At 34.5% G+C, this 72,089-nt stretch overlaps 1 protein-coding gene across 1 annotated transcript; it reads right to left on the bottom strand.

Annotated features, from left to right (window-relative positions):
* Positions 1-34,300: 34,300 nt before the first annotated feature.
* Positions 34,301-37,921, bottom strand: LOC144452394 (neuromedin-K receptor-like). The gene is made up of 5 exons (XM_078143484.1): positions 37,181-37,921; positions 36,373-36,473; positions 35,466-35,556; positions 34,683-34,796; positions 34,301-34,387 (listed from the first exon to the last, which is right to left on the bottom strand). The coding sequence occupies exons 1-5, from the start codon at positions 37,919-37,921 to the stop codon at positions 34,301-34,303; spliced, it is 1,134 nt and encodes a 377-aa protein (XP_077999610.1).
* Between the last annotated feature and the right edge of the window lie 34,168 nt (positions 37,922-72,089).

Here is a 72,089-nt window from a genome sequence, read left to right as displayed (position 1 = left end):
ACGATAGTTGACATTGGTAATGGAGAATATGAACGTTTGTGAAAATTGAGATTATACTATCTGGCATTTGAAGATTGGTCATCAAGTATGTGTAAGGATAATATACAATTATGCCATAGGCATGACAGTCTGTCCGTGTGTCTGTCTGTCTGCCTGTATATATGTCTGTCAGTCAGTCAGTCAGTGTGTGTGTGTGTGTGTGTGTGTGTGTGTGTGTGTGTGTGTGTGAGTGTGTAAATCTCAAAACCGACTTGGTGAATGAGGCTGATATTAGATGAGGATGCTTCTCGAAGTGTTATTCTGTAGATGCTGTAGAAAACAACTGGCTATAGCAACCATTACAACGCACTTGGCAACAATAACAACAGTCAAATGATGGTACATATGGCAAAGATGGAAAAAGATTCTACAACATAGAAAAACGTGCTCCTTTCGCTATGTTTTTACTATTATGACATGCCCACTTCCTCGATATTTCCCTAATTGACTCACGTCTGAACATGGGTCGTTTCCTGCCCAACTCCTGTCTCCATACTTAAAGAATTTATATTATAAATACAATTAGTGCAAACTTACTACATAATTATAGTACTTTTGCTTTCCTTTCTGATTTTGAAAACCTAATTGCGATTTGCTTAAAGCAATTAACTTCAGGCAAAATTACTCTTATGTGAGCATTTTTGTATTCTGGATACAAAGTAAACATAACGCATGGCATATACAGAAACTGAATGTGGTTGAAAAACGACGAAGCATAAATATGAAAGATTTATATCCACTCAAAAAGAAGACCCTCATTGCCCTCTACACGACCAAATCTCAAGTTTTTATGTAGTGTGTACTTTCTACATGGTTGAATTCTTAGTGCTGATTGTACAGATATACTGCTGAAGTCAATGCCTCTTTAATAAGTACGTGGAACAGCAAAAATCCGCGAGGTATAACAGAAATTTTCATAACACAACACATTTCATCCACAAAAACATGTAAATGGTAATATGATATTGCTGGATATTAACTTAATGGATCTGTAGCTGTAACTATCTAATACAATACGAATTGTAGCATCTGTTGTCAAATTCCAAACGACAGCAGTGTATTATAGAGTAACATAGACCTGAGGATGGATGAAATAAGACTGTATAATATTATCATTATATGGAATGTGTGAATATGGAGATTGCATAACAGCCATATCTTGAATAAGGAATAATTTAATCAATCAAGTATACCATGGATCATTTGTTATAAACAATCTAATATTTCACATAGTCTGTATACATATTTAAGTGATTCAGTCAATTTTTCACATCATCCCAGATTACTTATTACTGTACATTGTACTATACCAGAGTGTGTTCAGTTTGGATTGGAAACTGACCCTCGATACTGAAGTTATAGCTATTTGTCTAATTTCATCATCATGAATAGGGTACTGTCACATTTCTTAGTATACACAGTTGTTGTATAAAATGTTAAAGGAAAGATACACAATTTACTCAAAGAGTCAAAACTGTTCAACATTTTAGTGAAATTTATGTCATTTAAAATGTTTAATACGCCCAATGCACTCATTGAGAATTTTATAAAAAGAATTCGCCAATATGTTGTAAATTCTTAACTGTTATTCTCAATTGAATATTGGTAATATTTGAAACCATGAACAATGACAGTTACATTTGTATTTTTTAAGAATGATATTTAAAATGGCTATTCTTGATAGTATCACCGTTAACAATCACAGTGTCTGTACATGTACGATTGCTTCTCTCAACCTTAATTGGATTCGTCAGATGTGGTTGCCTCGACTAGACTGCGGCGACCCAATGGCAAAATTCAAGTCACGATCTTTGTGAGCTGGTAAGTCTGTTGTTGGCTGGCTGACACGAAGTATAGTACTTCACATCTTTAGAGCTCTACTGTCAGTAGATTTCGAATCAGAACGTCGACAAGAGCTTATTATCTTCTGGATGCAAGTGTCAGTACCCGTCGTCATTACAAAAAATAGCAAAACGTAACAACATGAGATAATAATAGACTATATGGATCACAGGACTAACGCCTGATATCCTTCGCCAAAATAGAAATTCCCATGACGTATCGAAATGTGCGATATATTGAGAAGGGGTGACAATACGTCAGGCTAAAAATAAACTCCTAAATTAAATGAACACTGAACACTAGAGTTAACTCATTTATGTGATTACACTTTCGGCAATGACTGGTTATGGTCACAGGTTTCTGTTATGTGTTGCGACAATACAACAAAGCAACGTACATTTCTCCTCACTATCATTACACGATATGCAAATCTTTCTATATCCAATTATTACGGCTTTCCATACCTTCCCTTGGGCTATTCCGTGAAATACTCCTTTCGACGAATTTACTCTTTCAATATTTATGTTCGTCAGTTTAAACTTCGACAATTAGTTGTTATTTTACAAGTGTTTGTGACAAATGCAGTGTCTTAATACAATATGCAAATGAAGTAGCTCAGGACAGGACACAAGGCTGCCCTTTCCTCGTTATGTCATGATTTCATGTCTGATAAATAATGGTCGCTTTCCTATACTATAGTTTGATTACGATCAATGGCGTTTTCATATATTATCGCCATTTTCTAAAGGATATACTTTTTGACATGTAATACAAGTGATAAGAAAGCACGTGGCTTTCTATATCATCTTGACCATTTCAGTACCGATGTGTACATGCAAACCTTACTCTAGATAGTACCAGAACAAGTCGACGGACAGGTACATATTTTGTCTTGAAACAAACAAACAAACAAACAAACCTTAATTTATTTAAATTACTAGATTTGCATTCATCCTTGCCAGGTGCTGTGTTTTCATATAAACAATGGATGTTATAACTCTTACATTGTCATTAAACGATATATCCTGTATAGTATAGCATAAGCACGTGTCGGTTGTCTACAGAATTGAATTTTATTATCATATTAATCTTGATTTACCTTTCAACATCTCAGCTGATTTGAATTTCACAGGATATATGAATAATTGTATGGTTGGCTTATTATTTGACCTTTTTAACAATCTACAATATTTCCTCGGATTACCGATAATTACACGAGTTGACTTTCTTTCCTGAATTTACCTGGCTGAGTAATTTTTGACTATTCACAGGCTGATCTGTTATGATTATTATTTAGGTCAGAAGCCTTGATACGTACCCAGTCAAAGTCTGTATATAAAGAAGCTATCATGTACATCTGTGATTATTATACCCCTTTTAGTAATATAATACATAGGGAGGCTTTTATAAACTAAATTTAGACAAGAAATGGTTTTTTAATGTATACAATTACAAACTAGGGTAGCGTCAATGCTTGTGATCCATAAAACACTTCACGCCTTTAGACATACACGAGACATTATTATACATACATGGCAAAACTTACTTTTAATAGGTTATAAATTTAACCAAGTGTAACACACTACCTCTGAACATTTCTATTTTAGAGTTTTGTTTGATAACATGATATCTTTGAGGGTTATTTTTATTTTCTTTGAACGTCCCGAAAAGGCGTCATCGATCTCCATTTTGCACATGCCTATGCACACATTTCAGTCGGAACGTGTACACTATGTAAATTCGTGACAGTCAAAGGTAAGAGATACCTATTTGAAAGATGTCATTGACTGCGATAGCACACCAAATCTGCTTGACATTCTAGTTAATCTCTCTCCGAGTATAAACTTTAATTTGACAAACTGCAGACTATTTCTTCATTTTCTACCTTCGCGTCAACCGTATTAGATTGGTGCATGTTACTTCAATACTGTAAAATTGCGCACGCAGCTAGCATCACCAGTTTTGACGACATTCGAAATTGAATAATGGATCATTCGATTCACTAAGCAAGTATCCTCTGAACCGTTGGCTGTGACTGCTAATCTCCACATTTGACAAGGATGGCAACGACAAAATATAGTTTGAGTAAATCTCTGATTCTTAATTATCTGATGTATTGAGAAATCAGTAAGTCTACATGTTGATGTATAGACTTTGACTAAAAATCACCATAATAGCTGTTAAACACCAATATATAGGCACTACACACAGGATTGCCATAAAAACCGGAATAAAAAAGAAGACTTTTCTAGCCCAATCGATTTTTTTCTGAGTTTGGACACAACTATCCCTGATTAATGATTATAGGTAAATGTTAAGACGGAACATTTTAGCACTATTACGCACAAGGCATAGATTTCACATTTTACGTACTGTTAAGCTTCCTCTTCAAAAATATAAATGACAGCCTGTGGATGTGTATACACTACTCGGTTTATGTTTTCAAGTCTCTGTGTGATCTGAATATTAAAAAGAGTCAGTTTCTGTTCAGGAAAGTAGTTTTACTTGATTGTAATACGACGACTCGTTGTTTAGATCAACAGGGGAACCAAAAATTCGAAATTTTACACCTCCATATTTTCTGAATACGATATTGGATAAAAGAGAGAGGAGACCATTATTGCTGTTACAGGAGAAGCCGGGAGAGACGTTGTCTGATTGGTCACTGCTTAGCAGTTACTGTTTATATTAAGCGAGGAATTTGTTGGGTTATAAATAAAGTCTGACAAATGGTACGAAACATGAATATCGTTCAGCGGAACTAATCACAGCCATAATATAGACGTCATATCAAATTACTACATGATCAGACAACAAAAAACCATATTGTACAATTATAAATTAACAATTAAAATAAAACCACCAGAAGCAAAATAGGAATCTAGAACTGATTTTCATTTCATATAATTATTTTTTTATAATTAAGGGGTACACCATGTATGATAGCAGTAGCTCTGAATTTTCCAACAATGTGTGTGAACAAAAAATAACTAGGTTTGCCCTTACAGGAGACATTCAGTTTCCACTTTCGAAGCTCTTGTTCTATGAGCCTTCCATTCCGAGACGACAACGAGCATATTATACTCAAACCAGAAGTAGAGCAGTTTATAATCAGCAGATAAATAGGACGACATTTCTTGACTTTGTCTTTCAAGTTTTATCTTAAGATGTTATTAACAAAGACTTAAAACGAACCAATGTAGTTTGCAATCCCCTGCTTGTAGCAAACACTTTGATGTCAGTTTTCAAATGTTCATATACTAACAGGCTCCTGCAGAAATGACATTTTCTTAAGAAAGAAAAACGTCCAATAAAAGACCATAATCTCTTCATCGACAAACAGAAATGATGGAATATTTTCCACGCATGTCTGCGTGGGTACAAAATATTAAAAACATAAGATGGTATCAATAAGTTCACTCTGAACGCAAGGGATACTCTTGACATTTATGATTAAACTAGAAATTGGTCATACTAAAGGTATAGCAGTAATTGATTAAGCTGTTAGATAATTCTCTGCCAATATGTTCAAATAAATTGGAAAATGGAATGATGGCGTTGGAGTCACTGAACTATTACCATTTATTCCCAAGATTACATGCAATATATTCATCTTTAGTAATGTTCATTAAACTATTTCTTCTTTTTTTATTCAACTTAAAACTTTTAACTTTCTTTTGGATAGTCTAATCCTATATCATAACGTTGACATCACTATTCATTGAATTGTTGGTGTGACATCATTAAAATAGCAGAACGTGTTCTACTTATTGTCAAACGATAGGCGTTTACTGTAATTTAGACTATAAAATTGCAATAAATCTGACGAATGTGTCGAGTGTGATGACGCACACTAAGTAAAAAACCCATTTACGTGGACCAAATTTTCGCTACATGCAGTATGCCCTAAAACTTGAATACTGTTTAGTCACATTACATTCTCCATTTGACTTATTTCTTCTGCAAACACTCCATCGTTCCGCTTTTTTTCTTTTCGTTCACAGCACTATGAGTAAATATTTGATTGTGTAATGCACATTGCTGTTCAAAGATCTAACTGAATTTCAATTAGTGTCAAGATGCCACAGTAGTATATAACTATGAATTAAAACTCCATATCAACCACAAATGTATGATTTTCATCTACAACAACCGTAGGGAATGGGTAGAGCAGAGTATACTTAGATCTAGTTTTACAATGCCTATCAAAACAGCTGCATACGGTACATATTTTTGTATTGTATTTTAATGTGTTATAATTTTAACTCTGACAAAACCTGATGCCAATCTGTTATCAATGACTTTATTTGTTTTAACTATATATCAGCTACTATGGTCTTGTAACCATAACAAATTATATTACAGAATGTGATTGTATTCTTGACTGTATCCTTTATTGATAACGTTATTTTTGGAAAAGGGTTAACTGAACGAAATTGCAATGGAGTTTCACCCTTCGAGCTTATATATATATATATATATATATATATATATATATATATATATATATATATATATATATATATATATATATATCTTTGTCCTAGATGTAGTCGGCTAGACTATCACATTGTTTGGACAAGTCGAAGTCAACTAGACGCCGTCATAATCCGTCATCCGTGGTCATTACAGATTTAAACCTCTTACTGTCCGCAATAGGACATTGCATTAAGAACATATAATTGCTGATTTCTTCAAAGCGCTGCTCTCATTTTGCATTACAGACAATCTTTGTCCCATTGTTCAATACGATAGGGTTTATCCCAGGCCCAACTTCAAACAAGGAATATATATATATATATCAAATAACTGTTAATACATGATGACATGTCTGTGTCGTTACAGCATCTTTTCTATGGATAGTGACTTGCACAAAAAACAACAACATGCTAATGATATTTAATTTGACAGAGGATGTCTAAGCGTAAACAAAAATGGCATCGCCAAATTAATAATTGAATTGCAGTGGTAGAGATATTTATCTGTGGCAAGTAATGACCTATGCTATGTAAAATCTGAAGTGAACATAGTGCCATCACAAATGCAATTTATTTATGCAACTGCGAGACATTTCAACAACTATTTGGACGGAACTCAGGAAGCCTAAGCATCTCTCTACAATAATTCTACATTGATTGGTCGATTCGATTGAATAAAGTGTCGTAACAAATATAATACGACTGATGTATGTAGTGATAAGCAATTATTTACGACGGAAATGTACAATAACGTCAAAATATAAGTGAAATCAGACGTCAATCAGTATTGTAGATTTCACACGTTCGAAATAGATAACACGTAATTGTGGTTGTCGAGTTACGACAAGAGATGAAGATATATGCACTAAGTTAAGGCAGAATACGGGGCCACGAGCAGATTGAATTCAATGAATACATCTCTTTTACCCGAGAAAAGAAAAAACTACAAAGTGTTAGAGCGGAAATTTGCAAACCTCTAATGTGACTATTATGTTTCAATATATGCTCATCTATTCAGAATGGATGACCCATTTATTTATTTATGTATCTTTTCTTTTCTCCCATATCTGTATTCCTACATTCTGATATGTCAGCCCTATAATTTATTCAACTACATAAAGCTAATGGAGTGGCAAATACCGCAATCCTAAACAGCAGATTAAGTCTATTAATTTTTACGTGTTAATAGTTTGATTTAATACAGACTTGTGTTACTAGTTAGATAGTTTGAAGTCGTTCTATAATAGGATTATAATAACTTACACTTGCTGACTTAAAACTCACACAACACAACACAACACAACACAACACAACACAACACAACACAACACAACACAACACAACACAACAAAATGCAATACAAGACATGACAAGACAAGACAACACAACACAACAAAATACAAGACAAGACAAGACAAGAGATCTTTATTATCCCAACATGGATAATTCTTTGTGTGACAGTAGAGAATAAAACCATATATGAAAAAAATATATTTAGAACAAAGTCACAATATACATTCACTTTTATACAAGGAATACAGTTCATAACATACTTTAATGACTATGTTATTAATTACCTCCTGTACTAGCAATGTAGATAGTTTATATATCTAAGGTTATAAACACAATATTATACAATGCTGACATTTGTATATCTTAAAATATATCATCCTGCATGTTGCCGACATATTCAGAAGCGGTGATTCAACTCAAATTTTAGTTTTTTACTATCTACAGTATTACCAATCAAATGAAAAGACGCATGGTAATATTAACTGACGTTTTCATAATCTGTGTATCACAGTTCTGAGGTCATTAGGCTATTGTATTGATAATGGGAAATTTCCATTTAGACATTTCGCAAATGACGTAAAAGGGCCACTGGAAATATCACCAAACAGACTAATCTTAATAATAATGATGAATATTATTTTTAGTTGAAATAACTCACGAGGCTCAGTGTGGAATGTTTAAGATGAGAATGATATAGATTGGAGAGGTTTCAGTGTAATTGGATGTACCTCAGAGTATATGACTGTATCGATAAATACATTTGTGGGGTTGCTTCCCTTCCACGCATCCACAGCTTTGTAATTTTCCAGTCTGTTGTGTCAAAACCTTGTATAACAATGGATTAGCATATGAAACATAAGGAACAATGTTTTGGGACACGACACATTCTATAAAATAGAGGTGTAGTTGGTTTTATGTCGTAACCTGTATAAGGGTAAACAAATGTATAGTACTAAATATCATTTGATATGTTCAGTTTGCTGTATATCAGTATCTCACCAACAGACACACACTTTGAGTGAATTAATACGATGAAATGTATTACAGAATACTCAAGTTGTTTTTGGTATACAATGCCAGGTAGGATCTCAAGAGGCAACCGATTATTTACCAATTAATATACACCAGATGAACATGAAGTGACACTTTTTTTAAACATATTGCCTGCATTGTATTCTATATAACTGACCCCGATTATGACTTTGACTTAGAATGTGCAATAAACATGCCATATGCGGATACAATAAATGCTTAACATAGAATGTCAATATGGTATAATGTTCTGACTTGTCAGGTTACAATGTATGGATACGTTATGTGTATCTATGACCTTTTTAAAATAGATTATATATCATGTATTAATACAGTTAGTATTAATGGATTCGACAATACAGCAATATCTTTGTAATTCAGAAAAAGTCAGAATATCATACAGAATTATTTAATGTTAATACTAGAGCCATAGTTTTAATCAACAAAACTGGTCACGATCGTCGTGTCGTCTTTCAGATGATTCTGATTCATCTTCTAGTAATAGGTAGTGTGGTAATTAACATAAATGTACTGCGTTGTCACAGTCATGACTAAATTCTGACTTGTCTTTCCCACATAGCTCGTCTCTATTCCTTTAAAAAGGGAAATTATCTCGAGATCTTTACAGATAATGATAAAGATAAATCGCTTTATATCGCCACGACATGTAACCTGACAGAAAATATTGATGGTGGTAATTTATACCCCCAGCTCTCGTTCTAATTTCACCCAATCATCATTTCATTTTTAATAGGTTATGACACGGTTGTCAACGTATAAGCAGAGCGTGCACCATTCTAACAATATTTTTGTCTTTAATTCATTGTATAAACTAAAATAAAATTCACACTAATCACCAAAATGATACCAAATTCTGAGATTGCTAGCTGTTTGCGTCATACTAAAATGGTATACACAGTACACTGTGTCTTTTAGTATCCATTCAGAAATTCAGCCAAATAACTGTACATTTTATGTGTCGAATTGATTTATTTTACGAGTCTCAATTGGAAAATCCACTTATTTTCATTTGTAGCTATGTTACTATCATCTACACATGTACAAATCTATTAAGTGATACACAATTTTATTTCATGGTTTTACGGCCAATTTTTGGATGTTTATTCTTTCAACCCTTTAGTCCGCTGTCATTAATTTGGCAATTCAAGATTAGCTGACCTTGGTTGACACATGCTGTGTACACATTGTATAACGGTCGTAACTTTGCATGCGTAGTACATTATGGAAATGTCGCAACATATCTGTGGACCAGGCGATAAACTGTGTCTGAGTCAGTTGATATAGGCCTGGCTTGCTAGGAATGAGGTCATTAAATGCAACAAAGACAGAAATACTTTTCAGAGATTATAGAGGCACTTTCACTTCGGCATGTATACTTTAATACTCATGTTGATAATGTATCAAGCTCAAGATAATTACTCGGTGTAAGAGTATGGAAACTGATCATGAGATTCGACATGCTAGAGATGTTAGAACTCTGCCGACGTAAAACTGTCGTGTGTGTCTTGATAACTCTTTTCTTTGCAGTGAATTGAAACCTTGTGTCTTGGCTATTATTCCTTACTTTGTGATTAATTTACAAAATGCGAGGACAGCTAAAGCACACAAGCCGCTCAATGTGTTGCCTGTACATAAGTGTTATTCGCAGCAACATTTGTACTGAAAAAAGTAGTAAAAATAGCAACCTTGACAGAAGTGTTAATATTTTCTTAGAAGGTGCATCGACAACATAGATACAAAGTAATTAGAAGTAGCTTGGATACTTCGATGTACATGCATGAAGCAAATATATTCTGTATTACGGAGATAACAAAACTTGATATAGTTTGCATCATGTAAGACCAAACAATCACATTTCGTTTAAGCATGTGTCTAGAAGTTCATAGTGATTTAATATCTTTCGGTATTAATTTCGTGGTGTTCATTTTATAGAATATCATTTGAAGTTTTGAATACTTAGAAGACTAGTGTGTATTATAATAACTTTTGAGTTTATATTGCCGTCATTTCAAACCGTAAACACTTTTATCAGTTTCACATAACTTATTCCGTCATCCAAGATTTCAATGTAAAATGCTGACATTGTTCAACACATGCAATCAAAGCAAAACAATATAGTTGAGAGGGTTTTTTTTGTAAATCGCGGTAGATAAAGGAATGCTATCAGTAGATAGTTCACTGGGTTCTCATATTTCGTTCAAATGTAAGAATGCTTGAACTAGATGATACCAATAACACTGTGATGACGCAATCGAGCGTACGACACTACTCGTATCCAATCCACACGTACGTAAAAACGTGAATTTGTTATAATTTCCCTCATTTCTCTTGAAGTGTACCGCTGCTATCTTAATGCATACAATACGTACGTCACGGCTGTGAATGGAACTATTCTTAGTTTCTAGTATATCTCTACGTAAAGCATTCAACTTATAAATGATGTACCGGACTCCTATCCCATCTTCTGTTTTTTATGAATATCTATTTAAGTGTCAACACATTCTGATTTACTTTATATTGTATTTGATCACAAATAATATCAATCCATTTTAAGCAGAGTAATTAACATGCTTTGTATTCATATATTATGTTTAACAAGAAGATAAAAAATAACGAGCGTGTATTTTACTGTACAGCATTAAAACGGTATGGAGCAGTCTAGTATTTTGAAACGAATACACCTATTGATACAAGTCATTTGGGTATTGAATATGAAGGCCATACGAAAGGTTATTACAAAGAGCTAGACTCAGAACATGGCATATGCTTTAAAAACGTATGTCGATTAGTCTCACTGTTTATATAGCCAGCCGTTGTATTTTGTCTATACTGCCTTAGGAATTGTTAATGTGGTCTTTGCTTTCTAACTCAATTTAGCTTTCCACGAACTGCTTGTTCTTCTCCTAGAAGGCTTGTCTGTGCTGGACTAAATGTTTCCACATGATTTTCCAACATGTTATCATTATTAAAACATGAACGTCTGTCTACCACTTCGTGATCAGCTTATTATCTTATCGTGTGTTTGCAGACTATATCCTGTTTAATGGCGTGTAATGTAGCCCTGTAGACTATCTAAGAAAGGCATCTGTAAGAAAACTAGTCTAAATGGCGACTTGTATTGTTGCTTAGTTGTCTACATACTGCAGGGTAACAATTCATCACACCCAACAATTACATAATTTGTTATATTAGTAGTCGTAGATATCCAAATTTAGTAAATTAAATAATCTGCAAATGTCACTTTGAATTGGCCAAAAAGTCATAATAACATTCACATAATACGTATCTCTCACATCCTCAAACCACGCTGCAAATGTAATTTTATAAATTATTACTGTAACAAGAGATTGTCTTGAACTACTTTGCTGCCGTTGGCGTATTTTGTTGAAAAACTCAATTTTTCCCATTTGAAATACAATTGCAGGACACGACTGAATCTGGTGTACTAATTAAATCGTATATTTAAGCGTTTCCCTCAAAGAGTGATGTATTAAATGTCTTTAAGGATTTGACTTAATTACGCCCATATACAAAGACTTACACGATAAAAATCGCTTCCTTTACATAATTGTTAGCCACTCCTCTGCGTGTTTCATCTTCAAGGTACAACGTATTTATCGGTAGTGTTCGTCGTACTTCCATTTACATTAAATCACTGCAATTCTGAACCAAACCTTCTTACATCTACAGGTAATTGTTGCCTTTAAACATTTACAATTGAAATGTCAAATGAGTGACATTACAAAGCGTTTGTCACCACTGATACACAAAACTACCTTATACACTTTTCTCTTTACAATGGTGGTGATGCACAGAATACAGAGCGCCTGAACGTATTCTATTTTAGGCGATTTTTATCTTAAGTCAGAAAAGAAACTTATTTGTTCGCTCTTCAAAAAGAGTGATGTTTTCCATCCGTCTTTCTTGATCATATGGAATGATTGAAGGGATGCATTAGATAAAACTGTTTTGTTGGTAAGTGTACTTTGTCATATCGAGCGGCATTTTTGATCATTGAACGATCGCTCGTTCACATCAGATTGAATGAATAAATGAATGGATGTGATATGATGGTCAGGGTAAAACAATATCAATATGCTTTAAGACTACGACAATGTTTAAGACTTAACGCCAAAAAAACAAGAAAAGATTAGTTTTTGACAGAATATTTATGAGTCTGAACAATTGAGTAATATTTTGTAGTGTATGTAACTGAAGATGAGTAACTGCGTACTTGTATTAATTGTAAATCTGGTATTCATCTTACATCTTTAACATTAAAATTGTCTCTGCGGAGAAATTTCAAAGTGCAATAAGTTGAAAGTTACAGTAAGAACATACCACACATTTCCAGAGATTTAATGAATGTGTAAGGCATAAGACACGTAATAGTACGACCTTTATGAAGGGTATATATGGTGTAGCAACATATTGTTGTCAAAGCTATTCACTGAACTCTGTTTTAGAGCAAAGCAAATGGAGTTATTATTCTCGAAAGCTATTCGTGAAAACTATTTTGCAGTAAAGAAAATGAGTTGTATAGGAATCGTCTCACATTGAGAATTAGTGTGTTAATACGAGCCACGACATGAATGAAATGCTCACAGAAAAGTCATTGGGATCAATACTGTAGTGTCGCCTTCCCTAACGTATTTAAAATGTCATGCTTACACTTAGATGTAACATGATGAAAAAGGACACTTACCTTTCAAGTTAAAACATAATTGAAGGACTACTGGAGAATGGCAACGCCACAGACTGATGTCTGAGAGGATTGACTTGATACCCAGACTTGTGCAGAGATATAGCTAGAATCCAACTGAACATTGCAAAGGCATATTTCTTTAATATCCCACTATATTCCCAAGAAACCCTGCTTCCAGCTAATTAACGGGATGTCATCGTCTCGCTCTTTCTGATATTTGTCGCAAGTGCTCTGGAATATTCTTGATTAATTAGTGGTTATGCAAATTATAATTAGAGAAAATTAGCTTTGGTATTTTAAACTAAATTCAATTACTCATTTTTTTTCATTCGCAATGAAAATGTTGTTCTTAAGTAATACACTTATATATAAATTTCAAAAACAATTGCTAATTTCAGTAATAACGTGACGTTTTCCTTTGAAACAGTATTTCAACAACAGCTGATTTTTAGTGACCTTTGCTTGTGTTCAGTGAAAGCTGCTATCGTAAGAAAAATGTTTAGAACTTCAAATTCCATAACCTGTGATTGAAAAGCGAGATTAATATGTTTCCAACAAAGACCGTCTTAATGTTAAATACCTTGTTAACGACATATTAATTTACACTATTCCAGGATGAGGCTACATCACTAAACTCAAAGACATGATTCTTGGCATCGTCAACCTTGTGACTTTTGTGACAAAATGGGTGAATTTGACAGTTTTTATTTGTATAGGTTCTATTCATGTGGCTGTTTGTCATACAACAGCAAAGAGTCAAAATGAACCAAACATATACCTATATATTTGAAGAGGAAACGTTAGGTGTGTAGATGCAAGTACATGCAATATGTTTACATACATACATACATACATACATACATACATACATACATACATACAAGTTTCAGTGTTATTATGCTGCTGCCTATATGAAGAATTTTACGTGTATATATAGGAGAGTCATAGCGCCATCCAATCTATTTTCTATCATCCCAAATGAGTTGATGCCGCCATCCAATCTACATTATATCGGGTCAGACAAATATTCTCATGTGACCAGAGAAATCCGCAATCGTTTAAAAAGCGCTAAAATGTTAAGAAAAAAACTTAGCTTCAAGTCATACAATAATGTCACATGTTAGTGCGTACCTTATTATACGATCAATACATATCATAACTTTAATCAAGTTAGATGTGATCTGTTTACTTAATTTGAAAAATGAAACCCAATACACTGTCCTATAATTAAGTTACAATAACTGACCATGAAGCAATTCTAAATTGATTGAATAATATGTAATCATTTGTAAGATAAATTTACCGATATGAAATTACTTCATATATTAATAAGTCTTCCTTAATTAAAAAGGTTTATTAAATAAGTCCATAGTATCATGCATAGCATTGATAGCAGCATAGCATTTGTTCAATCTGCAAGACAATAATGCACCTTAGATGTGAATTGATATTTCAAAGCAAACTCTTAAAAATTTAAGTATACCTTTATGCATAGCATTCACAGTATTGTGTGCGTGACAGCATTGTTATTCAATATGCTTAGCAGGTCTATAGTTCGTACCTGAGCACGCCATGTGTTGTAGTTATAGGAAAGTAATATACATTTCAGTGCCTTAAGACTTACCAACTAATTCCTTTTATGATGTTGTTATTTACTAGTGGTATAGGATGTAGTTGACAAATTGAACTTTAAGTGCAAGTGATGCATATGATATATTTGAAAGGTGAACAAGCTCAACTCGTAACAGTAATACATTACCTGTGGGTAAATATATTTCTGTTGTTGTACACATAGCATGCTACAGTAAATAAATTAATTGATATTTAGGTCCGTACCTAAAAATCAGAGCCCGAAAGTGATAACGATTTCAAACGTTGCTGTACTTCTTCTGGATGCATAAATGACATACGCTCAGACCGTATAATCAAGACGACATGGGTTCCTTCGCGATGGAAACTTTCAATGGAACAAAGTTAATCAGATCAATCTGGTTATTGATTTTAAATTCAATATCCATATTTGTAGACAATCAGTTTCATCATGAAATTTTGCTACATCCGGTAAACCATGTCACTGTATAACCCTGATTAATTTTAATTAACAGACTTAATAAACCATAAATAATTAGATACTACTCTAATTTCTAAATCCAATCTGTTAATACAAATATTGCACATAAGGTTTTGTCTTGATATAATGCATCTCGCAAGTATATTTTTTACCTGTCGTTAGAACACATCGTTTTCGTATAACCTTCAGTGATTTGACTAGATCGTATCACATGGAATGGTCGATTGACCCATAGTAACCACAATTTGTACAGGGGCACGAGTCGCGTTCTTTTTTCCCTAGGGCATTTTTGACATAGTACGGAAGTCCTATCGGTGATTGCTTTGACAATGGAACGATCAAGAATACTATTACCAATTTCTCTTCTGTCAGCCTTCGGGGTCTACCAGTACCCTGGGGTCATAGTCAGGCATACAACAGCCAAGTGTATAATATTCCTGTAAAAGTGAACACTTCTATTGGGATATACTTTTTTTGTGGTACTTTCAAATACATTCTGTAAAATGCAAGTCTCACCATTTATTAGATAAGACATGCATGCCATGATAGCATCAATATATCCAGAATGTCAGATGAAATGAGTTGCCATCGATGAGGTATATCTCCTTATTGAAAAATGTTAATAATTAGCTAGTACTGTTACAACAATTTTATATATCTCACAATCACTAAGTGTATTCAGTTGTCAATGGTGACATGTATCACCATCCGTGAATAATAATTAGTTATGCATATAAGTCATATAGTATGCAAGCCACACAGCCATATCCATCTTCATAATATTGATATATGCATAAGGCTTTGATGAAATTCAGGACAGAAATTATGCTATTCGGTAATATGCAGGTTATGGCATCATATTTATACGATGTGTCATGATAATGTTACTATATCTGCAGATGAAAATCTGATGATAAATGAAGAAAATGAAGGAGGAAAGGCAGACAGACAGACAGACAGACAGACAGACAGACAGACAGACAGACAGACAGACAGACAGACAGACAGAACAATGACACGACGTCCCCTTACAGGAGGTAAAATGAATACATTAAATGAGAATGAATCGATTATGTCAACTCTTTTCAAGGTAATCTTAGAAAACTCCAATTTGTGTTCAACCGCATCCATAAGGCAACATCCGAGTTATTTGTATCGCAGTTTCTTACCTATAATACGATACGGCAGAGTCTCTGTCGAGGGAGTAGACACTTACCAGCCCTGGGCTATGTGATATCGATTTGTAATCAACGAATCAGCACGTTAGTGTTGAAGTACACCAGAAGACATGGTGTTAGTTACTTTCAAGGAGATGTACTCCAGTGGCAAATAAAAAAACTAACTGAATGTGGGCTTCGATAACCTACCGTGATGTTTTTTTAATCGCGAAAACATACATTCAACAATGTACAGTCTACATTTTGATTTGCATGCGTAGGACTCACCGAGTATATATATATATATATATATATATATATATATATATATATATATATATATATATATATATATATATATATATATATATATATATATATATATATGTATATATATATGTATATATATATGTATATATATATATATATATATATATATATATATATATATATATATATATATATATATATATATATATAATATTTGACATCCAAACTCAGTGCTACAGGCATTTAGCCATTCCACCGTGCAGTCAATAATTATAACCGAAGAAAAAGCGACTATAGTATATACACCTTAATATCCTTGTAGATTGTCATGACTTATCAATAACCAGGGTGTAATTTATTATCTTACTCCTTCTAATTGTATGATATGTGATAATTAACGATGTGAACTAGGATGGGGAGGAGGAGGAGGAGGCGGAGGAGGAGAAGGAGAGAGAGATGAGGAGGAGGGAGAGATAGCTATAGAGGGGGTGGGAAGGGAGTGGAGAGAGAGAGAGAGAGAGAGAGAGAGAGAGAGAGAGAGAGAGAGAGAGAGAGAGAGAGAGAGAGACAAAGGCAGAGAGAGCGGGGTGGAGAGAGGGGGGAGAGACAGATAGACAGAGACAGAGTATATGTAATTCCCTACCATACTGTAAATATAGTAATTTGAACTAATTCATTTATGCCATTTGATTACACAACCTAATATCATATAGAGTTCTAGCAGTTTATTGTCTTATCATTTTTACTAAATACGTCACAATCAAATTGAGATTCTACGAAATCGATTCGTTCAGTTTCAGTTATGCGGAAAACTATTCATTTTGTTGTTGACTGACCGTTAGCATTTTATATATTGTAACTTCTGCTGAATGCTAATAATAGTTTATGGGCGGAGCTTATGCAAATCTATAGACTTTTGTTATTTGTTCAATTGTAATTTATGGTGACTATAATTAATTGCAGTCAACAGAATGATAGATAGCAAATCAATGTTGCAGTTCTGAATTTAGAACACACTTTTACAAATCATGACGCTGTTAGCCATGCAAATTACAATTATCATCAACTGGTTGAAGTCGATGGGTACTATTCTACCCTTAGTATTGTAGTACTTAAGTCAGTGATTTATAGTGACCTAATAATGTTCCCCAACAGCTTCTGCCAGATCCAACAACAAACGGCTCATTAGTTCAAATTCCCTTTATTGATGCTGTATCATTTTTGTTTCAATCAGACAACCAAAAATGTATTCATTGAAAATTGTTATCGTACCAATAACTAGACATTGTACATTGTTCATTAGCGTCGATTGTCAATAAGTGGTTAACATTTGCCACCAGCTATTGACTGGTAGGCACTAAGCGGTTAACATTTGCCTCCAGCTATTGACTGGCAGGCACTAAGTGGTTAACATTTGCCACCAGCTATTGACTGACAGGCACTAAGCGGTTAACATTTGCCACCAGCTATTGACTGGCAGGCACTAAGCGGTTAACATTTGCCACCAGCTATTGACTGCCAGGCACTTAGCGGTTAACATTTGCCACCAGCTATTGACTGACAGGCACTAAACGGTTAACATTTGCCTCCAGCTATTGACTGGCAGGCACGAAGCAGTTAACATTTGCCTACAGCTATTGACTGGCAGGCACTAAGCGGTTAACATTTGCCACCAGCTATTGACTGGCAGGCACTAAGCGGTTAACATTTATCACCAGCTATTGACTGGCAGGCACTAAGCGGTTAACATTTGCCACCAACTATTGACTGGCAGGCACTAAGCGGTTAACATTTGCCACCAGCTATTGACTGGCAGGCACTAAGTGGTTAACATTTGCCACCAGCTATTGACTGGCAGGCACTAAGCGGTTAACATTTGCCTCCAGCTATTGACTGGCAGGCACTTACCGGTTAACATTTGCCACCAGCTATTGACTGGAAGTGATACTGAACGTACGGCTAACAATAATCCTCAATAATGGTGTAACCATTAAATTAAACAATATTACCAATCATAACAAGAACTGTATTTATTATATTTACATGTAGATGTTTTTTTTCTATAATAGTGCCTAAGCACTATGATGTCAAATATAAAATGATATTAACCGTCCAAGTTCTCAGATGTCATATCAAGATCTATTGTCCATACCATGCCAGTATTAACAATATATGTAGACTATTTTATATCTCAGTGCTTCTAGTATTCAACATAATGCAGTTTTCCTATTTTGAAGTGATCGTGTTCACTACATTTTACCAGAATTTGATATTTGAGTACCTACAAAATAGCCAAGCAGACGGAAATTTTTCGCCTTGAACATTTCACCTTTGATAATTGAGTTATTTGATTAAATCTAAATCTGGTTGCAAGCAAGTGGGATTGTATATTTTAGTTCAATTTAAAAGAATGTGTATTAACCAGAAATTAAAATTGTGAGGATTGTAGCACGTCTGCGCGTTAGACCGTTTGACCTTCCTAACGTTTCAAATCTTATTTTGAATAATAATCACCCTTTTGCCTTGAACACTGACACTGAAAGACATAAAAGAGATACTCAGAAAAGACATAAACGTTACCGACTAAACGACCAACTGACAGAGCACCTACGGGTAGATCGAGAAAAGATACAGAAAATACGTGAAATGGGACGGTCGGACAGACAGACAGACAGACAGACAGACAGACAGACATACAGACAGACGAACAGACAGGGGAAATGCAAACATATATTACGTTATCAAAACAATAATCAATACTTTGTTATTCGTTGTGTTAGAATGGTGCTTTTTATGTTTTCTCTCAGATTGACTATTGAAAAGAAGATGTTGCCATTAAATGTATGTACTTCAGAATATAAGAAATGAACACTTCGATGACGTCATTTTAAGTGTAATGAAAACATCGTGTTGACATAAGGATCACCTTGAAACTGTGTATTCACATACCTTTCAATACTCTATTACACTCACTTTAATGTGGAAATCGACTTAAAAGGCATGATACAAACTGAATCTTACCTAACTATTTCAAGTTTCAAGTTGACCATGAAACTTTTATAAATGTAGAGAAAGATGGCTGTAAACTCTCTGTAGAATATATATAAAGGTAAATAGTAGTTTATAGTGTGTGATGTGAAACACGTATGCTGACTTAAATACCCCGTGACGGGTCAAACCAAGCTGTTTCTGAGCGGTTGCCAGCACATTTCATTACTGTACTCATAAAAATTAACAAAGATTTCAGTTTTACTACTAAGGCAATATAACCTAATCCGTGCAATATGGCCCGCTGTACCTTTCCCAAACGAGCCTAAGGGGATGACGGATAATAAATCTCCTGTAACTCGGTATGAATGTGTCGAGACAACGACGTCAATGCAAGCGATTTCTGCAAATCTCCTGGGCGTAAGGCCAACAAATAGAAACACTCAAGATATAAGGAACTTGCTTCTGTGATTTACTAGATACCTTTGGTAAAATCATATTGTAAAATCCCCAACAACAAAAACAAAGAATGTCTTGCTGTGCGTGAACTGGTGTAGAATAGTCTTTTATTATGGTCTGATGATCACAGGATGGTAACAACTTCTTGATACATGGATTCCGTGGGGATTTTAGTACAGCTAATGTAACTTATGCCAAGGTTGTGAAATGACACTGCATATAAAATATATTGCTACGGTCTTAAGGCTAGCTCTCTTTGTAAGTTGCAGTATACCTTGACACATTATGGTGATGTATTTAGTAATTGACAGAGTACATTTCTGTTAGGTACAATAAGTAACTAATAGTTATGTTAATATGTATATCCCAAATAATTATATTCAAAATGGGAAACACAAGCTGACCAGAAGTAAATAAATCGAATGTTTTATTGACGTAAAATGATTAATAGCCGTCGATTCTTTCTGACAAGTTGCAATTAATTAAAACCTAAATTACAACTTTCATGATTTGAATACCCTATGACTGTATGCTTTTCTATGGCTTATTAAAAGTAGTACAGAAATAGACATTGACAGCATTGAATTTGATATTTACGGCAGTATTAATTTTGACGGTTTCTATGCCATGGTAGATATGAAGGCTATACTTAGTGGATTAATGTATAGTAAGTGAACCAAAAGACTACAGAATTTCACTTGAGCTGCACGGTGTTGTTTAAATCTCCCACAGCGTTCTTTTCGTTACGAATTGCACAGAATGTAGGTACTGCGCATGCACATGAAATGTAATCATACTGCGCATGCACATGAAATGTAACAGTAACATTGTACCTTACCGTGAATATAAATAAACAGTTTTGTGTTTGAATCTTCCTTGTTTCATCTGGCAGTAATGTTGAGTTGTGTTCAGTGTGAGATAAAATGTATCACTTTATATGCGGGTGCGCTATCATCATCTGTATTTTGTTTTATGTTATTTGTAACTGAACACCTAGTGTGAGATATAAAAACACCATGCTGTCTAATTGAAACTCTATAGTCACTCTGGTTTGGTAGTAACATCATGCTGTCTAATTGAAAGTCTATAGTCACTCTGGTTTGGTAGTAACATCATGCTGTCAAATTGAAAGTCTATAGTCACTCTGATTTGGTAGTAACATCATGCTGGAAAACCGAAACTCTATAGCCACTCTGGTTTGGTAGTAACATCATGCTGCCATATTGAAAGTCTATGGCCACTCTGGTTTGGTAGTAACATCACGCTGTCAAATCGAAACTCTGTAGCCACTCTGATTTGGTAGTAACATCATGCTCTCAAATTGGAAGTCTATAGCCACTCTGGTTTGGTAGTAACATAATGCTGTAAAACCTAAACTCTATAGCCTCTCTGGTTTGGTAGTAACTTCATGCTGTCAAATTGAAAGTCTATAGCCACTCTGGTTTGGTAGTAACATCATGCTGTCAAATCGAAACTATATAGCCGCTATGGTTTGGTAGTACCAATAGTTTACTAAAATTTCAATTAATTCTTATGGCCAGTTATGTATTAGTGAAATTGGATGATGTTCAAAAAAAGCAACTCAAATACAGCGGCGAAACCAAGTCGACCAATTTCCTTTCACCATTCTTTGTATAAGAAGGAACTAATCGTTATTCAGTATGGTACAATGACTTAAAGGAGAGCGCCACTCTAGGAAATAGGTATATTTACATAAACATTGGATTGTGGAGAGTCATTTCATGATTTCACATCACATATATATATTGCACGATCACCAAGGAATACCAATAGAAACTCTTTCACCTTTATTGTTCTTACACTGGCCCAGCATTGCCTCATGGGACTTTAATAACAGACATACATATTTATTAGATGCACACTAAATATTCGTGACTTTTAAGTGCTTATTACATTTAGACTACTAGTCATGAATATTCAGTGTGCATCTAATAAATATGTATGTTTGCTATGTCCTTTAAGGCAACTCTTTTGAAATAGAGATTCAATTTGGTGTGTTTTGGTGATCGCGAAATTATTCATTAGATGTGATTTGAATCCATAAATGACTCTTAAGAACCCAAAGTTTATGAAAATTCCTTGGAATGTCATTTCCCTTGAATACACATTTTGCTAATAAAGCAGTATTAATTGAATCTTTGTACCATGTTTTTGGACAATCATGAACAGTACATTTTATTTCAATAATTAGCTGATGTGACATGTAACGACGTTCTTGAAAGTTTGAATATGTATTATTGTAATGTAACGACTCGTACTTGAACGTCCAAAGTAGATATGGATTGCTTCAAAATTATCAAAACGCTCTGAAAAGTAGTGTCACTATTAGATTACGTCACGTATTATACCCCGGCTTTCTAATCTGTACAGTATTCTTGACCATCTTTCGATTACTTACTTGCCTGCTTATAAACAAATTTAAATCAAATCTATGACAGTTTCCGCCTTTGAAGATTTAAAGTAGAGATTTTCATATACTGTCAAAAAGTATTGTATTCCCAATCTTCGCACTGATAACATGGAAACATGTCAATCGAAAATAAGGAAATCCATTCTGGGTATTAAAGAATATACTGTTTGTCTGGCTTATAAGGTCATCGTGTTCTTTACAAATAGGAGATGCAGTCATGGAATACGTTATTACTCGGAAAGCACTTGATCTGTCACAGCTGGGAATGATGTTGGAATAAATTGTCCAGCCATTTGGTTCCAGATGACTTCTTTTATTGAGTTGTAAATTACAAGATATTTACACGGCAATTTCTCAAATGGTGACACGAGTCATGTTTAGCAGGACTTCTGTCCACCACCGTGACAGTGGATTAGACCCAAGTAGTACTGAGGGAGTGTTCAACCTCTTTAGATAGTTTTTGTTTCATCTAAGTAGATTTCTTCAATGTGACTAGTCAGACATTTCCAATTATCCAAATGATAATGTTTAATATCCGTTCTTATAAACTTTACGCTGCATACCCAAATGAGTTCTGACATTGCGACATTAACATGATTGGGAAGTGGAAGAGAAGAAAATTACACTCGCCATTTATTGACAACGCTAACTTAACTTAGTGTACTCGTATGAGTTGATCTCATTTCGTACAAACAAGTCTAAAATAGGGACCATTTGAAACTTAAAGACATATTGTAGCTGTGATTTTCCTCAAATGAGGATATTGAACTTTGCGTTTAAGACCTGACAGTAACGTCGACTTTCCACATCGATTTAGGTGATCGATTGTCCAAACTGTTTGTACAGCAGCCTTAATTCGACGCCTCCTTATTAGTTCTCATAATCAAGTCATTACAAAACATCTATCAATCAATACGTACATCATGAAACTCTCACCTACACTCACGATTACATAAAAACACATATACGTACGTATGTACGTACACACATCCATCCACCCATCCCTACCTACCTACCTACCTACTTACCTACACACCTGCATGCATGGATACATACATACATACATACATACATACATACATACATACATACATACATACATACATACATACATACATACACACACACACACACCTACCTACCTACCTACCTACCTACCTACCTACCTACCTACATACATGCATGCATGCATGCATGCATGCATGCATGCATGCATGCATACATACATACATACATACATACATACATACATACATACATACATACATACATACATACATACATACACACACACACACACACACACACCTACCTACCTACCTACGTACCTACCCACCCACCCACCCACCCACATACATACATACATACATACATACATACATACATACATACATACATATATACATACATACATACACACACACACACACACACACATACATACATACATACATACATACATACATACATACATACATACATACATACATACATACATACATACATACATACATACACACACATACATACATATTTGCCACTTCAAACATTGTTTACTTAATAAGGTGTGGAGCAAGATAAAATAAAGGAGAATTGGTTACTAGAATATGTCTGGGAGATTTTAACTGTTGTCTATGGAGTGTGGGTTTATATTCAGTTGCAAGAAAGGTTTTAAGGTAGATGCACTAGTGCAAAGAGATTATAGGTTTGCTTGTAGTTGGCAGACAGACTGACTCCATGGTTATGGCTACACACTGAGCTATCAAATTGTGAGGGAGTTTTGATTTCGTGGCTTTCCAAGATGCACCTGACATAATAAACATGCGTGAACGCCGTAAGACTTATTCGTCTCGACAAGTATACTTTTAGATTTCTTGTTTGATAAGATCACGACGAATAAAAATATAATGACCTAACTAATTAGAACAACTGTGTGCTGATAATTCCTACGATGTCACGTTCTCTAATATTAGAATCCTCTTCGTATCACCTTCCGTCGACAAGTGTTACGTTTCCTTCGTCTGGCATTACTCATCTTTTAAAAAACGGCATTGTCATGGACAATACAAACTATAGCCTAGAGTATCGAGAATACAAAACTTTATTTATGTGAATAGTAACCATTTCTCCTTCCACGAATCCTTCAACGAACAGACAAAATAACCATCGTATTTGTCTTTGGCAAATTAAAGTGCCTCGTATACTTCAAATTCAAATGTAGCCCCACATGTACGAGCCATTAACTTTGTTTTCTTAAAAATCGCCAGTGATTATGTTTATATAATTATTGAAGGTATATAATACAAATTAGTGTCATAAAGGCCGTGTCTAACTTTATATACAGCGCCCTCAACGCCACGTCACGTTTTTCTGGTAAATCAGCATTCCTTATATACTTGCATTTATTTATGTTATAAATTTACGTATTTATTTATTTGTATTTATTTATTTATTTATTTATTTATTTATTTATTTATTTATTTATTTATATGTGGCAATTGCGATAAACATGCAATGCATTAATTACATATACACGAACAAGATATAATCTAAATTGAAAATAAAAGTACATTAAATCAAAAATCAGAACATACGAAACAAGAGTGAGAGATTCCCTGTATCTGAAAGATCGGGAGTGGATTGTGGTGTAGGGCATTAGAGTGATGGACTATTTGCAACTTCGGATGCCCTGTATCTGAAAGATCGGGAGTGGATTTTCTGAATGTGGAATTTGGTCCATGTGTTGGTTGTTGAAAACTTAACCTCCTACTGTATACATCGTCTACTACTATCACCAGAATTACTAGTACTACTAATTAGGCAACATTGATATACATAAAGTATGATATGACATTTTGAAGATAATATTACAGCGTATCATTGCCATTAGGTAATCAATTCTTGTCAATCGATGCGACCAGTGTGCATGCACCACACTGGTAACACTCGTAATTTTATATATGATATCAGTCTATATCTATGGTATCGTAAGTATCGTCATAGAATACAATATATCCTATATATGATACTCAATAATATGATATTTTAACACGTAGGAGAACAGCTTAATGTCAAGGCTTACCCCCCCCCCCCAATAAAATTTTTTTTTAAATATATATATATATATATATATATATATATATATATATATATATATATATATATATATATATATATATATATATATATATATTTATATATATATATTTATATTTGATGACACACTTTATGAATAATCCCATAAAGTTGAGCAAGTCTATCAGTGCTTCAAATATATCATGATATGACATCTTCATAAACGCTTTCCCTCATGCTATGCTGGAGAGGATAGTAATATTTCCATATGCAACCGTGACGCTGACCAAACATCTCGCGTCATTCTAAGAATTGCCGACCTCGCATCCCGCACAAATTCCATGATAATTTTTAAGTTCGGAGAGTTGACACTTGAGTTGTCAATACAAATTAGGAATTGGAACTATGATTTTACAACAACTAGTCACAGCGCCCTCACTGTCAGCATGATAAGTTATAAATTAAAAGTCCATACGAATTTATAACCTGGTAAATATGTCTATACATTTTAACTCAAAAGAAATATTTGGGTTTAGGGGTAGAAAACAGATTCCAAAAAAAGGTAACATCATTTTTGTAGGATAGTTCAATCCCCCAACCCCCAAACTAACAGAATTTTGTTTTTAGACTTTTTGTCTCGGCTTTACCTTAATCTATGTTGATTATATTCCTTAGACATATAACGTCGATTACAATTCAAATCAATAGTAACTCCCTTTGACTAGAAATCAGAACTAGAATGATAATACAATTCTTTTCACTCTCCCAATGTTTCATTTTTAATTCATATACATTCTCCAGGTTTATCATATTAACACAGGAAAAAGGACAAATTATCAATTTTGTTCTCGCGATTTTCCGGATTTCTAATATTATTTTTTGTATATTTCAAATACAGTTTTAAATACTGTTTCCTCTCACTGATTTTTCTTTCTATTTCCTATCTGATATCACTGTCTTATCTGAGTTTATCAGCTTTGCATTAATTAGTAGCTTGCTAGAACAAACTCAATATTTGCCCAAATTAACGCATTACACCGCGAGTGTAAACATCCACTGATCCGACTAATGGAGGTAACAATTAATACCTTTTAGGACAGTGTAGACATTAAGAACAAGATACAGGGTGATCGCGATGGACTGGATGCAGGACGCCCTCAACGTATGCAAGTATGGTTGATTTTTTTATATGCTATGGGCTGTTTCATGATCAATGCTTCATAGTATGACCACGTAAAGTTCTTTAAATTATCAATGACTTACTATTTTACTCAGATACCTAAAATGTAGTCGAACCTTGTGGCGGGGCGCCCTCACTCATCGGCCAACTGGGAGCAGGCCAGGAAATTTAGGTTTATGTTTTTATCAATTGTCGAGATCTCGCTTTGATTTCCCTTCTTAAGGACGAGTGTGTAACACTATGAAATATAAAATCAATTTTTAACATCCAACAAATGGAAACAAACTGTCAAGAATTATTGGAAATGGAGGATAGTCTAAATTTACTTTGTTACATCGTTAGCGTATACATGGATTTGTCAGTTGAAATATGCTGGCAAGTCTGAGTGTACTTGTTGGGCAAAGGATAGCCATGTACCTACAACTACTTATACACCGTTGGACTTTAAACATGCAACTGGAACATTGTTTTCATCCAATAACCAAAGATATATTCAGTAAAACTTGGTCATTCATTTATGGTAAGACATTGTACATGTTAATTAATGGTGATTATTATCTGTAGGTAGTGTAGTGGCAAGTTTGAATGTTGAGTGAAGGCTTGGTTTTTTATTAGTAGAGTAGTTTTGATAGCTTTTCAGAAAGGTCAAACATTTTGTACACACTTTCAAAATTGTCTTTTTAATCACGTCACATTTATAAAAGATTCAGAACAAAATGTAGTCGAATATGTCGCCGATAAAGGGCACATTATTAGTAGACGAACATTGTAATATAAAACACGTATGAAATGTTAGAACTCTATAAGAGTTTTCAAAGGTCAATGTGAATAAATCGCAATGAATTCAAGATGATAATTGGTATCTCCTTATAAAATACTTAAAATTAAACGATGACGACTTTAATAGCTTTGTTATCTTATATTTTGACAATTTCTCTCTCTTTCACTCTCCCTCTCTGTCTGTCTGTCTGTCTGTCTGTCTGTCTGTCTGTCTCTCTATCTCTCTCTCTCTGTTTCTGTCTGTCTGTCTCTCTCTGTCTCTCTGTCTCTTAATATGTATCTGTCTCTGTCGCTCGACCAATATCAAAGAATAGTAAATACACCAATAGTTATATCTCACAACACATTATGTTACCATGGTGATATACAGTCGACTTAAAATAATCAGAAGCTATTTTCGTGTTTGTAAGCAGGGGATATACATGAAGTATGTATCGCCCTATTTTTAAAATGTGAAAAAACCGTAATTGTATGATTAAATGGACTAAGTTTTTTAACGTTAGCAAATAGATAGTGAATAGTAAGAATCTGGTACATTTGTTTTAATTAAGATATGTCATTCTTGTTTCCATGTTCTCTTATCGTTGATGATATCAATTTCATCTTGCTGAAGCTGTCAACGGTGTTGGTCTTCGACATACATTGTAGACTCCGAACTCATTCAGTTTTATACGTCATATGTGAAAAGCGGTTCCCTCTACTTTTCACGACTAACAAGAGCACAATTAAGGCGACTTTGCCAGTCGGAGCGCAGGTGGAACATTAGCCAAGCAATGTTTTATCGTAGGTCTAAATGAGAATGAGCCTATACCAGTAGATGTACGTTACTGCTCGATGAATTACGGTTACTATTTACTCTTAACGACTAACCAAATGCCTTAATGGCTATGCACACAATTTACCAATCAATCAATCAATCAATCAATCAATCAATCAATCAATCAATCAATCAATCAATCAATCAATCAATCAATCAACCAACCAGTCAATCAATCCATAAGACAATCAATAAAACAACTTCGAAATGAATAACTCCTGAAACTGACTAATACTGATACTGTGTCCCAGTGTGTGTGTGTGTGTGTGTGTGTGTGTGTGTGTGTGTGTGTGTGTGTGTGTGTGTGTGTGTGTGTGTGTAATCGTGTCCCAGGATTAATTAAGGCTTACATATTGCAATTTATCGTCATCTAGCGGCAGAGTCGTTTGCACAATTACCGCTTAATTTACCGACAGTCAGAGGCCAAAGTTGGAAAACTGAGAAATGACAAATAAGTTATACAGATTTCATTTGGGTCGTGAGATTGTTTGTTTTAGTCAAATCGATGTAAAACTAGGTAATTTGGTGAATTATAAGCCATGTTTTTATCAATAGTAATATCTGCAATTATCACTATCTTGTCTCCACAATAAAGTAAAGATCTTTATTTCTCTTGTCAATTACAAGATGTAATCAGTCGTGCACTGTGTAGTATGCTGTCTTTGTCAACATAGTTTTCTGCTCCTACCAATATCGATCGTCATATGCATTAAGACGCTGTTAAATCGATTTATTTAGAAGTTGATTAAAACCTTAGTTCAGATTAGTTCTAATAAAAGCTAGCAATTTGTGCACAACTGTGTTGCTGTAAACGTTCCAGCAATTACAATTACCAATTGGAATCTATCAACATCTTGAAAGACGATACCATTAGGTGCATCACACTGGTCCACACAAATGCACCGTTTTGTTTAATGTCGATTTGACAGAAGAGTCTTGCTTCATTTACCTCATCATAACATCTCGTCGGTTTATATATCGTAGTTGTTCCGGCGAAATCGTAACCTGGTCCATAGCATTTTAGTCATATGGATGAGAAATGATTTATCTTGGATTTGAATTCATTTTAATCAAGTTTATCAGATTGTACTACTTGAATGAATAATGTGGAACAACATTAACTAACGTCCGTCTTTTCATCATTTAAATGCGAAAAGAACTAAACCAAATTATGTATTTTGTACGTACAGAAAGTGATTTCTAAACAAACTGTTGTAGAAAAACATGACAAAGTTGTTATCTAATTACCCATTTCTCATCCAAATGATCACTTATATACTACAAGTTGGATTTGTCAGAATCCATATTACTTCATGCACACATTATTTCGAGATACGTTGCAATTTCATAGAATTAACTCCTAGAATTGTTAACTTGGCTGAGAATAATGAAAGAGTAAATGTCTAATTACGTTATTAACAGTGTGTGATTCGTAAAACTGTCTAATGTTACGTTATTAACAGTGTGTGATTCGTAAAGCCTTATTTTGTGACGAAAATGGAACGACAGCTAGTTAATGTTCGTGGTTTCCTATAAAATACTTTGGGACGATTAATCACTACTTTGCCTTCAATTTCTTTATTGTATACGACGGATTGATTAATTGTATTAATATAATGAGGTTAAAGGTCGTATGCATAGGAATGATACTTTTGACCTACCCTAACCATGATAAATTATACAAAGACTCAGAGGTTCACTTTACATCATATCAGAAAATTGAAACGTCAGTTCTAATATTACCATTTTGATGTTATACTATGTTTGTCAGATTTGCTTTCAAATATCAAGCTGTGTTATAGCGCAACAAGCAAATAAGACGTTTTACCCTCGTGAATGCAATCCTCAACCTAGTAAAAAAAAATGTGATTTTGGTATCAATTTGAACTTGGAGGATTCTATCCTCAGGTTGATGATCAAGCAATTTATGATTTTTGTTACAGTAGACTTCAAAATACCGTTCAGCTTCTCTGTTTGATACAGCAATGCAGAAATCAATCAGAAACAGCACATGCTACACTTTAATAACAAGTTTGCAATTTATTGCTACATTTTGTCTAAGTGAAATGAAACATTTAAACCAATGTATTGCAACAAGACGCAGACGCCAATGATTGGCTGTCTGCATTTGATATATGTACATTTTGTATGGTGGCACGTCAGTGCAACAAAATGTTGCAAGAAACTGTATTCGTTCAATTTTGCTATCTTAAAATGTAGCATTGTAATTTCTTTAGTTTCTACATTATTGTATCAAACAGCCACTGAACGGTAATGTGAAATCCGTCGTATCACCATGTGTGGTCATGTGTGATTTTTCAAAACAGTGTAAAGCAAATTATGTATGATAGCAGTAACTGTGGACAAGTTATATGAATAATGTCATGAATTATAATTAGATCAGTTATGTACTATCACCTATTCTCATCTAAAGTTGTTTGATGTGTCCCATATTGACAAGATTCAATTCTTGTCAACTTTGGACAATTTCTGCACGTCAGTTCAATACGAAAAAGGAAAAGTATACACCATAAAGTAAAATAGTGGTAGATGAAAAATGCAATGTAGTTGCGAATGACCTGCTAAATGTTATATGTTATGTATGGGCAGAACGTAAAACACTACCTGTTACAAAGTTGCTTAACGGTTTTCGTAAGTTAGACAGATTGTTTTTTCCAACAGCATGGCTTAAATCAATCAGGCATGTAATTCTGTCACACTTGAGTATCAGTAAAACTCGTCCTCAACATCATTATCACAATATGTACAGTTCTTCACATGTCTAACTGTTTCCAAGATATAATAACGATTTACTGTCAGAATGTGTTGTATTTCATTCTTATCACATACTGCCTGTTGTAGGATTAATCCCACTAAAACTTACACTTAATCAAATTCTAGTCTTTGCTGCCACTCTATATTGAACTGTACGTGTAAACGTCTGTAATCACCATGTGCACACGGAATAACCTTTTTTTCTCATGATAAGGGCTTGTTTACTCTCAGTTGTAGTGACGAAACTTTAGGAATCGTCTTAAATATGAGACATTGGCTTGATTTATAAAAAATAAAAATTCCATTAATTTTCTGGTGTCCCGTGACCTCTAACCAAACCTCAACATTTCATTATCGTTAACTCAATATCATTGTTCGTGAACATTCATTCTCGCAACACACAAACTAAGTATAATTGAGAAAATAAAACTTATCTGACTTCCAAAAATTGATAAGCCGACAGACAGCATGTATTGTGAACATCAACCCCTTTATTTGAAATCAACTACATTGAAATGGGGAATACAACAGTTATAATACATACAAATATATATGATAGGTTATTGGAAACTCTATCTTGTCATCTACTATGTAGACTTGGATTTCTATGGGGTATTTTAGGATATATTTTATTTCGAACCAAACTGTTTCACCAGATAGAAAATTTATATAAAGCATATTTCAACATTTGAAACCATCAAACAGAAGTCCATTCCTGAAAGCAGTAAATAAATCAATTGGTTTCCGTCATGGTTTGTGAACTGATTTAAGCTGCCAACAATCTCCCTAGCTTTTGCAATAACTTGTTTTAACAATAAGCTCCACAATTTTCCATAAATTCAAGGACTTTAACGGTGAATAAAATCCATTAAATATACATATAACCATCTGACATTCATCAAATACTGCTTAACATTAAAAAACATACATGTATTATAATTAACTTAATAAGCCCTTTTTGTGTTTATTGTGTAATGTCCCATGAGTGAAACACCAAGCCTACATCATTTTAGCTATATTTGTGTAGTGACTCGTTGTTTTCATTCAATGTGTTAAACCGTATATCATATCAGTATAAAGGCAACCTTAATGTGTTATTCTGATTGGACGAGAGCTATGAAAAAATATCGATGTAAGCTTCAACTTACTAGTGGTAAAATGTCGTAAAACGGTCGAGAAAGAGCATGAATATGATGTATGAAAATTCCTCTATACACAACCTATCTATCGCCGCCATACACAGTGTCTAAAATAGCACAGAAATTGTATCACAATGTATCCTTCAAACCGTGAAAAGTGTTACAATAGTATACTACATTTCTGTCTCTCAAAAGAACTGCAATGAAATATTTACTTTGATCAATAAAGGAAATGACAAAACTCTTCATTCGAAAAAAAGAGTTACAGACCCCTCTTTGTTGACATCTGAGATAAAAGGGGAGATTGTTCATGTTTTAACACGTGACATACAAAAAAATGTATAATACCGAGTAAATATACAAAGGATTAGTAAACTTATGCTGATTTAGCTTAAAGATATTATAACAACTAAGTAAAAACATTTCTGATGGTCCTGAAGCCTACGCACTCGGACAGATCGATGCCCATCACATGTTGTGCATACTTTATCACCTTACTCACACTATTAATGCCAACGTACTCTTACATAGGTTTCTGTGTGCATTATGTGTGTACATGTTGTACACTCAGTTTGATTAATAAGACATAGAGCGGTCCCAGTTACAGAATGTGCCACTTACAACATGAAATGTTTGTAATTTTGTTGTGAAACTTAACTTTCAGATCAGTACCCGATTAATGTGGAAACTGTAAACACTTGTCAGCTGATCAGGATTGACGCTAGTATGGGTGTTTATATATCGTTATGGTGTCAGGAATCATTATTTTCAATATTGGAAAGGGTAATACGCAGAAAGTTGTCAACCTTATGAAGAAGACCATGTGGACAGACAACTGGGGCTTTAAATACTCGGCAACACAGCATACATTATTCCATCAATAAGTAATCAATTTCGTCGAATAAGATCAAACGCGAAGTTACTAACTAAATTAATATGTAATAATTGTCATTGTTTTATAAGTAAAATGCTAAAATATCCATATGTATGAAACAGAAATGTACGTTTCGTTTTAAAATAACATCGTACATATAGCAATAATACACATACACATATTTAATTATAAAACATTGGAATTGTTTGAAACCTGAATCAAAACAACAAACGACATGTACATGAAACTGATTGGGAGGAAATGGTACCAATTCAGAAAATGGAATCTACCAAGTTTTTATGGGTTATCTGGATAATATTTCCTATTTCAGTTTGAATGATGATGATGAAAGTAAATCTAATGCAACAATCGTTATCGACGAGTCCCCCCGAATTAAACCAATTTAACATGCTGGTTTTAAAAGCTAATGATAAATAATATTGTAACCGGATGCTGCTTCATTGCTAAAAAGGTTACGTCCTGTGTGAAGTCGCACAGTGGTTAATGACAGAATTAATAATACCAACGAATATTATCGTCTATATCTAGAACCGTTGAAATCATACATTCATGATGTGTGTTCTGCTCTGAGCAGCTGAAAATTGGATCTCTGATATATGTATAGATTGAAGATTATCTGGGAAACTGAGATACTTCACTTTAAGTAGCCATACATCAAATTGTCAACACTTGTCGATTAGTAAACTACTCATAGCCATTAAGGTAGTCTCGTTCACTTTGTAATATCTGAAGAAATGTCATTTCCGAAATGCTTCATGCATGATTCGTTCATCAGTTTGATTTGTTGAACACGTCAATTACACAACACTTTCATTTCGATCGAAAACATATTTTCTTGAAACCATTGTTGAATTTAAATGTTTCCTGGACCAGCTTGATTAATAGCAGCATTAATCTGACCGATGTGTGTACCGCTTGTTTGTCGATGTACACCATTACTCTGTAACAGAAAAATACTTCGACTCAGTCTAACATATCGAAATTTCTATAATTGGTAAACTTGTGATACGTACCGTACACACACACAGACAGACAGACAGACAGACAGACAGACAGACAGACAGACAGACAGACAGGCATACATACGCACGCACGCACGCACACACACACACGCATACATACATACATACATACATACATACATACATACATACATACATACATACATACATACATACATCTCTTTTATATCTCGTGAAGGATATTAGAATTACATAGTGTGATAACAATCTTACCCGTACATTCTCTTCTTGACTGTGAATAGCATTTGGACCATCTCTTGGTGGATAAACCTTGGCTGTATGTTTGGATACCTTGAAAATCTTCGCATACTCACGTTTGAAATTATCCTGTGAAAGTGATTAAAACAGTGTGTTATGATATCAGAAGAAAACATGGCATAAAGCTGTACCAGCTGAGCATTGAATCGAAACTGTTATGATATGATATGATATGATGACTAAATTAGTGTCAATAGTGTACACCCTGGGGCGTATCAAATCAACTGACCGGATGATTGTGACTATTGCTATATATCCATTTAATGATGTCATTTTACTAATGATATCCAATATGATATCATTCCAACAATACTTTTACAATAATTGCATAGGTCAACATTAGATATTCATATTGATCAAAACATCTTCACAAATTTGAGCACCAGTTAAACTCATCAACCCCCAACCCCCCCCCCACACACACACACACACAAACACACACACACACACACCTCTTTTGGCCATCAAATTAAGGGGCCAGTAATTTAGTCTTGCTGCTAGACGTTCGGGCTTTCTTCCGATACATAAGCGAGCGAAGTTCGCAGTGAGGGCTTGCGCTCGGATGTTCCATCCTCGATAACAATATTCGGTCGTGTGTCGTATTGTATCGGAAGAACATTCGACGTCTATCAGCTAGACTAGTAGTAATTTTGAACTCTTTATCAGTTTCTCTAACTTAATAATTCATTGAAATACATAATCCTCTTGGTTTGTACGTAAGCAAAGCCTTTGACTTACATTTAATAATCCGTAAACAAATGGATTACAGGCGGAATTACTCATCGCAAGCCAGTTGGAACAATACCATATTATGTCGATGTGTTTATAACTGAAAGAAAAAGATAATGGTTAAATCTTTTCATAACATAACTAACGTTGGTCTATGATTAGTTTAAGAAAGCTTAAAATAGTGAAAATATTATGGAGTTATTGTCATGAGACAGCGGTCTTTAGGAACAAGACTAACTGTTCAGTAGTGTTTTACAAACGAAACAAATCAGTAGTAATAAAGTTACGAAATATTCTAAATCATATGTTTATTCATTATGCATTGTCGACTTTGTACACTTGTTGAAGCTGCAGCTTTGAGGATGATGACGATGACGATAATGTGATGATGATGATGATGATGATGATGATGATGATGATGATGATGATGATGATGATGATGATGATGATGATGATGGTGATGGTGATGATGATGATAATGTCATGATGATGATGATGATGATAATGTCATGATGATGATGATGATGATGATGATGATGATGGTGATGATGGTGGTGGTGGTGGTGGTGATGATGGTGGTGGTGGTGGTGGTGGTGGTGATGATGATGATGATGATGATGATGATGATGATGATGATGATGATGATGATGATGATGATGATGATGATGATGATGATGATGATGTGAGCTGTCGACGACAATCCTAAACGTCATGGGCAGTTGACTAAAACTACTACTATAGTCATCTTCTATGTAATCTTGAGTTGTGGGGGACAGTCCCAAAAGGCTTTCAATATCACCCCCCCCCCCCCATAATGTTACGTAATCTGTCTTTTACTCGTTAGTGGGTAATTGTCAGGTGGTGAGATATTTCACTATACAGCAACAATAAAGTTACACCATGGTTTACAACTTACCTAATGATTGAGAATTCAGTAATTTTTAATATGTCGTACAATTGAAGAGGTAGCCAGCACACAGCAAAAAGAATAATTATCACCATCACCATTTTAATGACCTGTGTGAGAAACCACGAGCAACACTTTAATGATACAATCATTTAGAGCTAGATCAAGTTTAGAATAACGTTATAGTTATAGAAGTGGCTGAGAAACAGTACTTTATGGAGGTGTATGCTATATATATTGCGTTTGTGTTGGAATCATATGTTACAATTATGGTACAATGCAACATGAAGCTAAACCAACACAATGAAATCGAAAGGAGATAACATGTTAACATGGTGACATGTCTCCACTGACGAACAAACAGTACGTCTTTACAGTGTCTCAGTTCTCTAGACACCAAATTATGTAAAAGAACTGAATTGTATAAACATAACCAATGCAAAGGCCTCTCTAAATACCGTCATCACCAAAATAACTATTCACATCTGCTGTACGTAATATTTCAAGTTGAATGTCTAAATGAAACATACATACATACATACATACATACATACATACATACATACGTACATACATACATACACACATACACACACACACACACATACATACATACATACATACATACATACATACATACATACATACATACATACATACACACACACACACACACACACACACACACACACACACACACATACTTACATACACACATACATACATACATACATAACCTAATATTCCTTCCGGAACTTAAAGGCACCAACTCATTTAAACATGGTGACTGATTAAGGAACAATTCCCGTCTACGTACCTTTCGCTTGTTCTTTATAATAGCTTCGTCTCTAGCCTCATTTGACTCGCCTGGTGTTTTTTGAAACCACACTTTATGGGCGATTAGCGTGTAGGCTATCGTGATAACTACTAGAGGTACTGCGTATGATGTTACGAAAACGTAGCAATGGTATATCTCCCATCCCAACGGATGGTTAAAGTCTGTAGGACCAATGATACAGCCTGTAACTTCTCTGTCTGGGATGATGAAAGTCTGAGAATTGATCAAGAGAGGCATTGCAGTACATATAGCATTGACCCAAATGATTACTACAATGCAACCAGCCATGGTCGGAGTTGTGTGTCTGCGAAGAGGATGACAGACGGCAAAATACCTATCTATAGATATAACGGTAAGAGTTCCAATGCTGACAAATACTGATAATTGTTTGGTAAAAGGTACGAAACCACACATGAAATCACCGAACGGCCAGCGTCCAAGAAGAGCTGGGGGATATTGGAAGGGAATAGCGAAACAACCGAGAACTATATCAGCCATTGAGAGATTGACAAGAAATGAATTGGTGATAGTCCACATTTTCTTATTTCGGAGAATAACAAAGATGACAAGGGTGTTTCCGAATACAGATAGAAATGAAATAATCCCATAGAGGAAAGATAATAATACAATCTCCCATATAGCGGCATCCCAGTTCCAATTTGTACCGTTAAAGTAAGGTAGAAAAGTTGGTTCAAGACTCGGTTGTACAGTTGATGACATCTTAGTAGTTCACTTTTCAATTTCAGTTGAAATGTTTAAATTGGTAGAGTTTATACGTGATTTGTTTTGATGTTAACACAGCTTCAACTCATTCATGTCCATGGCTTTTATTCACCAAAATTGCTTACAACGTGGGAAACTCAATCAAAATATTTCGGCGGTTTTCACGATTGCTCTTCGACTGTCGCCGAGTTGGCACCGACCAATAGGAAAATCTGAAACAAATGAAATAAAATAAATAAACATTGTGAACCCCTTTCAAATGCAATTCGACTTTTGTAAATTTCACCCGCCAAATATCAAACATTCTCACATAAATGTAACCATAAACATTTTCAATATGATATTAGGGCTAATTATTAAAACATATTCACATGATGATTAACAGTTTATTTTAGTCAAAACTATCCTTAGGAACGTTTAAAAATACTTAGGGACTGGATGAACATTACAGGGAGAAGGAACCGGCAGTGTTTTTAGGGGTACAATTTTACATGCAAATGTTTGGGAAGGGTCACTATGTTTGCGCAATGATATTTTCTATTATATAAATCTCAATGACAGCAGAGGGGCAGTCAGTCAGTAAGTGATCTTTGTGCATGGTCAATCTTTTTCTACACGTCTGGAAATGCCACCCCTCCACTCCCATGTAATTTTTGTCAAGTTCCTAAGGTTAACAAGAAATACTGTAGAATTTGCATCAACGTTTTAACATCAAAATTAATGTTTACTTTTGAGTCTACCTTTATTATTATAGTTATCAGAATTATGTTACTCGGCGAAATTCACGTGTAAATAGTCACTGAATTGTACTGGTTAGATGAAAATGGTTCTATAAGTCTTAGAGTACAGCTACTGCAGTACTGACTGTAATGAAATCCCCCTTCGTTCTAGGTATGATTTGAGTGTAACAACTGCAGTACTGACTGTAATGAAATCCCCCTTCGTTCCAGGTATGATTTGAGTGTAACAACTACAGTACTGACTGTAATGAAATTCCCATTTCTTCTATAAGTGCCTTGTATAGTTGACTGCATAATTGGAATCCGCGACATTACTCAATACATGAAGAGACACTTGGTTGTGGTAGCCATTCTTTACATTACAGAAGTTCATTTGACATAGTTTCGAACAGTGAGATGACCCTTATGGCTATACGAGAACACTTATTACCATCATCATGGTGAGCCAATGCGACACATATTGCGATTTGTACACATGCAACGGAGTAATTGGTACACGTTTGCAGACAGCGATATGTCAAACGTGTCGACTCGACTTGTTATTTTCAAAACAGCCTGTCATGAGTATCGAATTCAATGCACTGCACTATAGCATTTCCTTTTATAATCATGACTTTGTTTAATACTGTATTGATTTTTACAGATTAATCAGTCATGTTAGACGATTTAATAGAAAGCTGTTAGTGTTCCAAAACATTAATTTAAAGATGATATCGATTACTTATCAAATGAAGTTCAAGTAATTATGATAGGGTTCTTCTATCGTCTAAACCCTGGCTGTATTCAATATAAGGACCACCCATCCGTAACTATATCAGGAAATGTCAACTGTTCTCATGGTCTATAACCATTATAATTTGCATACCTAGAGTAGTCTAATAATTTCAAATGTGAAGAAGACTATCAATTCTATTGTATTTGTTCTATTTGCTTTGGTTTATGTTGTTTTGTTGTATTTACTGTGCTTAGTTTAGCTTAGCTTTGCGTTGCGTTGCGTTGCTTTGTTTTGCTTTGCTTTGCTTTGCTTGCTGTATTCTGTACCTGTATCTGTGGAATACTGTGTAAACATCCAAAACCGATTTATATATCACATATACAGCTGTGTATAATTATGATATGTTTTGTTTCAAGTGCTGGTTTTTTGCTGGTTTCATAATTATATATATGCAAAAAAAATTGTTTGGTTCCGATTATACGACCCCATCTAGTTTTTCACTGCCGACGCTAAACCTTTTTTTACATATTCGAAAATAATAAACTCGTGAAAATTGTGAAGTCTGGCCAGAAATAGTGGATGTGGGAAACTGACATAAACTTAAAAAGACAATATAAAACTGTTCTTCGAATCTGTAATGGCTGTACATCTGATAGGAAGAAATAAACAACACAGAGACCATTTGGAAAACAGTGGAAAACCTGAACTAGACATTCACATAATAAAATAAAATGAGAAGTCTACCTACCCCACCTATTCTAACACTGAGCGTAATCAGAACCACACATTTTTAGGCCTTACTTGCCGTGTTCTGTACCTGTATATTTATGTTAGGGTATGGTAATATTGAATAATAAAACTCACGAGTTATTAGTCTCTAGTTTGAGGGCATCATATATAAGTTGCACTGCGAAAAAGAGTTTTGTATCAGCTGCGTGTTAGATCTAAAAAGTGAATTATCACGACGACTTGGTAAGGGTTACAGTAAAATGACATTTTATGATGAATGTAGTGAACTTAATGAGGTGGGCTATTCGACCCAGCTGTACCTACCCCACATGATACCATAGATACCCTAGAGTGAAGGTAGGAAGGTTGGGGATACTTCAGTCACATGAAGTCCACAGGTGTCACAGTTGCCATGTTACTGCATATACACGTACGGAACTAAGAAAACTGATGCAGTTGCGATATGTCTCATAATACAATGTCAAATCGGATTCCACATTCAAAACAATATCCGTTACATGTATCATGACATCAAAGCATTGGATATTTCACTGAGTCCTGTGTAATCATTTGAATAAAGGGATTTTAATAAGTTTGGTTTATTGCAATCACCATCTGTAAAACAGTTAAAGCCGAACTAGCTGTACCTGAATTACCATTCTTCCGATCAGACAAGCCAAAATACATTCACTGAAAATTGTTAAAATGTCGATACGATAATTAGACATTATAAATGTTAATTTGGGGTCGATTGTATTAATAGATAGTGCAGCAACAAGGATTTATTTTGCCATACTGTGTGTACAACTGCACAGATACATTTACCCACGGGTGATTTAAATAGTATGAAGGGTGTATGATATATGAAGAAGGCATTATATTTAACAACGCAGTTTTTAAAAAACCCGTTCCATTTACAGCTTTCAGTTTTGTTTCTATCTAGATTATGACACAACATTCGGTTGTCTAGAACATTTTCTTCAAACAATAAACCATACATATTGAATACTATATCGAAAAAAGATATGATCTACGTCAGAGTGTTGTGAAATAAAAACCATGACCAGGATAATTGTAGTACATCTCCTCTCACACATATTAGTGTGTTGTTCACACTCGAATGCATGATCATTGATAAGGAAAGAACTTAATCGGAATAGTACACAATGAAGTTTTATGTTGAATCTGGAAAAGGTAATGTACTACATACCCATAGTAAGACCAACTCCTTTGAGGCTGCAGTGTTAAAAGGACTTCCTGATATACGTCAACGTATCAAGAAAGTATACTAAGCTGTTGATAGTGTTATAAAACAGTTCGGTGTTGATAAACAGGTATCAAGAAAGTATACTAAGCTGTTGATAGTGTTATAAAACAGTTCGGTGTTGATAAACAGGTTTTCTGCATTTATCTTTACAAGAGTATATAGTTTCGGAAACGTGATGTCATCATTGTGTGCGATAGAGGGACACCAATTGTAACAAGGATTCTAAAAATCTGTACAGCATCCTATTTGTAGACAGAATTGATGTTTATAATGTAATTACAGGCTTACGAATCCGAAATAACGAAAATGGAAACTTAGCACGGTGACAAAATCATGCTGTGTTTTGTTTGCCCATACATTAATTTCAGTTGAGTCGCAGTCATATTTTCCAGAGTACAATTAAAAAGGTAAACACTCGTTACAAAAAAACCACCAATCTATAATAGTCAACCCCTAAGAGTTATATGTGCAAGGCAAATATTATGCAACTCGGCGTCGACAGATGATTGCCATTCTGCAAGCTGATTCCAGGATAAGTCATGTGTCGCGTCAGTGTGGTATATGGTGTTGATGTTATAACATGTCACTGTATGTTTTATATTCATTCAGCTAGTACATTGATCAGTAAGGCCATATACACAAGATGAATTGCAACCTTTACATTGTAAGAAATAAGTATACGACAAAATACTAAATGTAAGGGTTAAATTGACCAGATATCTCGACTGTGTGGACTCAGTCCATCAACGAAGACTCTTTGATATGCTCTCTTGATTCCACGGTCAAACTCAATTAGACTGCAAGATGACTCATTATAGATCCAGTCAACTACTTCACAACCAAACAATTTCAAATCATATGAAGCCCTAATGGTTTGCTGTTAGTCTATGTAGCTTCTTGGCACGTTTAAGCGTCTCGAAATAATGAAAAGAATGACAGCGGTAACTTTCAAAGAAATCATACCGCATATTATTATAGTTTTAGGGATTGTGACATTTTCAACTTCAAAGACACATCATATGCGACTATACAATCACAAATAAATCTGCTGGTATTTTAAAAAACACACATGCGGATATTAAAACATCACAGGAAGAGCTAAATGTTTACATATTAGTCAATTCAACTGTGTTTGTAGGGTGTTTGTATGTGATATAATTGACTTACTGTCAGAAAAGTGTGTAAAAGAATGAGAAAATCTTGATCGATCCTACCTAAAAGATCAAATGTCAGGAATAGTTGTTCTTACAATCCTTAGTTTAATGAGTAAATGCCTACTTAAATGAGAGACAATAATTGGTGGCAGCTGTCATCTTGGCCATGATTTAGTGTTTATTTGACTTAATTAACTTTAATCAGCTGCTGTAAGACACCACAGACGTTAGAGATGTTGACCAGAACATGTGAAGTTGGTCAAAGGAATGCTCGCATGTATTCTATTCTTGTTTTGAAAATGCAACTAGAATGACAACTTAGCCAAACATATATGTACACACTGTAATTTCAAAGTGGTAGTGTACACGTGTGCCTGTGTATACTCTTGTTACATTAATTTGAAGATAGCTACCGTCGGTAACTGATGCGAGTTATATTAATGCTGTGCGAAACGTGTTTGAGTCAACAAGTCTGGGGATTTAAATTTGTCGTACGTTTTCTTCTTTTTACAAGCTTAAAACGTCAGAGACGACATATACAAATCACTTACTTATAATAGATCAGTGCTGGTAATTTGAACTCTACTACCCCTGGCAAATTTAACTGCACTTCTAGTAAGTTCAGAATTGTGAAATGCAGCTAGCGAAGTACATGCCATCAAAGTGTTTTCATTCCAATGCTATTGTGGCTCATTTGCAAATGGTTAGAATGGAATGGAACATGACATTCAAGTAAATTGCCTATTCAGATGGACTAGAGATAATAATATGGTACCCAAACTGACACTAATTTATATAGATTCACCATCAGACGACTAGATAGTAACTTGGTGATTTCACACCTAATGACGTTGTTATCTATAGCAATTCATATACAATCTTGTCCTGTGAATAATCAACGAGTGTACTGTTTGTAAACATAACACCTACTGTGTTACTATTATATCATCTTGTACGCCAATAGGGAACTTGCAAACCCGCCATGTTGAATGTTGCATCATGGGAAATGTAATAATAATTACTAATCAATTAGCATTGTAAACAATAATGTAACATTGTTTGTAACCACAAATAATCAATTCACAGCCACCTGACCATTGCGGGAGGTTTATTTTATCGGTAGCTCCAGATTACGTATTACGATAACCACAGATAATCCCATAGTCCTTTGCTTCTGAGAATGCTCAGTCTAGATTGCAAGTTCCCTATTCGACTATCGTCTGATATCTTACGTTACAATACTTATAACCGTACATCATCAAAATAAGAGAAATGGTTAAGACAATCGAAACACTGCATCAAAAAACTAACTCTTCATCAAGTCAATACTTACATTCGAATTAGTTCGACCAAGCGTTATGTGATATTTGTTTCGCTTTGTACAACAACGACTGCTGTGATTACTTAACGCTTGAAACTGCACACACTAGCTGGCACACGTAAACATGTAATTGTACACTTTGTATCTGGTTGTATACACCCTATGACATCGCTACGACTCTGCTTATTTTTAAATTGTACACACGTCTCTGTGCAGCTTTTCCTTTTAACGCAGTCTTTCATGATAATTCCTATAAGACAGTTACAAGAATTACCCTCCTGAGCTTAAGACATCTAAATCCCATTTATATATATTCTTCTTATTAAAGTTAAAACATCTAAGAAACGTTTTATCCTTCTGGATTCAAGACATCTATAAACAATCGCTTTCCATCCTGAATTGTAACAATAGTCAACAATACTAATACTCTGAATTTCGTAGCATCACCGTTTTGCGCTAAAATCAATTTACAACCAGTCCGTAAACTACATATACAGTACAGGCAAATGAAACACGAGTGTACATCACGATTTAGATGTCCAAGAATGTTCAATAACTTGAGTCGATCAAAACTGCTAACTGATGATTTATTGATTTATTTAAATCAAATAAATATTTGACAGAGGGTTTTTTCTGAAAGTCACTTCATCCTCTAGAGTAATAATGATTTTAAATCTTGGAAACAAACAACTTGTTGTGTCTCCTAACAGCTGCATTCTCGATATACAACGTAATACGATATACAAACAATTGTAAATATCATTTAACTATAAAGATAGATGCCTGAGATAAACAGCAAACTACAGTTTATTTTGATATGGATTTGATGACGACTTGTGTGTATCCACATCGTTTCGTATGTGACATTTAGTTATGCACAGCATGTACAACGCTACTTGTAATCAACAATGATTCTACCATAAAAAAAATCTCGATGGACTAATACATCAGCTGATTGAACACTCGTCTGTTCTATGAACAGTTTGATGAAGTCATACGCGAAACTTTAACACTTCATTTAATTCAGAGTTCAAAAAAGCAATTACACTTTCTGATTCGGAGAAGCCACATACTTCAAACGAAGTGGCGTATGAACTATTGAAAATGTGTTCTTATTACATAGCCTAAATTTTATAGTTCTATTCAATGTTTGCTTATGCTTTCATCCATGTGATATAAAGAAAGCGAAGCGATTGATTGAAAAAAAATCCGAGAGATGTAAATGTCAGTGACCGGAAAAAAAGACTAACTGTACACTGAGAAATGACAGCGAGTGGTGAGATTACCATCATACAGAAGAATTGTATCTGCGTACCGTACAATATTCTGAATGTTATCGTATTTATAAAAGAACGCTGTTGAAATTAGATCCTTCCTACAAAACATGTTGGTAGTTAACTGGCAGCTACATTGATAGTAGTTGTCGTCATGCAGTGGATAACTAGATTCTCCGTGGAAACATCGGATGCTAGCCGTGTATGGAAAACATACTTACCAAATATCACGCTGTCATAGAAGATGTACGATGCTTTCAGCTCAGATAACTGTCAGTCGATCATTCCGTTTTGATACGACTACGTAATATATAGCTATTGGAGGACGTACTACGCATCGTTTCATTGGTTCACGTTCTGTGACATTTCATTTAATATTTTGTGAAGTACTTAAGGTGCACGTGTCTAGTCAGGTAGATTGTATATATAATGTTAATTATGACGGACGCCAAATATGTATATTATCATATGTCTTTGTGTCTGGATAAGTTGATGTTTGTTGATGACCTGTTTTAAGTAACCTTAAGTAAAGTTCTTTAAACTATTTCTTCATAGTGACAGCAATATGTATACTGCTTCACATCGTAGAACCGTATGGTTTCACAAGTATTAGATGTATTGGAGCATGAAAGTTAGATCACGATATATGACCCTGATATATGATATATACGCTTCCAAACAACTTTGTTTGTACCATATCAGTTACAAGAGTGAAAACAATCACTATGCCATTGTAGAATGTTCATCCATGAATGACGTACATTCAGATGATGTTTTTATAACACCTGGTTACCTATACATCTTTTCTAAAACATAATGCTGTAGTAGCTAACTAGTTAATTGAGTGAACTGATTGCTGTGTTCGACGAGCATTGAAAATTACAAGTGCTTCAAATGATTGAGGAAATTGAAGGACTCACGTGATTGCAGCAGGAGAGTGCCATCTTTTTTTGATCTTTGTATATAGACAGCGAATATTAAATTTGTCTGTCACAACAAGTCAGTCTGTGCTGGTATAAATCTCGATGTGGAGTAGTTTACAGTCACTTCTATACTAATGTACTGACCATGCGCACTTATGTCTTATGAAAGCTATAGAGAACGTGACAACGGTTCATTTGAAGTGGAGCCCACATACAAACCACCTTTTACGTATACACAATAAAAGTTTGCTAATAAGGCAGTTCTTTCTCAATTATGCCAACTTCCGTAACATTCACCGCTCTGAAATTATCATTTTCCCACTTCCTATGTAGCAGTGTAAACATATGTTGGTCATGAAAAATGGGCCATTCCTCGTAATGTCATTCAACCAACATTTTTACCCTTTATATCCCTAGCCCTTGAGTTATTCATTAATCCAAAAAGAACTGGGATCATGCAGCCCACATTTCAATTCCCATTCCCTGCCTGAGGAACTAATATCTGGGGCAAACGACTTTCATACAATTAACGCTTGTGTAAAAAGCAGACTGGTCCGATTAACCTATTCAGGTTTCAAATTGATTCATTCTTCTATGTCACAAGCTCACTACTTTAAAACAATAAATGAGAACAGTCGTCAAAATGTGTTCCACTAAAGAGACTGCTTCAAATGCCACAAACATTATTGCATCAATACAATCAATGTGGTGTAAAACATTACCTTGTTTTCCCATAAATCGCTTTAATCTGGTTTTGACCTTGACCTTCATTGCCGTTGCCGTCTCACTTCGACGATGATTGATAACAAGACGAACAACTTTGTAACCCCAATTTTGTAAACTTAGACTGCGAACACCAAATGAAAATACGTCTCATGTATTGAAGTTCAAATGTCGGCGTCAAATTTCCCAAAGTTTTTATTTGTACACTGCTTTGAACCATAAACCTAGCTACTAGATGAATTAGTTTGAACAAATAAACATCTGCTTGCATAAAGATACATGCAGTGGTATTCATGTCTAACAAGCCATTCATTCCATACGTAAAATCCAACTTTATTTTATTTTATTTTATACTCCAATAACATTGTTAAATAGAAGTGAATAATCGTTACCGTTATTAGGCTGACACAATTGCCTTCAAATGCAATGAAAGTATTGCACCAGCCTGGAAAGCAAAGCGAAGTTTTGTCAAATAAAATGAATGATAGTAAAAACTAGTCTTCCATCACTTCAATATTGTCAATATATTTAAAGTTTAATGTGTAGTTTTAAAAGTCTGAACGTTTTCTTGAATTGAATATAAATAATATAATGCAAATGGTTTCTTCTTTCAGATAAAACATAGATATGTTGGTTTTCATAATTAATATACTGATCATACTATACATCTGATTGTTAGTATGGAATGGGGTAAGGGCAATGCTTTCAAGTGAACTGTTACAATTCAGTGAATGTTGTGACTCAGAAATGTGTTGAAAATGGACCACATCCCATCCACCTGTCTGACGGTCATCAAATGTATGTCACTAACTAACTGATTGTGGTTTGTGTAATAAAGTCAAGTCAAGGTTGAAATAGTTGACGTGTTCTACGTTCATACAAGAACTTTATCTTTCATACAAACAATATATATCTATGTAAACACAACAAAAATAGTAATTGTTTGTTTGAAGAGATATTTCTTTGATAGATACCAAAGGTTGGTATGCTTGATCTTTTATTTTCGTTCCATGCCCAATGTAGAGTAACAGCTAACATGCTAATAGTTTTAACTCCGGCCTACATACCATGTTATCACTTTTAACACTGGCCTGTATAACATGTTATCAGCTTTAACTCCGGCCTGTATACCATGTTAGTAGTTTTAACACTGGCCTGTATAATCGGTCATTATGTCAAAAAGAAGATACATTTTATGAATCAAGTTGAGGTTATGGTTTGAAACACTTTTAAATATAATTTTTCTGAAAAAAAAGCTGTGTATTTTTTCTCACGAGATGGAGATAATTATTTCTATCGAAGTAAACTTTTGAAGTAGAAATGTAAACAGAACAAAGAAAATGTTAGCATAACGCCAATTATAACAAGACTTCTTTTTGATGATAAACATTTGATAAAAATATGGTTGCCCGGCCATGACCCTAGCAACCAATCCAACACACCAATTAAAATGTATCTTCCATACGGGTCCCATTATCCATTCCCACTTCGCTGCTAAATTGCTTATATGTTGTATAATCCCAGTATATGGTATGCTTATAAAAGCTAAGGTATCTAAGCTTACGACAGCTACACAACCCAAGAAGTGTCGCATACATCTTTGATCTAGTAAGGTGTTTGAACCCTCGATCTTGAGTGAAGTAATTACTTGCTATGTGTTAGTCATACACACAGTTTCGTGCTGACGGCAATGCATGTTTTCCCCTTTAAATAATTATTAAGAGTACCACAGTCAGTCTGACATACTACAAGGGTCGCTAAGACAAGATCTCAAAAACACGCACTTTTTGATGCAGTAAAATCCGCTATCACGATGTGTTTTTGAGTGGATTGGTTTGTATACCTGAAATTACGCCCATTGGTCGTAATTAGATCCGTCGATCCTTCCAAATCAGCAAACAACAGACTTACGACCATTATATGTATACAGGTAGAGTCAGATACAAATGCCAAGGACAATGAAATAACAATCCTTCGTAATCCATCTGTTTACAACATTTTGATAAAGTTTGAGTTGCACTTAGAATACCCCTTTTTAAACTACGGAGCGATGTCCAACTAATGGGATAAGCTACTTAGATTTGTTTATGAAATTGCAAATACTACATGTATATAGAGGGCTGATTATTAATGGATATTCTGCGTCTGATCATTGAAAAGTTATACAGCAGTATCTGTGATATCATTGAATGTTAACTTAAAAGGAAAAGAACATGCTAATGCTTATGTCTGTATTTACAGGTTTTATGTGCATACATCTGTATAACCACTAACATTTATACTGTCTCTTGAGAAAGGTGAAAGACATTGAGGCTACCTGGTAGATTGCTTGCGAAACTATTGTTTTTTTACGGATACGTGCATCGTATCTCATCTCCGATTTCACCTTCAACTATTAGTCTAGATCACATCAATACTTATCGTCGACAAAACTTAGTAATAAGAGACACATTTGTCCTGCAGAAATGAGAGAAAAGTTGATTTTATGTAAATCTTCTGTTACAGTAAAGAATTGTAAGCATGTCACGCATAGGTATTGTTTAGTGTATCAATACCCTTCAGATATATGTTTCACAACATGATTAGGCTTTTATAAAAACTAAAAGCTGCGAGGCCATTCTAGTCCATATGTTTACACACATTCTACTGTACCTCGATGTACCATCCAGTCTTCCAGAAAAGATTTCATTTCAAAAGACTTGGCATCTGAGATATGTATGCAATAACTCTTTTCCAATATGAATGTTGCACTCTGTAGTGAATGTTTAGTCACGAAGCAGGCGAACCTTGTCAATGCAGTGGCAGTGGTACAGTTCAGTTGGGGGAATTCTACCGGTCGTACCAACATAAAATTGCCAAAAGAGGTTATATTGTAGACATGAAAATAAGTCTCAACTAAAATGGTCTCCAAAAGTTCTAAATAGCATTCACCTTGTTAACAGAGCATCATTAGTTATTGTTGACACGGTTTCTATAACAGTTTTTACGACCGCCTCGTGCGTCGAAAAATTTAGACAAGAGGTTTTAAAGATTGCAGTCTACACCAACTTATGCGTGTTTGCAAGGGGACAAGGGAGTCTTTATAGATTTCCAATGAAAATTATACAAATTATGAATTTTTAGCGTTTCATTCTTGAAAATAATAAGGCAAAATACGATAGGTCTCCCACCTCAATCATGATGCCGAGAGTCAAATTTATAAATATGAATATCATAATACTACCTTTAGTTTTGAACGTTGAAATACGTATTTCATTACCCGAAGTACTTATTTTTACGAAGCCACTTCCATTAAAATTTAGAACTGATTACGGTCGCCTGAAGGGGCAGGTCCGTGAAAATGGTATTATTGAAGGAGAGCAATAGGATACAAACTAATCATTTCCTTCACATTCTTCTCAAGGCGGTCTGAAATAGGATTTTATTTTCAATCGTTTTTATTTCCTTGAAAGTTCATGACACATCATTTTCCGAGTGGTTACGGGCAAAAGTGCATTACATGACACTTTGAAATACTGACCTTTTCGCGTTTACTGACTTTCCAGTATAGAATTATACTCGGTCTAACAAGCAAACATACACAAACACGTGTGCGCGCGCGCGCGCACACACACACACACACACACACACACACACACACACACACACACATACATACATACATACATACATACATACATACATACATACATACATACATTCATTCATTCATTCATTCATTTGGAATACAAAGTCCGAAGTTAAAATGTTATTTCAAACAATTTACTGGACTTGCAAATCAATTACACATTTAAGTAAGTATACAATTGATGAAAACTGTGTTAATTAAACATACGCAATAAGCGGGAATGGTCGATAAACGTTTTTTCTTGATTTACCCCAGAGTTACTCCCAAAATAGTATAGTCAAGTTAAATTCTCATATTGTCTGGATTAGTATACACGGTCACGTCGAAGACATTCATATGTTTCATTAATTTTGTGAAGGGGCATTACTTTGGGTAGAATGTAGTGACGTATACGATGACCCACTTTGACCTTATAGATATTGAATTACCGAGAAAATATACACCATTTTCGTCAACATCATAGAATGTGCAAGAATGTCTATACGTGTCTATATGATAGATTAGGGGGCCTTCAGTGGTAACAGGTGGAGGAGGGCCGGGGAAATTAGTAGAGGGTGACATTTTGTTGTATTATCTAACTTTGCATCATTTTGTGATTTGTGGATCCCACCGCTGCCATACCCAAATGATGAAACATCTCATCAGGTGCCACCACTGCTACTATTTGTACTGTAATATCAGAACACATGTGTCAAATTGCTGCTGACAGCCATGCAGTGAATCAATTGTTAGTTGTGGTGTGAGGAGAGGAGTGGGTCTCACAGATGTGAAAGGTAGCGTGGATGTTGCCGTCGGTCCCAACAATGTTGGTTGTGTGCCAATCTAGTCTTTCGGAGTTTAGAGAAAGGAAATTGAGGGAGTATAACCTTTTAGAAAATGGAACAATTTACCCCACAGACTGGGTTTGACCCCTCCCATTGTAACTGCTGAAAGCTTCCTTTGCAAACAGAGCGTTGGACAAACACAGATTGTTTCATATATGTGATTCCTTTACTGCTAATTTCCTAACATTGTGCACAGTACATAGGCAAGCATTAATATTCCTCGTTAGCCTGAGGATATACAATAATCAACAACATATGGGAGGGTTGGGAAATGCAGAAGACTCGAAGACACATTGCAAAGATAGCTAGTCGCCGGCTAGAGTTCAGTTTTTGCTTCGATGTTGTGACGATCCATCAGAAATGATTATAATAAAAAGTTAGTATCGACATTTGAAAACATCGTGTATTATATGAGCTACAAATGTCAGTGCTTGTTAGAAATGTATGTAAAGTAAACTATAATGCGTATGAAATGCCAACGGGTTTGATGCAACATTGGTTACACTATGTATTAACGAATATATATTTCACAGTGTTATTCCTCATATTACAATCTACTTGTACGTGCTTGTTATACACGCTATTTTATATATATGGTGTAAAGTAACAGATACTTGGTTCCATCAAGGAGACATTTATCAGGGTTTTAATAGACTCAATAGAACAGTCACATGGCCTCTACAGCAAAACATGTCAACTCTGTTTCAAACGCATATGTCGTATACCTTTTAAAAAATAAAAAAAGGAAATCCTTGTAGCGTGTACCTATACATATCAAAATGGTTCTCTTTGTATACTGACATGTTAAATATATGCGTAACAGAAGTCTGATTTGATGCGAAGAACCGATATCGGCATCTCACACGACAACATTTTCAGTGCGAAATCGTGATTGATGACGTAGCGTAGATTCTCTGATGGTTAAATACTATGTGAAGTAAGAGCTGCAAATCAAAATGATATAAAGAGCAATGCTGTGCGAAGAATGAACGTTAATACTTTGTGACCGGTAACTGCATGTTTTGATGAGATCAATGCCAAACCTATGCCAAGAGATTATAGATCTCTAAGAGTATTAAATGGTTCTATACCAGATGCGACATATTCATCTATATAGAACACTATTTAGGAATTGAACAAGATAGTATCGGTGAAGGCCATAAACTATTTGGACAATAACAAAGTACACTGTAGTTCCATTTTAAAAGATATCCTGAAAATGAAAATAAAACATTATGTCCATGGCAACGTTACACTTTCAGAAGAACAGATCATGTTCATACCGTCACTAGCACACTATTGTGAAAACAATAAAACCTTAACATTATATCAAATGGTCCGGAACGAGCTTTTTATGATACAGTGTCATGGAGATCACTCTAGTCTTAGCGTGTTGTAAATCTTTTTGAGTATCAAGTTGATCTTCTTTATATCATGGCTAGCTAAGTGATGTCATGCTTTTGAAAATATTCAATTATAAAATTCTGTTCTAGGCTTTGATGGTCATACAGGAGAGTCAACATGATAATGGTTGTTTGCTTGATGATTGATGAAAGTGTTGAGTGCACACTAATCATTTCGAGTTTTGACATTGTAAAATTAAAATATGTATATAATACTGTGAACAGTCGTCTTGACCTTTTTGTAATTTATCTGCAATACTATTTTTGCCGCTGAAATTAACAGAATTAAACATCGTGTGAGCAGGACGTTCCGTTAAGTCAAGACGACGCACGCTAGATTATATTTTATGTCTTCCAATCCTTAGTGAGTAGCGTTCTGTATGTGAATTGTGCATGTTTACTATCAAATTGTATGTTATAGGTTATGAATTTACACACAACTAGTATTTAAATAAAACATATTTTAGAAGGTTTGTTTAGGAATACAACAAAGTGCAATGTGCGTCTGAAGACAGACCATGTGTCCTTGGTAATATATTCGTAATGTAAATGAGTCTAAACGTGATTAGAACTCGCTGTAGTTTTTTTTACCTTTTAATAATGACTTGCACAGTCAGGATGACTTAAAGAAAACCTAGTATGCTTGTCCCAAGGTTGTGGTTTACCGCTTTATCTAACGTTTGCCTACTTAGGCTACTATACATTTGTAATAATCGATAAAATGTTTTATTCACAGACCATGGGAGTGTAGTCATTGCTTGTATGTCATATAGAAAACTAGTCATAAAAAAACATTTAATCGTTCGTTCACACATTTACCTGAGTTGTATATATGACTTCAAAAACTTTATTTTGTATATATTAGATATATTGTAATAAAACTTGAACGATATCTTTACTAGAAATTTTGAATCAGAGTGACTTATAAGCCCGAACGGTTGGGTGAAAAATGTTTCTTTTGATGTATTCCTATTGTAAAATGTCACACAAGTCACTATAATAAACTACTACTGCTACTAAGTACTACTACTACTACTACTACTACTACTACTACTACTACTACTTCTACATATAAGTGTATATAATATGTGGAAATCTTTTGATGCATTGAATATTAGTGTCATAAGATAAACCACACATTTAACAGATTAGAGTAAATGATAAACACTGCAGTCTTACATATAGAACAGTTTTATGATATGATTACTCAAAACTAAGACATTCATGTATTGTTTATTCAGTAATATGATTTATACACACACGTATTTATATATTGCGTTTAAGATTATAACACACTGGAGTTGACTGTATAAAGTATTGAGGGCTATCTAATCTTCTTAGATTCGTATATCCAGATATAATGACACTGTGTTCAATTTAGTATATAACACTAGCGGGTCATAGATTTACACCACAGACCTCTATTCAAGAATGAACACTCTGAGGCATCCTGTTTGCACGTTTCTCTGATTTAATATCCACAGTTTTACTAGTGCATCACATTTTCACCATTCATTACATTTTTGTTAAAGAGATCACATTATCGCTAGCTATTTTGTCTCGAGTAGCTGATATTGCGGGATTTGCACAGTATAAGTTGTCGATTCATCTTTTGAATGTGACAGTTCTATTAACATCCTCTGTTATAAATGAGTCCACAGACGACTCGACATACTTTGCAACAAATCATATCCTTCAAATTTGGATCTGGTGTTCATTCTTTACTAGGTTCATTGATGTTGGTATTTGTGTTCTCTGTCAGACTGCTTCGATTAGATACCCAGATCACATCAAAAGGGATGCGTCAGTCAGCTTCACAGACTAGACAATTTGGATGCAGTTGTAAGGAGAATGTGCAATTATTTTGTCGCCAAGACTGTGGACATTTTTCGACGTAGCGTATCGGATGTTTTGGTGATGTCTCTATCAGTATACAAGTCTTCATCATAATGTCTCTGCAGGATTCCTAATCGATACGATATTGTCAACAACACTAAAACTATAAGTGTCGAAATCCTATATGCTGAGGTGATATGACAAGAGGACATGTCTATTGAAATTACTCGAATATCAAAAAGGGTGGTAATGTGTACGTTAGTGAAGTTGTAAATACTCACCCGTTTCTGAAAGTAGAGTAAATTTGTCCCATGTTTCAGTGTTGAATCCCACCACTTAGACAGTTGAAATAGCATCAACACAGTTCATAACTCTATTAGGTCTATTTCCAAATTATCAATCTGTCATGGGATTTAACTCGTTAAGTACATTTCAGTAAGTCGTTAAGTGAATGTGATTTGAAACTAAAGTGAATCTAATTTGCAGTTTCATCAAAACCATCAGATACGTACAGCACCAGGGCAATCTTAAAGATTGGTTATTCACATTTCTTTCATTACGAAAACTCGTGATTTAGAGATGCATACTCTGATTTTATCACCAAAATAACTCTTAGAAGGCAATCTTTGGGATAAATAAATGGCGACATCTCTTTTGATAACATTTAATGGTCCAATTTTCGTTAAATTGTGGTTCTGTTTTGTTTAATATTATAGGAAATTGATTTAAGAAGTCTAAATAACTTAAGTTAATCGAATTCCGAAGTGTAGTGCAGACTTTCATTTTCCTAGACGTAATAACATGCAAATATAAAAGTAGTATTTCGGTTAACGATCTGTAAACGTTGTGTTGCCCATAGAGACATATCCCGATATGTGGAGGAAATGTAGTCATAAAATGAAAGTAAAACACGAAATTAGTTCGATTTCTTTATAGGCCTTTTTATAAAAAGAGCAGAGAAAAGCAAACTTCGCAATCAAAGGATCCATAGTCTGTGCTGTCCAAAGTAACAGATGTTATATTTGGTCATCGGATAATAACTGGAATGTTTGCCGTGCTTGTAAAGTGACACCAACGAAAGTCAAATAGATAGCCTTGCTGGAACCCAACAGTCACTTTATTTGCGTTGGTTACGATTGCCAGATTAAATCGGGACATAGTATTACTAGGTATATTGAACACGAATATATGATTTCACGTACTCTCGCCAGCCATTCCTTTGAGTTCATTAAATAGTATAGAATAAACTGATACAGGCTACGCTATGTCGATATGCGATGCAGTACATTGTAAAAGACAACTATACGCATCTCCGTATTGTACCAATTGATAACATTTCCATCATCCGAACAGTAAGAACAACATGAGATGGACATTAAGAAAACAGACATTGGTCTTACTGTATTTTAACTAGAGGCTTGACAGCACTTCACGAACGTTTAGGGCACAACACTGATATCGTAGTGCTATTTGTGAAACTGTACATAAAACAAGGACCTCACGAGACGACGTGAGTTATATAAGACTGTGACAGTAATTGAAAGAAAACATGCCAAGCATACCAAACCATTCTCAGTAATTCACTACTTTTGATTTGAAATTACAGAAGTTAGTCTGTCAAGCATGACTTGAAGAGGTAGCTATTCACCTCTTCGCCTTACAAACTGATGCGTTAGCTACAATTTGACAGCCAGCTGTGTGTAAACAATTTAACTTCAAACCTAAGAGTACAAAATTGGCATCATTCCCCGTTGCTAATTAGAGTCTTTGTGATCAACCGATGTTATTAAGCCTAGTAAAATCAGATAGGTATGCCGGATACAGCAGTCATGTTTCCAACTTATCTAATCAAGTGACGAAAACTTCAGTGTGAGGTTTATGCTCCAACTATGGGATTGAAGACGTGAATTGGTTGTGAATTATTACGGTATACTTATTTCTTCAAAGACAGCGTTTGTTCCTTAGAGACCAAACTTTTCCTTTTATCAAATATGATAAATGGGACATATCATCATTGAAACATTTTGTTGAAATTTCTCTATGCACATATCATAAAATATCCCCAGTGTATGCACAGTGTATGAATAAAGTCACGATGATAGTACTCAAGAGGGGATATGGGTGCAATTATGACTCACCATGAATTGAATCTAACTAGTATACCATTCCCTGCTACTGATAAATCTTAAATTCATTAACTATAAACATAAATTTTAAAAAGTTCCCAGAGGTAGATCTCGAGACAGGACTTTTCCAATACACCATTGTTTTTCATAAATACATGGAATCGTTTCCGAACCAATTTTATCACTTAGAGGTTAAAAACTAAAAATTTGTAACGTCTCAGAATCATGCCTGATGTTATATTATATTCGTATGAAATGCATCTGCATATGACAAGATACATATGACTTAATGTACCTGGCCCCGAGCAAGATTGTCAACTCTTTTCAGTCAGATATCAGCCAAATAGTGATTATGGCAATAGTTGGCACATGCATTAAAACTTATTAACAATTCGCTAGAGATGTCAAAATATCATATCATGTTTTCGTGACTTTATACTTAGCGCTATGACAAACAGGATTTTGAATAAAGAACATAATATTGTATATTTTTAGAACAAATCACATGATGCTCTTATTCCGATGGTAAGATTACAAGCCTGTTTATTCCGAACGTACTGCCTTTTCAACAAGGCAATCTACATTAGCACATCCATCATGTACGATTTTCAAAGTACAGTAATGAGGGTTGTTTCGTGTAAAATTACATCAACCGGAATAGTTATAATATTGCAGTACTGTAGAATATTCACAGTTTATCTTTTCAAGTGAAATGACAATCATGTGTATCTATTCTGTCCGATCTACAATTTTTACACGCTGAACTTTGAACTTTAAATTAAAGATGTAAATGACTTTCATCTTAATTTTGTAGGCACAGTAGGTTCCATGGTAAATTAATTCTTGAAAGCGTTAGTTGACTAATTTTATTTAACATACTAAGACTAAACACTGTATGTTGATGTTTATTACAAGTGTATATTGAATCAAGTCAAGGGAAATATTAAAGACGATTTGATGTTCCTAGAAGGTGTATACAATCGAAGAGCATTGCTTACACTTATAGAACAATGTTTTGACAATCTAACTACATGACAAGATAATTGATCCTTTACGTATTTTGTCCTGGCAACAAGTAGACTATTTCATTAGAGTGGATGTGACTGCATCGACAGAGAAGAATGTGAGTTGTTACCACCAAGACACATGGCTTATGATTATGATATAACCACATGAATACAATTCAGTGATACTTTATGCAACCTAGGGTAAAGGTCAACCTCTATAACAAGTAACAGAATACCTTAGAATATGTCACTTCCCCTTTGCGCTGTCAATATTTTAACAAGTGGGACCTTTAACTTTGTTTTTTCTTAAACCTTTGACTTTATCTATGAAAGATATGTATGTATAAATAAACCCAGTTTTCACATAGTGTTTCATACTGTGAGCATCAGCTTTATATAATCAATATTGACGTAAGATATATATACGTTAGGTTTTAATAAATACAAAATACATCACATGAATGACCACCCTTAGGCTAGTTAATTTACTGATTTAAATCTTCTATACTTCATGTTTTTGCAAATTATTGAAAACTAAATATCGATATCAAATGGAATAAGTCATATTCGCATTTGCTCCTTCTATGTTTATTTTTCGGTAAATCATTCAAGATCCTTAGACCTTTCTCATTGTCATCCCTATAGGTTTGCAAAGGACTTGTTTACATTTCCATCTCAGCGGTGCAGAATACTGCATATGCTAACATGATGTACACATCTAAACTTAAGACCAATGGGTCAATGTAAATAGAAATATAGCATTCCCTATTTAGATGCCAAATTAATGGAACCCATTTTTACACGTAAGTCGAAACCCATTTGCTAAAATTAAATATGTTGCGCAGAATAGACATGAAATCGTATTAAGTGATTTTTTAAGCTAAAAGCTACAATCAACCAGATTGAAATTTTACCGTGTGTGGCTTTTGCCTTCTCTGTTTAACCCCCTGGTACAAATGTATATGCCGAAATACAATCACCTAATAACGACAGAAGGATAAAGAAACGAGATTGTGAGTAATTACCTTCTGTAAGGAAGGATAATATTATAACTCTGTCTGTCTGTCTATCTGTCTCTGTCTCTGTCTGTCTGTCTGTCTGTCTATCTGTCTGTCTGTATCTGTCTCTGTTTGTCTGTGTCTGTGTGTGTGTGTGTGTCGGTCTGTGTCTGTCTGTCATTTAGATTACATCTGTTTGGGTATATCTTTGTCCTTTTATAAGCGCATCCCTGCGTATTGGTACAACCCCTGCAAAACTTCATTTTCTAATGTCCTTAGACATACAAAAATGGTCAAATATTTCTCTTTGGTTTGACTGTACAGTAATATTTGTGTTTTCACTCAATAAATAGAAACAAACTGCTGATCAGATCTCTTTCGAATAGTAATAAAAATTTGATAAGCAGATGTTATTCCCCAATATTTTAAACAAAATTCGGGTATTTCAAGGAAAATTGGAGTAACCTAAGGGGCCTTTATCACTACGAGTCTCTAGACGAGTAATGGCAACCGTTGGTCACAAGTATTTTCCGGCTGAATGAAGAAAAATATTGGAGAACAACATGATTATACCGGCGCCAGTAATATCAAAGAAGAATAGGGAAAGTGACATGGTAGTTTTAAAAGTTTTGACTCATATTTCGAACACAGCAGAAACAGTGACGCATATTTTGTTGAACCTGGCTAGTCAGTTGTATAAAACACAGTAAACAGCGATACATACTTGTATATGAACAATGGAAGTACAATTACATTGGTTATCCCTGATTTATATCAACTAGGTCCAGAATTACTGACATCATCATTGCTTGATTGATAACGACAAAGGCTATACCAATGATATATTACTATTCTCTCGTCAACAAAATAAATAAGTCTAATATATTACCGCAAAATATCCGAGAAATCTTAAGTTTGTTTACGTCAAAACTGATGAACTTATTTAAAGAAATTCCATAGATTTTTGAGGCGTTCCCTTTCCCACATTATTCTCCTCTGAGGCATAGATAGATATATACATACGTATTAGATTGAACCCTATGACTTCAGTACAGATGTTTTAAGTGACTGTTATTGATCAGCACTCTGGTCCAAAAATTATACACTTGACTAACATCATGGCCCATAAACCTTTCTCGAAAGACCTATCTGCTGTAAATTAAATACCAGCGATATACTTCAAGCAAGCTTGTTAATCACTGTAAAGGGATGCAAATAAAGACTTCAAAACTGAAAGGGTGGCGTCTAAGCTTCACAGGAAATGCAATGTAAGAATGTAAAAAAACCTTTCATCGTATTATATAGAATAGGACAATTTGTGCAAAGCTTCATCATGAGATACGTTAAGAAGTTGTTTGATATCCCTTTTCAACTCAAAGAGAGGGTTAACAGAATATGAATGTAGGCAAAATATTCACGAGCTCTTACGTGAGAATAATTGATCACTTCCCTGCACAGAGGTGACGTATTTCCCAGTCTAGTGTTCAAGGAATGCCAGAATATTAAATGTATTGAAATTGGAGGATATTCACCGGATATCATTAATTTTCCCTAGATGAATACTATGAGTTATCTCAAATGTCAATGACACACAGAACTTTAAGTGTTATCTTATACTTTTATGTATAAGATAGTTGTGATGTTGTGAACGTTTACACTCAATATCATAAACAAAATGACATGTAATAGCGTAGCTGGAAAATCACCTTCTTCCAGCGGATAAATGCAGGTGTAGTGTTCTTACTTAAAATCCAATAACCAATGAAAGGCTAGCTGAGGGAAAAGTAATGTCCCGCTGCCACAGAGAGAGGAAGCTTTTAGGTAGCACTGTTTCCAACGTAATTGCAGTAAATGGTACATCAATAATTATGGGGTTTTCATTTCCCAGCTGAAACATGTAATCCCACTCTGATGTACATCGCGTGCGGTCACCACCAAAACACTCTCAGTTCGATTGAGGTCGAAAAAGACAAAGTGAATTCTAAACCAGCGGTTTCATGTTTATAGATCTAGAGTGTACGCAGTATCATTGAATACTAAAGACGTCTCCTATTGCACATATCGACGTACGATAAACATCGAAGGTCTTTCAAGGGAAGTGGTCTCTTTATAGTATACCGTAGTGAGAGATTGCTTCTGTCTCCGTAAGACTAGTAGACAGTTTATCACTTGACCCTATGACCCGGTCATTTTATATTCTCTCTTTATTCTAATGAGTTTGACAGACAACATGGTTAGAACGTGCACATTGGTAGAAGACTGCTGTTGCAACTATATTTGATAACGTTAAACTGAGTAGTGCATCAAAGTGTTGGCAGTATAGAATGACAAGTATCAACTAATTTAGATGTTCATACTTTGTTGCTCTAGAGAAACACAATGTTGCCTAGCAACACGCATATTAGCTCCAGATAATGGTTACGAGTATGTGTAGTGAAAGTATAATTGCTACAATCTAGATTCAATTCACTTCAGCACAGAATAGAATAAACACACTTTGTTAATTGAATTTACCACATTAACACACAATCACCGACGTAGCTATGGTTTTACTGGATAATTTATTCAAATCACGTGACAAAACAATGGAGCGATAGGTCGTTGAAACATGTCTATGTCGAACGTAAAAACGAGCAGATTGGCAGAACTGGTGTATCAAACTTCAATTGTATCTGTCTGAAAGAGACATAATGTCTATTTTTTAAAAACATTCTGTAATTTTTACGTAGCTGAGTGGTGCTATTTAATATTAACAAATCGACGTGAATGATGTAACACAGGTGACGATACAGCGCTGATTATATGTGTGTTGGTGCATGTGATCAATTTACACAACGGAAGTATGCACAACGGTTTTTGTGAATCGAAAGTCACAAAAATGGAAACCATATGCTGGGCATTGTATGATTGGTACCTACTGCCATATTGTATAGATTTGAAATGGTCTGAATAAACACGCTACGTTTGCATCACATCCTCTCAGCATAGTGTTGACGGTAGAGATTTCAGCATGATGTCCTCTAAGTTGACACAGGTGTAGACACAGTTCAATTCATTAGTGCCTATATGTTGTACATCGTTATACTGTATGAGAGTACACCTGCACAAACAATACAAATACAAAATAGCCAATCTACAATATGATGTGGGTACAAATTGAAAGACAACTAAGGCGCTTTAAACATTGAAATAGCTCAGGATTACATACATTTAGTCTAGTGAAATACCGGAATTTTACAGCAATAATTTCATGAACTACATGTGTACATGCATATAAACAAATACATGACAGACAGACAGACAGACAGACAGACAGACAGACAGACAGACAGACAGACAGACAGACAGACAGACAGAATAATACTTTTAGTTGAAAGTTGTTGAGCCCAATACCACAGCAATAATTAAAATTGGATAATCTCACTTATGTTCATAAAATGTATACAGGAACTCGATCCGTCATTCCGAGTGATGTGGTGGGTTGGTGATGGAAATCAGTGCGTAACAGCTGCATCGTTCATTGTGTATATGATATATAATGTCATTGACATAATATTTCAATAACGTCCTCAATGCAATTGAAAATACAGATGTACATGTATGCCTTTCACCACTTTCCTATCAATTACAAATCGTTTATACGGAATTCATAGGGTGAGAAGGGGAAGAACACAGTAGCCGTTGCCAACTCAAATGTCACCTATTATCACTCACGATGTTGTAGGTATGATGTACCGAGCTAAGCTCACTGATAGTTTCAAAAGAGGCAATAGCCTCAAATATAATATAAATATCTCTAACATTGTCGCTAACTATGTATATATAACCTGACGCAGATTTCAATACTAAACAAAAAATACCAGAAGTTCTCGAATATAAAACTCAGTCGGACAAATGTCACCCATTCTGACAAAGTCAGTACTGATACCAATCACCCTCGTCGATTGAAGTATGCCTCGCAATAAAAAGAGAGCAGACGACCGACGGAAATACACTTATATATAAATACCAAATATGAATCGTTGATTTAAAAAAAAATAGATTGGTAAGACAAAATCGTTAATTTAAGTTTTCATTACTAATTGTGACTTTTGAAGTTCTATTCACGTTTTCCAATAACATCATGTAGATGATTATAACATAGAAATACCAGTACGTGCACCTACCAGGATATATAGCTTGTACGCGTTGATGTGACTCACGATAGAGTATAGCCTTTACCTGCCTGCTGCTTGCACTCAATTTCACTTTACACATGTGGTGAATACTTCTCCAAATATGAACTTCTCTCGTTTATATTCTGTTGCCAGGCCAGCGACGAAGCACTGATAAACATAATATACGACAAGCAGCTACGTCGATCAAAACCTTATCCAATATAAACGTATTTGCAATTGCTCCGTCGTTGTCGCTGTCAACAATATGATGAGAACCGCAGATACGGCAAACAACAAAGGACGTCGGGAAAATTGATACGGATGACGCTTATTGGTTACGAGGTATGCCTTATGTCCATCTGTGTCAAACATTTTTTATAACTTCTCATCTATCAGCATACGTCACCTTCTTTTACGAGTCGAAAGAACATACAGCGCAGGAAATATTTGGTACAGTAACCCCTAACAACCATGATAAATATTGCATGCCTTACTATACCTTATAAGGTATTCTAAACTTGTCTGAATAAAATTGAATTGTCACCAGTGTTGATTAAACAGCTTCATACAACGATTTGGGTACTCGAGCGAAACCTTGTTTATGGATCGTGGGGATTCCTATGTATGTATGTATGTATGTATGTATGTATGTATGTATGTATGTATGTATGTATGTATGTATGTATGTATGTATGTGTGTGTGTGTGTGTGTATGTATGTATGTATGTATGTATGTGTGTGTGTGTATGTATGTATGTATGTATGTATGTATGTATGTATGTATGTATATATGTATGCACGCACGCATACATGTATGTATGTATGCATGCATGTAATACATGTATGTAATACTATGTATTATGTGTGTATATGTGTGTGTGTGCATGGATGGATGGATTGATGAATGTGTATACGTAATGGGAATTATATTCTATTTTATTTAATTATACAATGCATGCGATAGAAAAAGATAAAATCCGTATTTGATCGAAAGTCCTTGAGTGCATTAGTCTTCCAGTATCTGTTATTATACATTATTTAATAGCTTCAATATGTTTGCTACTTTGCTAAAAATGATTCATTTGTTATGTTATAGTCCGGGGTAGATTGCCTTATGGGTATAATAAGAAAAGTCATAGTCGGTTTGGGAAATCTTAAATCGAACCTTTGCAACTTAACATAGGAAAATAGTGTTTATCCTTATTAGTTGTTTTAATCGAAATTCAACAAGGTCTATAAGTTTTGGAACAAAGTACTCATTGATAACGATATAATATTATACACATATTATACAAAATATTTTTATCTTCCTAATGAATAACACTGACTATTTCTTTATCATATAAAGGTTTTCTTCACTGCCTAGCCGCTATATATCTTTATTGCGATTTTACTTCAATTCATTCTATTTGATTAACAAATTTAAACAACCAGCTATTCATTTATTTATTAAAGTTTGTCAATTTTACTGTCAACAACCGGTAATAGTAGTTTACGAAAATCTATCAAATCCTATGAGGTAGCTTATACGACGTGTTTTGCTTGTGTATTGTCCCTTCTACCGCGGTTCTTTGTGATGTTGCCATATAATTACATATGCATTGCACAAAATTGAAAGTAAATTGCAGAAATAACTGATATTCATTAAATTAAAACTAGGTTTTATAATAACCAAATCGCAAAAAACGTGGGTATAAAGACTTGATTGAATTATAAAATAAATTAGATTTTCACTGCTCTGCAAGTTTTTGTGGGAAAAGTTCAAATTGCTAAATTAATTATATAAGTAATATGAATTGTCACTTACTGTGAATATTACAGGAAACATTCAATACTGTAATGATGAAAGTGTGACAGTTTACACACTTGCAATGTCCAAGGTTTCAGTTTGATAAATAAGACGCTTTGGTGAACACATGATACACAGTACGCATCATATGTTACTGTTTCTTGCCTTGTACTTATAAGTGTTTTGATTAGAACAGACACGTGGCTAACGATTGGAAATCAGTCAATTTACGGTGTTTTGTCGAAAGCCCTCCTAATTAATTACCACCAACGGCAATTTAGTCATAAATTGAACATCAAGCACTGTAGTTAGTCAATTATTAGAATCAAGAAGTGGTTGAAAGGTTTCTCCTAATTAGCAAATTAAGGTTTATAACTCTACCAAATGTATAGTTGTATTCAACTCACTGTTAATCTTGTAATTTGCTATATCATTATCAATATAAATACCACCCCTTCTGATAGCTACTAATAATACAATTTGCATATGGCGAGGATTCAAGTTTTAACAGCCGGTTACTTTATTCATATAACAGAAATTGCTCCAACACCATTTCTGATTGTAATAGCTGACCGCTTGTAACGCCTTTCAAGGCTGTTTAAATTATAAAGAGTTTCCAACGCATCACTACCGATCACATTGGAATTCAGATGTCTTTTTAAGTAATGAATTCTGTCTCTTTCGTCTAATGATTGATTGTTATAACCTGGGGGCAATTGTTTGCTTGAGCAAGCATGTGACACATTTAGGAAATAGAAATAAAGTAAGCTAATAACATAGCAGTATACTAGGGGTCATGCAAGGATTCTAAACAGATAATTATATGACAAACTAACACTTAGAACTGCAATTGTGGCTGCAAGGGAGAACGTGATTGTGTGCCATGAAAGATTAACGCTTCGTAGACTCAGAACTTAGCGGGGAGATCATATATCAGAGTCCTCCAAATGCAAGTTTAAAATTCAAGGGTATAGTACTAGTCTATGTGACGTTGTAAGTATCGCGAGTGTATATATGATATTGAGGTCTGAATAGTAACTACAAATAACACTGGTTTACGTTGAGAGAATTAATCAAGTTATTGAAGTGTACAAGTCATAAAGTTTACATCACAGTAACGTGATACCAATAAATATACCCCCAACTAAACCGTGGAATATTGAACTCTTGTAAACTCCATCAATTTCAAGGGCGGACTGTACATCTAAATGCACTGTAGTCTTTCAAAGATGCCTATTCAAATATCAAATCCAGGTCTAAATATATTTTGAGTGAAATGTAAAAAAGGTTTTTCTATTTTAAAAATTGTAACAACTTTTATTATTTCCGAAGCCATGGAGATTGTTTTTCTTGTGGGTATTAGATAACACTATCTTAATGCAATCTTGAAAAAAAATACTAAACAAATATGAATTGTAAGTATTTCAGTAATATTACCACTTTGAATACAATTTGATTGTCGATTTCACTGATATATGAAACTCCCCGGAGTGAGTCATTTGTAAGACCTTAAAATTCAAGGTTTGCCCTGACATTTGATAATTTTACAGAATTATCATATAACATGTGTACGTTGAAAATGCTAATTTGAGAAAAATGTACAAATGTCATAGTTTGGTAAATGTGTCTAAAAGACACGGTAATCCTATATTATAGAAGGTTATATGATACAAAGCTGCCCAGGGGTCTATTTATCCGTTCCTTTCAAACTTCACAATCTTCCTTGTTTATTAGTAAAATATATGAATCTGTGCAACTGGGCCTCGTCGCAACAATTTTGCAGTATTCATTACTGTAACTAAACTGTAAAAATAGATGAGGTCTAACAACGGCCACTCATCACTATATATCCTCCTACTGTTATTAACGAAATCCTCCTTATAGAGGTGATAAAAATAATAAACATGTATTGGTATTCCTCGTATTCAATACAAATGTATGAGATTATACACAATTGATGGTAACAGACGTGGATTTATTGCTAGGAATATAATATCTTTTATGATTATTTTGATTTATTAATACCAAAACAACGAGGGAAGATAGTATGCTGATATTATAACATATAATGACCCTTGTATATCGATATTATATCTACATACTCCCGGCCGTTAAATCTGGTTTCGTCGTACATTGAATTCGATGAAGGCACAACTTCTAATACATGTATTTTAACAAAATAAGGACTTAGTTACACTGTATAATATCGAAATACATGGAAGGGTTAAAATAGTGTCCTTCAAAATAGCAAGCATCGTTTCCATCCAAGGCGACCAACGTCATGTTATACGTCATATCCGATTGCCATATAATGTTTCCACAGATTGTCAAATATATCCATATGTGACTTAATGTGATTGTTTGATTGAAATAGATGGATCTCTTTTGCTTTTTAACATGGAAATCCACTTTTAAATGTGGTTTGAACAAATAATGCTGCAGCAACAAAATCTTATGTTTCGCTATAATTCCGAAATACAAGTTAGATAGAGATATCGATAAATACTTGTTTTCTCATAACGCAGACTGACCTACGACACTAATAATGTTCATTCTTCCTGATATATTACTTCTATTCATAGATCTGTTCGTCTTACTCTAACAGTATCTATCTATCTATCTATCTATCTATCTATCTATCTATCTATCTATCTATCTATCTATCTATCTATCTATCTAACTATCTATATATCTATCTATCTAGTATCCATCCATCTATCTACCTATCTATCTATCTCTATATCTATATATCCACCCATCTATCTATCTGTCTGTCTATCTGACTATCTATCTGTCTGTCTGTTTGTCTGTCTTTCTATTTGTCTGTTTGTTTGTCTGTCTGTCTGCCTGCCTGCCTGCCTGCCAGACCGACTGCCTGCCTGTCGTGTATCTGTATGTATGTATGTATGTATGTATGTATGTATGTATGTCTGGCTGTCTGGCTGTCTGGCTGTCCGTCCGTCTGTCTGTCTCTCCATAGCTATCAATATCTATATATCCATCTATGTAGCTATCTTTCTTATGATGCATCTCTGTCTGCCTAGTTCTTTCAAAGTGTGTACCCCACAATTAATTGCAATTGGCATTTTATGAGCTATAATTTTTGTATGTCAAACAAAATGATTGTACTAACTTTTAATTATGTAGTAATAGTAATAAGACTAATTCGAAGTGACCTGTGATGACTTGTGTAAGTATGTTCTTTCTCATTTCTCCCATGTTTATGCTCCCCACCTAATCCTGTAAATCCATGGAAAACACCTTGATTGTCATGAATCTTCCATAGATCTCTCCTCTCTTTTTTATCTGCCTATCTTATACGGTCTTTTTTCCTGTTATGTAGCTCTACCATCTGTCTATGGACTATCTCTTTTTCTACAAGTTGGAAGGATACGTGACAACTAATCACATTTAACGCTCTTTTTAAAAACATATTTCACAATCACGTGGCACAAATGAATTCCGTAACTATATCTTACAACCTCGTTTTGACTGCTCACCTGTTTATCATCAGCAGTCCTTGCTTCTAGTCATGACTCAGGCTACATTCAATCTGTAATCAATTGTGTGTGATTTCCAAACGGAAAGCTCATCAATTATTATCTAATATGTATTACTTTCATTATCTGCGATATATTTAATCACATCGTATTTTTACTGTAACATTTTCCCGGTTTTGGTCATGCAATCTTCTAAATCAAATGCGGTGCAATATTTCATCACATCAAAACATCGTATGGTCTATTCAGCGCTCTTATGAAATATGTTTTCTTCAATAACGTGATCATTTACCTCACAATCTGTATTCTTCTTTCTTGATTTTTATCTTCGAAGATAAATTACATTAAAGGCGAAATTAGTTCTTGATCGATCGCATTTATCAAATAGTGTTCTAAAACTCTATTTGTAATAGGTAGCAATGTACCTGTGCTAAGTGTTTCTTATATTGAAATATCCATTCTCCTGAAACAAACATTTCTAGACAGAGGTATCCTAACATTAGACCAATCAGTTTGACAAATTCGTTTAAGGGATCACATGTGTGCTCTTAATATTTGCTGCTGGAGCACTTTTTGACTAGATTTTTCTTTTAATTCGACAAAAAATATGTCGAAATATTAACTGCTTCATTTTTATAACATTTGAAAAATGGTTTCTTTACTTTTGTTATCATGTGATCATGGTAAAAGCAACCATACACTGTATCACCATAACAACTATCATTTCATTTTCGTTTCCATATTTACAAGACCTGTTTGTCCTTAAAGCTACAAAAAGTCCAAAATAGTCTTGGAATCTCTCAGGGACATTATGTGAGATACAAAGGCCATTTCAAAACAAATTCCTCGTGAGTAAAGGGAGATAATCCTGATTAAGAATAATCTTTACCTATTTGCAAAAATATGGATATATCTATGAATAATGTAACAGAAATGATATGCAGTGCACATCTTTACGTCAAATGCCTGTTGGGTAGGTGTTATGGGGGAACACATAAACTCACCTATACATTTAATTACAAGAAATATTGTTAAGTCGCCTTCAAGTTTGTTAATCATCTTACAATTTATAAGCAAGCTAGGGAGACAGGTTTAACTTAGCAACTGAGAAATATCAATATAGTGAAAAAATATCACGTAGCCAGTCCTTGTTTCAATTTTGGAAGTTTTGCAACAATCATTTTATTTTTAAGATTGATCTCTGACTTTCTCAATAGGAACCAATTATTCATGTGAATCTTTGTTAATGACATAATGTACCTTAATCATTTCGACCTTTAATAGACAAGTCTTTAATATTACCTATACAATATGCACAATAAATACAACTATGGTAGTGTGTGCACTGCAACTAATATTTGATTAAAATTGCTGATATAATACTTTGTTTAACAGCCTAAAGTCATAAGAAACCTTATACACAAAAGGACATCTATATATCGGGAAAACAGAAAAACAACTTTTATCGATTCTTATTGTTCATTTCCTGTCAACACACAATATTATTTTGACGTAAATGTACAGTGAATTATAGTTTACTTCTTGATTACTACTAAAATGTCATAATATGCTGTCGTTATAAATGAAAATGTTGTCGGTCACACCATATATTCTAAAGAACAGTGCATTAGTGAAATATTCCCATAAATCACTCATTGACACTTTATTAAAATCCAATATATACTAATACATACAATATGATATTTGATATCTTTTATTCTATCTAAAATGAATGATTTCCCATAATTATTGGGGGGAAAATATTACTCAAATTTAGAAAATCCCATTATGCGCCTAAATATTATTGTGCATGAAAACGTATATTAAACGCATCTTGTCTAAGTCACAAGATGTAATCAGTCAATGAAAACTTAACATGTATTATAGTCTAGTCAGAATGGACTAGACTGAATTCACTGTTGGGATCTTATATGGCAAGATTCTGAATTATATCCCGATTATAAATTTAACATCTAGGCCGACTATGAACCATGCGTGGAACAGAACATTTGATCTTTGTGAACAGTCGTCAACATCATATATAATGTGTATCTTTGTTTTACATGTACATAGGCAGTGCTCGGTCCACGCTCTGACTTTGAGGTCAAACTATGAGAACAGTTTGATAATTGCTACGACAAGTTCTCAATAGATTTCAATTGTGTGCTCTAGTTTCTTACATTAAGTATTATTTTAGCCGTTTAGCGGTACAAACTCTTGCATTTTTATTTTAATGAGAAATAAGACCAGTTCGACTTAAACCTATGACCGCTTGCGTGTGTGCTTTCCTATTTTCTCCAGTATTTGAGGTCCCTACCCATTCCTGTACTTTACAGGAAAAACGGCTTCCATGTTAGTCTTGTATGTATTCCATTGAAAGAATTGAGTTGGATTAAATTCAGCATATTGATATCAGATTATATAGACAGTACGAAAGTAGGACATTATTCAATTATGGAATGAAATCCATTCATATCCTTTCTCTGTTGTCATATTGGTATATTCAAATAATTCCTTCTAATCACTCTACAACAGTACATGATATAATTCTGATAGATCCGTCTGAAATATCCATTCTAGTCGTCATTCCATCACAAGTTCATTAAACGTATACCTGCTTTATTCTTGGTAGTTTTAGAGTACACATCCCTTGTCGATGTACCGCATACACTACGGCACATATTACTTCGTTCCCAAGATAAAAGTAATATTGAAACCAATGCAAGTAAAATCACTACAATTTAAATCAGTCCAATATTACTTCTTAGTGTATTCCCTGGACATATATTTGTTAACAACGACAATATCGTTAGATGATTTCCGTACGTCTATAAATGAGGGAAATGAATAATTGCCTGGATATAAACCGGTTCCTTTAAATATTACCGTGCCATTGCAAAAATGAAGGGTGCATCCATCGAATACTAATTTAACAGTTCACTAATTTTGATTGTGGATTTGATTAAAAACAGTTCTCTGAATTGCATTGTATTCCGTTGTGATTGTTCAAGCTCATTTATATACAAAACTTGGACGTAGCCCATGCTTGGAAACATTATTACCCGCATATATATTAACTATTAGTGCAATCAAAAACTGCTTAGTTGGAATGATGCCTATCTTTTCCTTCACCTCATTCATTTTTCTGTACAATACTAATTTGGCAGACCATGGTATTGTGTTACTACAACTAAAATGCTATTGAATTTATGTTTCCTATTCTTTACATGTTTTCTTAATTACAATCACAGATGGAATAGAAATAACCAGAGGAAACTGAAACCAAAACAGATAGCTACCGTATTTCTAGTAATGTTAGAAAAGAATGCGGAAAGTCTTGATCAACTCTGTGTTAGCAACCTAACTGTAGACCTACTAGTACTAGTATTTCACTATATGTTGACTAATACTTTCAATTTGACATATCTGTCAGAAACACAATCGTCAAATCAATATGGTTACACGCGGACGATATTTAACATTCATAAATTGTAAAATGTTTGAAACGAGATACTGGAAGAGAAATATCAATATTGCGGTAAGTAACTCCAGTATACGTATACTTTTCAGAATAATATTCTGAGCATACGTTATTATATAGTTTCTAGGACTGGGGTTCAAGTTACAGTGCTTTGCTGCACAGTCCCTAGGGCGCAATATACAAGACAATGATAAAACCTTGATAATCGTACACAGATCATTCTCTGGATATATCTTGCTCCTGACTCCCGAGGATTGTCAATCGGGTAGCCAATTTGACAATGTTCATGAAATATATTTCCTTCAATATAATGGCTCTTGTAACAATAAACTACCATTTTTACTTTCATTTCAAACGGTGCATTGAAGTTGTTTCATCTTGCATAAGGTAACTAATCATAGAGTATACCAGATTAGTGTTTAGTATTTGAACAATTTTTTTTTCGGAGGGGGGCAGAACTTATCTAATATATCTGAAAGGGGAAAATATATAAACAAAATTGAATGAGCAATGTATTCGTCCATTACAGCTATAGCTAATAGAGTATAGCTAAGGGTGACAAAGTGGCAA

The sequence above is a fragment of the Glandiceps talaboti genome, chromosome 22 (assembly GCF_964340395.1).
Source record: "Glandiceps talaboti chromosome 22, keGlaTala1.1, whole genome shotgun sequence".
Classification (NCBI taxonomy): domain Eukaryota; kingdom Metazoa; phylum Hemichordata; class Enteropneusta; family Spengelidae; genus Glandiceps; species Glandiceps talaboti.
Note: the sequence above shows the minus strand (reverse complement) of the source record. Positions and strands in the feature narration are given on the sequence as shown.

Coding starts and splice junctions, on each gene's coding strand:
- LOC144452394 (XM_078143484.1), bottom strand. CDS start 37,921: ATGTCATCAACTGTACAACCGAGTCTTGAACCAACTTTTCTACCTTAC. Junction 35,557..36,372: donor ACTGAATTCTCAATCATTAG/GTAAGTTGTAAA, acceptor TTTTTCTTTCAG/TTATAAACACATCGACATAA. Junction 34,797..35,465: donor TTGTTTACGGATTATTAAAT/GTAAGTCAAAGG, acceptor TCACTTTCACAG/GATAATTTCAAACGTGAGTA.